The sequence below is a fragment of the Muscardinus avellanarius genome, assembly GCF_963383645.1.
Source record: "Muscardinus avellanarius genome assembly, chromosome: 3".
Lineage (NCBI taxonomy): Eukaryota > Metazoa > Chordata > Mammalia > Rodentia > Gliridae > Muscardinus > Muscardinus avellanarius.
In genome coordinates, this window is record NC_137788.1 from 76604118 (window position 1) to 76665705 (window position 61588).

The 61588-nt window shown below is 37.7% G+C and overlaps 1 protein-coding gene across 1 annotated transcript; it reads left to right on the forward strand.

The window, feature by feature from the left end:
* Nucleotides 1-2682: 2682 nt before the first annotated feature.
* Nucleotides 2683-34900, forward strand: CLCA1 (chloride channel accessory 1; the record flags this gene model as incomplete). Its single annotated transcript, XM_080691077.1, has 14 exons — nt 2683-2844; nt 6250-6390; nt 6565-6712; nt 9039-9144; nt 13533-13710; nt 15781-15999; nt 17810-18037; nt 21280-21454; nt 23441-23547; nt 25473-25688; nt 28100-28361; nt 29638-29808; nt 32582-32821; nt 34512-34900. 14 exons carry the CDS (start codon nt 2683-2685, stop codon nt 34898-34900), a joined length of 2742 nt encoding a protein of 913 aa, XP_080547203.1.
* Nucleotides 34901-61588: the final 26688 nt, after the last annotated feature.

Here is a 61588-nt window from a genome sequence, read left to right on the forward strand (position 1 = left end):
AGAGGTAGAAAGCTCATAGGTTTAATACTTGGTACCAAAAAAACAAGTCTCTAGATAACAGCAAACTCAATGATGGAAAGTAGAATGCTTTGGAATGCTCTTCTGCCTGATACTGGGAACCAGAGAAAAGATAGTCATTCTCTATAGCTGTATCCATTTTATAGTAGAGGTCTTTGTTGATGCAACAAAAGGAGAAAATAAAAGATATAATATTAAAAAGGAAAAAGTAGCCGGGTATGGTGGCACACGCTTATAATCCCTGCACTTAGGAAGCGGAGACTTGATCGCGCAGGTTCGAAGCCAGCTGCACTGGCTTAAGAGACCCTGTTTCCAAATAAAAATATAAAATAGGTCTGGGAGTGTAGCCCGGAGGTAGAAGGGTTTCCAGGAACCCCAGTACCACCAAAAATTAAAAAAAGGAAAAAGTAAGCGTGTTATGATTCACAGAGGACATGATCATATACATGTAAATGCCACAGCCAGACATTTATATGTATATGAAAGAATTGGACTTAACTCACACTGCAATAAAAACAAGTGGGGATTTATAACCAGAGAACAGGGCGGAGTCAATGAATTGAAAATTACTAAGAGGAAGCATGAAGAACAGGTTTCTGGCTGGGTGGTGGCACACACCTGTAATTACAGTACTTGGAGACTGAGACAGGATGATGGCAGGTTCGAGGCCAGCCCCAGCAATTTAGTGAGGCCCTCAGCAACTTAGTGAGACTCTGTTTTAAAATAAAAAACAAAAAGGGGTCGAGGATGTAACTCAGAGGTAGAATGCCCCTAAGTTTAATACCCTGTGCCACAAAAAATAAATAAATAAATAAAAAATATGTAAATGTATAAACAAGTAAATAAAATTACAGGTTTCTGGCTAATCTGATTTGATAGAAATATTGCTGAAGGTGGGCCGTGGTGATGAGGTATTGACGGTGATCAGATACCAAGCATGGTGATTTTTTTCTAAACTAATTTAACAAGATCTTGTTTAAATGGGACTCTACAAGATCGGAGAGGGAAGGCCTAATCAAAATAGACTCAAGATCATGATTAAGGAGAATGTTTCGTATCACTAGATACACGTGTATCTACAATTCCACTCTTGGCATATACCCAACCCAAATCAATGCTTTCATCTTCTGGTGAGTTTTAAAATTATTTTATTCTAGCCTCAAACTGGAAATAATCCAAATGTTTATCAATAGCAGATGGTAAGTAACTTTTTACAATGTAGCACAGTGAGAAAAGAAGATATTACTGCCACATGCAACATCAGGGATGAACTTCTTACATAAAACATTATGTCAGAGGATCCAAGCACAAGTTCATACTACAAATTCATGTTTAAATGAAGTTCCAAAGAAGGAGAAATTAATCTATGTGGCAATAGACGTCAGAATAGTGATCAACTTTGGGGAGTTTGGATCTGACAGCAAACAGAAAGAGGAGTTCTAGGAGGCTGGAAATATTATCTTTGATGAAAGGTGATTCCTACGTGTGTTAACTCCCTGTGCCTCTGGTTTGTGATATTTGCCACATCAAGCCATCTCTGAAAAGCCAGAGCCCGTGCCACGATGCAACACTTTTTCTAAGCCAAAGCTTTGTGCATATAACAGGCCAGCCTTCACCCAAGAGAGAGGAGCTGCTGCCACTGCCAGACACACACACACACACACACGTGCACACAAGCCCTACATTCTAATATGGGAGCTAAATATGATAAAAGTGATCCTGAGTGATTCAGAGAGTGAATTATCTTAATGAACATATCAGACTGAGCTTGTTGAACATCCTCAGTGTTCCTCAGCCCCATCTGTCTATGAATCCTCAGTCACGGGTCCAACCTAAGCCATCCTTATCCACTCCTTGCAGATCCAAGTGCTTCAACTGCCTGAGGCATCTTGTAGAACCACTGATTTCTCACACACCAAGGGGCATGAGGCTTCTCTTTCCATGAAACTGCTGGAGGGGCTAAATAACACAGCCAAGAAACCCACGGGAGGTGAGCATCCGTAAGGTATGAGAAGGCGCTGAGCACTTCCCAATCTTCCCTCCAGTGGACAGCTCCAGGAATGGCTTCTTTGTCCCTGATGAGACAACCCCCAAAGCAGGGCAGGTGCCCCACACATCACGAAGACCTGCTGAGTCTTCCTATTGTATGGCAGCGGCCATTCTAGTGATCTTCCTCCTTTTGTTTTTCCTAGTCTTCCTTGACTTATTTTCCCTTCCCATCATTTACTAGGTATATAGCTTATACATAGCAAATGCATACTGAAAATGCAAAACAGTCAAGGCTCTGCTGGGTAGGTGGGGTTGGGGGTTGCACTGGGTGGGTCAGTGTCCCTGGCTGGGCAAACATTTGTTAGTAAACACTTGGCCAGGCTGCTTGTCAGGATGAGTGTTTCCAGGGGCCAGGTGTGGATAACCCCACCCTTACTCCAGCATCTGGTACAACTAAAGGCCAGCCCAGCACTCCTCCTTCTAAATTGAAACTTAAAAGTAATTCTAAGCTATATTTATTCTCACAGTAAAGACAAACACAAAAATGAAACAATTTTAGGGCAAGAGATTAAAGTCCTTTGATAAGTTGAAAAAAGTGTGCCTATCTTCTCATATATATAGGTGCAAAGAAAGACATCTTCATGATCCGCATGTTCTGGAGAGAGATTTGCAGCAATGGGATCTCTTAAGAATTCTGTCTTCCTCTTGATCCTTCACCTCCTGGGAGGGGTCCTGAGCACTTCCCTCATTCAGCTGAACAGCAATGGCTATGAAGGCCTTGTCATTGCAATTGACCACAGCGTGCCAGAGAGTGACACACTCATCCAACAAATAAAGGTAAGCTCAAAATGACAGCCATCAATTCTTTGATAATTATGAGTTAATAGTAATAATCTCAACAGACTTACTATTATGAAAAACAATGAGTTCTCTCACTTCTAGATGCATGACACTGGCAAGTATTTTTTTTTTCTTTTTAGTCTGAGCCTCAGTTTCTTCTTCGGTAAAATGGAAAAGACAACACAAAGCCATTAAGATTTTTTAAAGTGATGAGATGAATGTAATGAACATAACTCAGAGCTGGATATATGCTGGCACCTAATAAATGATATCTGCATTTGCTAACTATAGGCTATTTAACTGAAAATGTTTTCATTCTATACTAAAGCAGAGTCATCTACATTTGCAGATACTGTGAGATGCACAGATGTAATTCCTTTGCCTGATTATACCACTGGCACATATCAGACTCTCTTTTCATTCTAATTGTAACCCCCTTCCCTGTGATGCTAAATTTGAGCCCAGAATGTAATCCCTGAGTTTTTAACAACCCTGGACCTTCCAGTGGGAAGAAACCCTGCTTTTTATCAGCATCAAATCAAGGGAGCCTCTCAGGGTTGCTGAGGGCCAGTACTTTGCCTTGTTACCTCTTCCCTGAGAGAAGGAAAGGCAAGAAGATGCAGAGGCATCCAAACTATTGTCAGGTGGAGAGATTGCAGACAGTATTTTTTTTTTACAACAACAAACAGATAAAAAATAAGATGGAAATTCCTTATAAAAGATCACCATGGATGGAGCTGTAGCACGTGCAGAGGAAGTATTGAGTAATGAGTTAGAGTACCACTCCACAAAACAGAACAATACAAAGTAGCTCCATCACAGGATTTTGTGAAGACCTGATATAAAAATGAATGCATATAAAATGAAGCTGAGTGAAGAATATATTGGGACTCTGTATAACTTTTAGCATGTCTTCTACAAATCTGAAATTATCTCAAAACTTTAAAAAATAACTTTAAAAATGCTTGCATAATGCCTGGTACATAGTAAGATCTCAGCAAATGGTGAAGATAGTCACTAGTGCCCTTTTTATCTCTCTAGATGGAAAGTTACTAGTAGAAGGGCCCAGGGGATCCACCTCCAAAGAATCTTGCTCTAAGTTGAAGTAAACCTAGAAAAGTGGAGTTTGAAGAGAAAACTAGCTTCACCAGCCAGGAGTGGACAGAGTATTGTAGCAGTAGGGTGTAGGGATAGGAGGGAGAGTGCGGCTTATTGTGAAGCTTACCTATTTAATACAAAGATTGTCAGATTGTGTTTGGTTAAAAAATGCATTATCTTTTGAAATTCTTAAAAATAAGAAAACTTGAGCCAAACAAAACAAGAAATAGATACTTGGAGAAACAAACAAAGAAAGCGTGGAAGAAAAATGTAGCCAGTGTGTTTCTGCCTCTGGCCAGAAAGTGAGGTCTGGAACATTCCAGGAGAACACAGATGCCTTATCTCTACCCACAATGACAGTTTGCACTTACAGGGTGCTTTAGAGCTCTCAAAGTGCTTTCAAAATCTCACTCACTTTGGGGGATTTTCTCCTGAGAAGTGTACTTCTCACCAGTTATTAAACTGGCTTTCTAGAATGAGGACTAAATGAGTTAGGCATGAGAGATGTTGGCTCCCACCACTTCCTCCTCTGGGGCAAAAAAGCACAAAGAATTAAATGTAATGGAATGCTCCGAGTCTTATTAAGAAAAGGGAGCTGCTCCTTGGTGATGTTCTGGATCTGCAGAGTTGAGGGATTTCCCGTGGCCTTCGCCACTCTCCCTGGCTAACCTTCATTCCACTCCGACAAGCTCTTTCTGAGTGGAGACCCCCTTGATGTCCTTGTGAGGACAGAACCTCCATGTAAGCCAGCCTGCCTTCCTACCTTCCTTCCTTCCTTTCTCCCTCCCTCTTTCTTTTCCACTTCCTTCTTTTCTTTTCTTATTGCTGGAGGATAAAACCCAGAACATCTAGGTTTGAGGTATGCTAAGCAAGCACTCTGCCATTGACCTACAGACCTGGACCCCATGCCTAAGTCAAATTTTTTCGTACTCACTTCTGCAGAACAGTTATCAGGGGTTCACCATCTACAAGACCAGTAGAGGGCGCTAGAGTAATTCCATTCATTGGACAGGTGCTCCTGTCAATGTTCCTTGGAGAGGCCTGGAGAGAGCTTTCACGGATGAGGAAGGAGAGTCCGGGAGTGTCTCTCTCTTCTCTCCTCTTTTCTTCTCTTCCCTTTCCTTCCCTTCCCGTTCTTCTCTCTCTCTCTCTCTCTCTCTCTCTCTCTCTCTCTCTCTCTCTCTCTCTCTCTCTCTCTCCTGCTCATTCTTTCAACAAATATTTACAGAGCATCTACATTATGTCATGTACTAGGGACCCAGCTGTGAACAATATACTATCCCTGTCCTTAAGGATTTTTTGGTCTCTCCTATATGAACCACCCACACCTGACCTTCTCTCACACTGCAAGCTTAAATGTTTATTTATTTGGATATGGGGTCATCTTCAGATTTCAACTCTCCTTTGATGGCTGCTCCTCTGTCTACCTCTAGCTGCTGGAGTCCCTTCTCTCCTCTGTGGACCCTTGTTCCCAGCCCCAGCTGACCCAGTGAGCTCTTTCCACAGCAACTGCTGGTAAAACGTTACTATCCTGTCATAACACTTCTTAGGCAGTCTGCAGAGGCTTCAAACACCCCAGCTCTTTCATTTTAATGAAATGAAGTTACACATGATTTAAAAATACTTAATGATTCCATCACTTTGGTTCTAACTCATTGTACTACTTTAAAAATAAATGCTATTTTTACATTTAGTATTAACTTTAGCTTAAGTTAGTATTAAATCCCCAAATTACTACAAGATTTATCAGGTATTGAGGTCATATTCATTTTGAGTTTCTCTCCACTACTATTTGCTGTGAGACTTCGAGAATTAGAATTAGACTCAATTTTCAATTTCTTCCTTAAAGGTTTATTGTTCCTCAAAGGATCATATGAAATGAAGCTACTAGATGACTTAATAAGCATTACCTGTGCTAAATAAACAAACACCGTTTCTAGTATTGAACACACTTGACTTCATGTGTTCCTCACTCCAGTTTCATCAGGTAGTCACCATTATAGTTTCCATTTTATGGATGGGGAAACTTAAGACTCAGGATCAGAAAGTGCCCATGTCTCACAAAAAGTAGTCGGGCCGGAATTAGCATCTGTCGGTAATGTCAGTGTTGTCCATCATTACCCTGTGTCACAGAGTACACAGCAAATACTATGAAAGGTTGGCTTATGTTATTAACACAGGTATTTTCACATTACCTCTTCCCCTCTAGTCTTTTTAAAGGTAAAATGCATATGCACATCTGAATGACTGGTAATTTAATCTGTTTTCATCTATAATTAGTATGTGTGCCTCCTTTCTTCCCAGGACATGGTAACTCAGGCATCTCCATACCTGTTTGAAGCTACAGAAAAAAGATTTTATTTCAAAACTGTTGCCATTTTGATACCTGAACACTGGACAACAAAATCTGACTATGTGAGACCAAAACTGGAGACCTACAAAAATGTGAGTGTCAGGTTCTTTCAAAATCAATTTTCTTTTGTCATCCAGATTATCTTATTATCTTTTTAAAATCAAAATACTCTAGAATCAAGTGAAATTGCTTTAAAAATTTTTCATCGTTAATAAGGTCAATTTGCTGAAATGTTGTGGTAATAAAAACCTTTTCTTAAATCTCAGGCTGACGTTCTGGTTGCTGAACCTAACCCTTCAGGTAGCAATGAGCCCTATACTGAGCACGTAGGAAAGTGTGGAGAAAAGGGTGAAAGGATTTATTTCACTCCTGACTTCTTGGCAGGGAAGCAGTTGACTCAATACGGACCACAAGGTAAGGGTACAGATAAAATATTCTACTATATTACTCATAACAAAATTGTTGTACTTTTGAAGTGGATAAAAGAATTATCTCTGTGAGTAAAGCCATATAAGCTAAATAAACTACTCTCAATAAACTGACAAAACATATTTTTCACATAAAAGAAAAAATTCAGAAAGAGAATTTCTCAGCCATAATTTAGCTATTTTGCATATATGTGTAAGTGTAGCATTTTAATTTTCTAATTTATTATATTACCAAATAATAACTCTAAAATAAGATTAATACATAGTTTGAGGTATCTACATATCTGAGGTACCTGAATTAAACCTTCTATCTGTGATTTATGTGGTAGCCACTGGATGGCGAAGATCCACAGTTCTCTCAGAGTTAGTGTGCTTTCATATTTACCAAAAGATCTGGTTAAAATGCAGACCCTGATTCAGTAGGGGTGTGAAAGAATACAAAAATCTGTATTTGAAACAGTCTCCCAGGTGATCTCTCGCTTCTGCTCTGTGTGTCACATTGAGTAACAGACAGAATATCTTAGCCATTGGCTCTCAAAAGCCTGTAACTAAAGAAAAAGGTCCCATTTTCTTTCACACACACACACACACACACACACACACACACAAACCCTCTTCATTTCTGTATGAGATGTGTAGAGCAATCTTTGGAGAAAGTATTAAAATAAGCAACCAACAAAGTGTATTTACTAAATAATTAGTATTAGATTAATTTCTTATCCCCCAAAAGATTAGAATCCTCCAGAATCTGCTTGATCTTTACTTGGACAAAGCAGAGAAACAGTCATGGTGGCGCACACTTGTAATCTTAGCACTTGGGAGGCTGAGACAGGAGGTTCGCACAGGTTCGAAGCCAGCCTCAGCTACTTAGTGAGGCTTTCAGCAACTTAATGAGCCCCTATTTCCAGATAAAGTATAAAATAGGTCTGGGAGTATAGCTCAGAGATAGAAAAAACAGAGAAACAAAGGAGTCCTGGTACTTCTATGCCTTATCCTTAAATGCACTAGAGCACTTATCAGAACAGTGGCAAATGTGCCTCTATCATTTTACAACACTCCCTTTCACCTCCTTAATAGGAACAGAAAATTCCAAACCTATGGCTCAATAAATATGTGTTGAATTGATTTATCTAACTGCCCCATCCCACTCCTGAGCTCAGTCCAAGGATCATGAACACGTATAAATAGCAATATCCCTTCATAACTTCGCCTTCTGAACTGTGACCTCACTCCTGCTCCCTCACAATCTTCCTTTGCCTCTAAGAAATCATCAGTTGTTCCTCAGCATCTCAGAATAAAGTACAAATCCTTAGTGTGGGATATCAGGGCTTCCTTGGCATGTCACCTCTCACCTAATCCTCCAAATGGAACCTGCCTTGGAATTTACAATTCAAAAACATGAAGAACATAAGCCACTGAGATTCATCCAAATTCAACAAATATTTAACCGAGCACACATTAGCTTCTGGACAATATGTGCCAAGATATGACAGTGAAGAAATCATACTGTCTGTTCTCACAAGGACACGTGTCTAGTGCGGGAGACCAGGAAGTAAGCAGCGATGACCACATAACACAAGTGCTGTAATCGGATATGATGGACGTGCACAGGAGGGGGCTTGGTCTGGTCATGTCTGGTGGGTAGAGGCTTGATTTCCAAAGAAGAGTAGGAGATAGTCCAGCAGAGAGAGGGAAAGGGGCTGAACGAAGAGGAAGCAGGGTACGTGAAAAGGACCAGAGATGAGCAAGAGCATGGTGTGCCCTAGAACACCAAGGTTCAGGAACTAGTCATAATTACAACTTTGACAGTGGGTGGAGAAAATCAGGAAATAAAGCTGTGGAGAGAGAGGAGCGGGGCCTGAGTCATCATGAACCCTGTGTGTCACGCTAAGGAGTTGGACTTGACTCTTGCACCACTAAGTGTTTAGTTGTCTAACTGTGCGTGGCCTTCAATGGACTGCAGGCTGCGTAGGACAAGACAGCTATCTGGGCACTGTATGAATAACTGATAGCCACTCACCAGGTACAGGATTAGCATTTGGTAAACTAAAATAACTATATACTACACATACACACACACACGCATATATATATATACATATATATGTATATATCATACATATATTTACACATAATATACTAGCTATATATTACACTTGTCATATTAGATCATTCTAAAAAACTCAAGTCTGTAATTTTAAAAACAGCCTAGCAAAGCATAATAGATATTTAGAAGAATTATTGCTTCCCAATGTGAGAAGACTAATTTACCATTCATATTATACTCAGGTGATTAAAATATTTTCTCACAGGTAGGGTATTTGTCCATGAGTGGGCTCATCTACGATGGGGAGTATTTGATGAATTTAACAAAGACAAGAAATTCTACTTATCCAGTGGAAAAAATCAAGCAGTAAGGTATATATATATATTTTTTTTCTTTACTTCACTGTTTTCCAAAATATTTTACATTGTAACTATTTTTCCTTAAATTACTTAAAAATATCAATCTTGTCTTATTTTATTCCTCTAATTCATTTTTAGTGTGTTCTTTTTCATATTTTCACAAAACTACTACTTTTAATTGAGTCTTCTACTTTGCAGCTGCAAATCACTTGCCTTTTATTAAATATTAACAATTATAATAAATCTACAGGTGCCATATGCCATGTCTCCATTTTCCTGTACCAGATTAGTGTCATGAGAAGAGCTAAAGGAGCTTTGTAAGGCACAATGAAATCTGTACAAACCTTGTCAGTATTTATGAGCCTGGTAGTGACCGTGGAACATACCTGAGAGACAACCCAAACATTTAAACAAGGACTGGTGATATGGCCCAGTGGTAAAACACATGCTTGGCATGTGTACAATCCCAGGTTCAATCCCCAGCATTGAAAAAAAAGTAGAACAAAATGAAAACCCCTTAAATTTTAATTAAGCCATATATGGTATCAATAGAAAACAAACTGAATCACACTTAGAAATACTTTTAGCTGCCATGTTTTTAATGGGTGAGTTCTTATATATAGTTTCCATATACATAAACTTCTTTAGTGCAAACATAAGTGATAGGGAATTTCCAATTTATTTTAAAGAGCTAGCATAATTCATATACTAAAACCTCACAGATGGAGTAAAAAAAAGTGTAATTACAGCTCTCTAAAAAGATAGAAGCAAAGATTTTAAATAAAAGAGTAATAAAATTACAGCCGACAGAGTTAAGGCAATAACAAATATACTAAGACCCAGAAGTATGCTTTCAGCAATCCAAAAATGTTATATTAGGTAATAATTAAGTAGTTAACATAGTACATAAATAAATAAGCAGAAAAATAAATGATTATTTCAGTAGATTCTCAAAAGCAACTTGATAAAATTATACACTTATTCCTCAGTTAAAACCCAATAACTTTATCTGGGTGTGGTGGTACATGCCCATAATCCTTGTAGACAAGGATTAGACCAGAGGGTAGCAGGCCCTCAGCAATGTAGTGAGATCCTGTTTCAAAATAAAGAATAGAAGAGGGATAGGGGTGTAGCTCAGCAGTAGAATGCCCTCCGAGTTCAAACCCTAGTAACAGAGAGAGAGGAAGAGTAAGAATGAGAATGAGAATGAGAATGAGAATGAGAATGAGAATGAGAATGAGAATGAGGAGAAGGAGAAGGAGAAGAAAGGAGAGAAGAGGAGGAGGAAGAGGAGGAAGAGGAGGAGGAACCAGAGAGAGAACCAGCCCTATTATAACACAGCCTGTGGCAGTCAGCGTTGGTTTCTTTACAGATTTTATTTTTTCTTTGCCATGCTGGGTATTGCACCCATGACTTTTCACATGCTGGTCAAGCACTCTACCACAAAGCTGCATCTCTAGCCCTTCATTCACAATCTTGGCTTGGGACAGTCATTTCTAAGGGGGAGCTTGCACTGAGCTTAGAACTCAGCCTTGACCTTCCATTTCTTCCACATGAGCATTGCTATTGCCACTTCCCCTTTCATGATTACATTCAAGCTCTGTCAGCATGGTCCACTCCCATTACATTATCCCTCACCAGAACTCTTCAGCCATAAATGGACGCTCAGTATATCGCTGCTTTCTAGAGCCACACAGAGCCTACCATATTCCTTCATCGGATACCCTCTGCACCACACAAACTACACCCACCCCAGGATCACTTCTCTGATGTGATCATATATCAGTTTGACCTTTCAAATGTCAGCCAGTAGGAACCACTCTAAACTTGACATCTGCCTTTTCCACTTTTCTTTATTAAACTTTGAAACAATTAGACACTGTTATCTTCCCTTGAGAGAAGAGCATATTCCTTTCTGAGATATTCTAGAAATATCTACATTCCAGCATGTTCTTTGTTCCACAAATAACTGTGGATACCACATTAATAAAGCTGACATGATGCTCATGTCCTCATAAAATATATTTTATTATAATATATTAATAATATGAATTGCTCCATAATCTTCCAAACTTTTTAATTATTTTTAAGGTGTAGAAACAATAACAAAATGACAATACTCCCTGAAACAGAAGGCTGTTCCCTTAATATGATACTGAGCATCTATGAAAGTCAACAGTCTACATCATTCTTAACAGGGAAACATTAGAGACATTCCCAGGAATAAGACAAGGATAGTGACTATAGCTGTAGTTATCTAAATTTGTTTAGGAAGTTGTTAGGAATAAAATAACAGGTGAAATTAGAGAAGTACAAAACAGGCTACCAGAAAAGAAACAAGGAAATGGCTTTTATGCAGGTGATATGTGGCCCCACTTAGAAAAATCCAAGAGAATACAGTGAAATTAAAATAACCAGGAAAATCAACAAAATGACTAGATACAAATAAATTAACAGACCCTTTCTCAACTGGATAGACTCAATAAATATAAAACAAAATCATAATTCATCCAGGTGTGGTGGCTGACTCAGGAGGATCGCAGGTTCACAGCCAGCCTCAGCTACTTAGGGAGGCCCTTCACAACTTAATGAGATCCTGTTTCAGAATAAGGAATAAAAAATAGGGCTGGTTTGTAGCTCAAAGTTAGAATGACCCTGGGTTCAATCCCCACTAATGGAAAAAAATCATAATGCAAACTAGAATACTATTAACAAATACCAAATACCTATGTAGTGAAGGTCTTTTATGCTTTTATGAATTGGGGAAAAGACATAACTAGAAGAACAACATATGTGACTAGGTATAAATTAAAAATTTTATTGCACATAAACCAAACATAAAGTTTAAGAAGTAAGATTGGCAAAAATTAAAAATTGTAACACATTAAGAACTTTTGAAAAATCAGTGAATTCCTAATTGACACTCTTGATTATTTCTTTTGCCATGCAAAAGCTTTTTAGTTTGATACCATCCCATTTATTGATTCTTGATTTTATTTTCTGAGCTTTGGGGATCTTAATGAGTAAGTCTCTGCTAGTAACTATATGTTAGAAAGTTGATCCTATATTTTTTTCTAGTAATTGAGAAGTTTCTGGTCTAATTCCTAGACCTTTGATTCATTCTGAGTTGACTATTGTACAGAGTGAGAAATAAGAATCTAATTTAATTTTTCTACATATTGATATCCAGGTTCCCCAATACCATTTGTTGAAAAGACTTTACTCCGATGTATATTTTTGAATTCTTTGTTAAAAATCAACTGGTTGTAAAGATGTAATTTGTCTCTGTACCTTCTAGTCTATTCCCATAGTCCGTGTGGCTGTTTTTATGCCAATACCATTTTTGTGTTACTATAGTTCTGTAGTATAATTTAAAATTAGGTATTGTGATGTCTTCAGCATGGTTCTGCTTGCTCAGAATTGCTTTAGCTATTCTGGCTATGCATTTTTTCCAGATGAATTTTATGACTGATTTCCCTAGATCTGTGAGGAATGGGCATGGCATTTTAATAAAGACTGCATTAAATTTGTAGATTGCTTTTGGTAGGATGGCTATTTTTATTTACTCTGCCTATCCAAAAACATGAGAGGTCTTTCCATCTTCTAAGGTCTACACAAATTTTTTCTTTAGTGTTTTATAATTATCATTGTAGAGGCCTTTTGCCTTCTTGATTAGATTTATTTCTAAGTATTGAGGCTATTGCAAATGGAATTGTTTTCTGGGGATTTGCTAATTTTTCATGTATTTGCTAATTTCTATATAGAAAAGCTACTGATTTTTCAAGTTGATTTTGTATCTGGATACTTTGCTAAATTTGCTTTTGCTTTTCTGATTGAGTTTGAATTCGTTAACTTCTAGGTGAATTTTTGGGTTTTCTAAGTACAGGATTATATCATTTACAAACAGTTAATTTTCACATCTTCTTTCCCTATGTATATAGTCCTTTTATTTCTTCTCTTGCATAATTACTCCAGCTAAAATTTCAAGTACTTTTTTGAATAAAACTGGTGATGGTAGGTAGACTTGTTTTATTCCTGATTTTGGAGGAAATACTTTTAGTTTTTCCTCATTTAGCCTGATGCTGGCTTTGGTTTATTGTAAACTGTCTTTATGGTGTTAAAGTAAGTTCCCTCTATCTCTAGTAACTTCAGCATGAATGGGTTGAAAATTATTGGATGCTTTTTCTGCACCTATTGTCTTCAGTAAATAAATTCTGGATTGTTCCAGAATCCCCTAAGATGCTTTCTGGCAAACAAAAATGACCGAAGAAAATATAAAGGGCATGTGCTTGTTTCTTGGATTATGAGAGGAAAATCATAGATAAGACAGTCTGTCAGAAACTGTCTAATCCTTTGAAATGATTTAAATGCTTAAACATCTAACCTTAATATATTTTCAGATGTTCAGCAGCTATTCTTGGTAAACCAAAGATTAACAAGTGTCAGGGAGGCAGTTGTATTACCAGATCATGCAGACCAGACACACTGACTGGACTGTATGAAAAAGAATGTGAGTTCGTACTCGATGAGAAACAGACTGAGAAGGTTTCCATAATGTTTGCACAAAGTATTGATTCTGTAAGTACCTTATTCCTTTTTAATTTCTTTCTAGACTCTTAGGAATTTAATGAGATTTTCTCCCAGATGTTCCAAGAGAAGATCAAGTTTTAGGGATTATTTTAGGGAAACATCAGCTTTAGGGAAAATTTTTAGTAGCTGGCTCTCTCTGGGACAAGCTGGGAGTGCATAATCAGGGATAAAGTCACAACTCCCCCCCTCCTGACTTCTCAGTCTATTCTTTCTTCTCTGTCATTTCTCTACATTTTAAGTGTTTAGAATTGCTTTAAACACCCTTCAAGCACAAAAATTCTTAGTTTAATAATACATTTACCCAGGGATATTAGGTAGTTCTATTAATTAGCTAATAGTAACATGAATAGGAGTCTTTAACTTTCAGAGAATTTTTCAGCCTGCCCTGCAAAATTGGCCTTTGGTTTTTACTTGGGAAGCTGACAGGAAGCTCACAGATTTGAGACCAGCTTCAGCAACTTAGTGAGACCCTGTTTCAAAAATAAAAATTAAAAAAAAATGTCTGGAGGTATCACTCAAAGGTAGAATGCTCCTGGGTTTAAACCCCAGTACCAAAAAGTATATTGTTAATGCCCTTAGGGAGTTTGTTCATAATTTTAATAGCTTTAAATAGTCTTAAAATACTTTATACTTGTTTGTAATGATTGACTGGTCATAAAATGGATTTGACTAAATATATATATATATATATTAATGCTAAATATATAGATTTTCAAATTTGCACAAAATAGGATTAAATTTTATCAGCTTTCTTAACTTCAAGTTTCAACATAAAATTATGTTTTTCCTTTGGAAAAGAGGATAAAATAACTTGCAAGAGTCTGTCAATAGCAATGTCACGTAAGTTTTTAAAATTTGTTACAGCATGGTTCAACAGGCCCATCCTTTATCTGGCTTTGCAGTCCATTCAGAAACTTCTAGAAGGAGGCCCAGATAATATATAGATGTTCCTTGACTTAAAATGGGCTTATCATAAATTTAAAATATCTTAAGGTGAAATATATTTAATATACCTAACCTATAGAACATCATAGCATAGCAATAGTGCACTGGAATATTGGTTGTTTCCCCTTGTGATCTCATGAGGTATTGGGTTGTGATCTCATGATGGCTGGGGCTGTAGCTCTGAGGTAGAATGCCCCTGAGTTCCATCCCTAGTACTGGAAAAAAAAAGTAGAGTTTCTACTGAATGTGGACCCTTTCCTCACTGTCATAATGTCAAAATATCCTAAATTGTACCATTGTAAATCAGGGACATTCTGTATTTTTCAACTAGTTACAGAGTTAAATTTGATGGACAGCTAGGTTTGGGAACCTCTACCTGAAATATAAACACATTTTTTTCAGGTCCCCTTGATAAAATGTAAGTATAATGATAATATGGAAACACAGATGACCTGGAAAAATGAAAATAAAAAAAATGAATGTATTACAACTAAGTATTACTTTCTAAATTACTAAGATCCCAGATATTTAGAATTTTTAAGTTGATGATCATACTACAAAGTCATTTAGAGAAGAAACTAGGTTACTCTTTTGCATACTGTGCCTCCTTATTTTAATCCCTCAAATGCTACAGATACGAACAGCAAAGAAAGGGAAGGAACTGACATTTATTGGCTGTGTTAGTAATGACTCTAGTGCATCTGTTTTCATGTTACTTTTGCATAATAACTTCCATCATTTTGTAGATTGAAAAAATTAGGTACAAAGAGATTAAAAATGTAAGGTACAAAGTTACTTAAAAAAAACTTACATTGAGCTTTTCTTACATGTCAGTCACTGGGACAAACTTTGAGGAAGCAGCAAATTTGAGGAATAGGAAAGAAGCCACCTAGAGTAGGCAAATGGATTTCTGGGGAGCACAAAGCATCCAATGAGGTAGAAGACACGGTTCGAATTATAGCCATGATTATCCCTAGCAGGGCTCTGCAGTAATCATGGAACTGAGTCAAGGTTCTATGTTAGAAGGGCAGCCTGGAGAGACGGGCAGGGAATTTCAGAAATTAAATATTTTAACAAGTAGCTTACTGTGATCTCTATCATTGATAATTTCAGGTGGTTAAATTCTGTACAGAACAAAACCACAACAAAGATGCCCCAAACCTGCAAAACCAAAAATGCAACCTCCGAAGCACATGGGAAGTGATTCGTGATTCTGAGGACTTTCTTATAACCACTCCTATGACAACAGAGCCACCCAAGCCCACTTTCTCATTGCTGCAGATTGGACAAAGAATTGTGTGTTTGGTCCTTGATAAGTCTGGAAGTATGGCAGTATGTTCACAGAGAGGTGGTCTTTTAGTTGCTGATCATAGATAGATTATGTGACCAGTGTGATCTGGAGCTCAAGTTGGAGCTCGCCAGCTACTAATCCACCACCAGGGTAGGAATAATGATAGCAGTAGCATTACCACTAGACATGCCAACTCACCTTTATTCCACAGAGATTTGAAACCAGCTGTCTCATTTGCCAGATGAAACTGGTTTTAATTTATGAGCACAGCTCTGATGAACTACATCAGCTTAACTTTTTTTTTTTTTTTTTTTTTTTTTTTTTTTTTTTTGGTGGTACCGGGGTTCCTGGAAGCCCTTCTTCCTCCGGGCTACACTCCCAGACCTATTTTATATTTTTGAAACAGGGTCTCTTACGCCAGCACGGCTGGCTTCGTACCTGCGCGCGATCCTCCTGTCTCCGCCTCCCAAGCGCAGGGATTACAAGCGTGCGCCACCACGCCCGGCCATCAGCTTAACTTTTTTAATGTTTCACTAATATATAGGTATAAAAGTCTATGAAGTTCTATCTAGGGTTTAATCTAGAACTTTTACTAAAGCATTGTTCTTTAATGATTGTGTGATCTGGCTTCTCTTTTCAGTAGCTCTAGGCTATACAACTCTATCCAGAAGTGCTGCTAAATATACATGAAAAATTTCCCTGTAGGATGTGCCTCATTGTAAGCTGCTTGTTATTTATTCTGCATTGAAACAGCCAATTTGAAATGCCTTCTAGCCTGTTGTTTTATTAGCCTGTTCATCACATAAACAGAACCAAAGACAAAAATCACATGATCATTTCAAGACAAAGATCACATGATCATTTCAATAGATGCTGAAAAAGCATTTGATAAAATCCAACATCTATTTGTGCTAAAAGCACTGTGGAGAATCGGAATAGAAGTAACATTCCTCAACATCATAAAGGCGATATAAAATAAGCCCACAGCTAGCATCATATTAAATGGGGAAAAACTGTGAGAACTCCCTCTAAAAACAAGAACAAGACAAAGATGTCCATTATCATCACTCCTTTTCAATATAGTACTTGAGACTATCCGGAGCAATAAGGCAAGAAAAGGAAATCAAAGGAATACAAATAGGAAAAGAAGAACTCAAACTTTCGCTATTTGCAGATGACATGATGCTATACTTAAAAAAACCAACAAACTCGACCAAAAGGCTTATAGAACTGATCAACAATTTCAGCAGAGTATCTGTATACAAAATCAATCTTAAAAATTTAGAAGCATTTCTGTATGCCAACCATAAATTTGCTGAAAAAGAAATCCAGAAAACACTTCCACTTAGGATATCCCACAAAAAAAAATAAAATACTTAGAAATAAACTTAACCAAGGAGGTAAAAGACCTCTACAAAGAAAATTATAAAACATGGAAAAAAGAAATTGAAGAAGACCTTAGAACATGGAAAGATATTCCATGTTCTTGGATAGGCAGAATAAATATCATCAAAATGGCCATACTTCCAAAAATGATCTACAGATTCAACAGAATACCCATTAAATTACCAAGATCACTTCTCAAAGATATAGAAAAATCAGTTTTTAAATTTATTTGGAACAACAAAAAAAACCCAGAATAGCCTTCGTAGTTCTCAGCAACAAAAACCACGCAGGAGGCATCACAATACTGACTTCAAACTGTATTACAAAGCCACAGTGATAAAAATAGTATGGTACTGACGCAAAAACAGATACATAGACCAATGTATCAGAATAGAAGACTCAGAAAAAAATTAGCCTATTCATTTAAATCCAATCTGACCATTTTTCTTTTGCTTGTCCATTCAGAGTGACAACCGCCTTAACCGAATGAACCAAGCAGGCAAGCTCTTCCTACTGCAGACGGTGGAGCAGGGGTCCTGGGTTGGTATGGTAATGTTTGATGGGGTCGCCTATGTGCGAAGTGAACTCAGACAGATAAACAGTGGTACCGACAGGGATGCGCTCACCCAAAGCTTACCCACAGCAGCTGCAGGTGGGACATCCATCTGCTCTGGTCTTCGATCGGCGTTTAAGGTGAGATATGTTCCATTACTGTAGTTTGCCAATGTTTACAATTTTTATTCCTAAGAAATTTCCTTTTTTAGTGTTCCCATACATACCTAATATCTAATTTAATTAGACAACAAAGGGCAAAGCTATGGTGCACATGATGCAAAGAAATAGGTCTCCACAGTTGTTAGCAACTAATTCATTGGTGCAATTGTACATTTCTACAGCTGTGCTTTTCTGCATACAAGCCTCATTCACAATACTTGCAGTGTGCTTTCTCCATGCCTGGCATTGTTCTGGGTATTAGAAATATCATGAAGGCAAAGTGAATACCACATTTCCTGTTATAGAACTTATAATCTTATTAGGAGAGACATGTTAACCATATAGTAACACACAAAAATGTATATTTATAAGCTGTAATGAAGTCTGTGAAGGACAGGTATACAAGGATCATAAAGAGTATCTTTTGAAAGCTACATTTTCATCCTTGAATATTTTGAAAGGTATTCTAGGATAAAAAAGAGTACCTATAAAAAAAAAGCTACCAAATTTCTGGGGATACTAGTCATCTTTAGGGGGAAAATGGCTTGGATCAGGATGCCATACCATAGGCAATGTAACTATAACTGAATTTTGGGGATACAGCTAAAAATCTCATATGACCATCCAATTTTATCATCCCTTACTTATATATCAATGTCTCTTCATTTTCAACAAAATTAAGTAAAGATTTATATATCTGATATTTAAGACCTCTCATAATAAAGCTCCTTCCTGCCTTTCCAGGCTTAAGCACCAGGGACTCTCTTCTATGTATCTTTTGTTTAAGCAAATTGGAGCCCTGGCCTCCAGAGCGCCCATGTGTTTTTCATGTTAGCTCCTCACCTAGAAATACACTGTTCTCCAGGCTTTGCACCTCAATTACATTCATTCAAGACACATCACAGATGCCACCTACTTTTTAACATCTTTCTTGATCCTTTCAATTATATAAGAATCTGAGTTCTATTGACTCTTTTTTAAAAATCCCTTAAGACTTCTAGGCTCTTCTGTTTCATTGTCCGATCATGCTTTTCAATCAAGGAGAACTTCTTTAGACGTTTCACCTCCAAGGCTGCTGGCACAATGCGTTTGTGTACTTTCTATTATGTACATGATCAACAGCAAAACCTTTCTCCAGGTGGGGCATAGAGACACATATGCATCTGGGTTCTGTTGCCTCTGCCACCCACAGAGCTTTGATTAAAGGAGAAAATGAGGAAGGAATGGTGGGTGACAAGAAATCACCAATGTGCCGTACTGAACTCCTGCTGCGCAAAACCCAAGGGGGAAGAACTCATGCCAGATGGGTGATGATCAGAGAAATCCTGGCTCTACATTTTCCACTCTGATGGGGGAGAGAGCGTGTGAGGAATGAGCCTGGGCTTTAGCATGCTCCTCCTCCCCAGTGGAGTCTGAGTGTGGGTGGAGGATCTCATAAGGCATCAGGGGATCCTACTCTGTCCTCCAGATCCCTGTTAGTCCCTGCTGCAGGACCTTAGTCAGGTCTGTCTTGGGCCCCTTGCAGGGCATGTGTGTGGTAACAGGACTTCATGTTCCCTAGGCTTGACCAGGGCCCCATGATCCTCCCCAGATGACTCAGCCCCACAATGGCTCTCATTATTGTAACAAAGCTTTGGGTACTCTGTGTCCTCAGGATTCCTGTACTTACCTGCTGACTTTCAAAATAGCTGCCTCTTTTTTTCCTATGGGAGATGTGGGAACTGCCTGCTTTCCATGACACACAGCAATTATGGGAAGTAAGACAAGGGAATCCAAGTTGGGCTATTTTTTTTCTAGCCTCTTAAGCAGCTTGATTAGAACAGGGCCATTAGCACAGCTGCTCCTGGGTTCCAGTTTCCTCCTCCTCCTCCTCCTCCTCCTCCTCCTCCTCCTCCTCCTCCTCCTCCTCCTCCTCCTCCTCCTCCTCTTCTTCTTCTTCTTCTTCTTCTTCTTCTTCTTCTTCTTCTTCTTCTTCTTCGTGGTACTGGGGATTAAACCCAAGGGCATTCTACCGCCAAGCTACACCTCCAGCCCCACTTTTTTATTCTTTATTTTTCAAAACAGGGTCTCACTAAGGGGGCCTCACTAAGTCGCTGAGGCTGGGCTCGAACTCCAATCCACTTGTCGTGGCCTCCCAATGCTGGTATTACAAGCGTGTGCCACCACACCCGGTGGGTTTCAGCTCTTTTAAATTGCTACTGTCACAGTTCTGCTCTCTTCTCTTACCATCAAGGCTGCTTTGTGTGGTGGCCACCTCTCAAAGTTCAAATAAGGAGTGGGGCAGAAGTCTTCTCTTCCCTCAACTTTCCTTTCAACCTAATTACAATACTTTTCTGTTCTAGAATTCTGCCCCGAGAGGAGAGGTGGCAATAATTAGATTTAATTGCTTGTTTCCCCTACTGCTGGGTCTCTCCTTCCATTCATTTAGGAAAAGACTGGATTCTTGCTTTCCTCTTCTTAAATAGGTCGCATATTCTTTTGTCTGCTTTCCATCATAATCTTATTCAACATTAAAAGAAAAAAAATCTTCTTTCAGACAGTAACCTGTCTAATATGGATGTATATATTAGACAGAAAAGACATACACACAAGTGTGTGTGTGTGTGTGTGTGTGTGTGTGTGTGTGTATCTGAACCTACCAGAAATAATTGAGACATAGATATCATAGGACAACTGGGAATTGGGGATGGATTAATAGGAACAAAATATTTTATTTTTATTTAATTAGGAATATTACAATTTGCACCTATTCCTATGATCTGGGTCATGGCCAAGTAGAACCAATGACAGCCATGAACAGCTGGATATTGTTTGATTTGTGAATATCATACAAGCTAAAAAATCTTTTCTGAGTCCAATATCCCCCAAATGTAACCCCATCATGAGGATGTTTTCTGAAGGCATCTTGGAACCTGTAGTAGCCTGTCCAAAAGAGACCAGGTAAAGGAAATGAGGAAAACCTTTGATGCTTTCTGAGTGCTGATCATCCTTAGAACTTCTCTGCATCCCATAGCATACCTTTATGTGACAGGATAGCCAAAACAATGGCCATTGTCCAGTTCTGTGATGTCACCACACTTGAAAGTGTGTCCTTGCAGATTCATGAACACTCTCAGACACTCTTGCTTATTCCACCTGGAACTTCTCCTTTTGCCCCATGTAAGTGCAATTTTCACAACCCCCCTGGGTCTGCTAACTCTCCCCCTGAATTCTGCCCCTAGGTAATTAAGAAGAAGTACCCCACAGACGGCGCTGAGATTGTGCTGCTGACTGATGGGGAGGACAACGCTATAAGCGGGTGCTTCGAGGAGGTGAAGCAGAGTGGAGCCATTATCCACACCGTCGCTCTGGGGCCCTCTGCAGCTGAAGAACTGGAGGAGCTCTCCAAAATGACGGGTGAGGAATGACCTGCAGAAGCCTGCTGGGTTGTCTCCTGCTGGACTGTGAGCTCCAGTGACCTGGGAATTCAAGGCAACAGTTACAGGTGGAGGGGAATCTTCTCAGCCAACTAGGTGCCCTTCCCCCAAATGGCCATAAGGAATGACTCCACCCACTTATTTTAAGGCCTTGGTTCTAGGACTAGACTAGTCTGGAGAAGATGAGATAAGCACAGCTTCCTAGTAAGGACTCAGAGCTCTCTTCCCAGGCACCTTAGAAGGACTAGGAGGAATCTAACAGGTTGGCCAAGTAGCACCCACTTCCAACTAGCAGCTGGCCAAGAGATCCAGAGGAGACAGGACAAGCCACTAACTACATACCAATATGATACAAGTGATGCATTAGCAAAAGAAAGTATTATGCAGCACAAAAAAGGGCCACATTTAACTTGACCAGAGAAAAAAGAGCTTGAAAAGGAAGAAGGAGTAGCAGGGGAAGGACCAGAAGCCTGATGAACAATGCAGAAGAAGGTCACACTGAAAACTTAGCAGACAATGTGGAACATTAGTGTATCATACATCTAACTCCCATACACAAGTACGCAAGCAGATAACTGTAATAAGTCCCAGCTTTCCCTGGTGTTTTCAGAGTAGGTGAGCACATTTTTTCCTTTCCCTTTTTTTTTTTTAAACTTGGTATTAGGGATATAAATTGTTACACTAAGATTCCTTCTAGGGCAGCTAAAATGATGGACTATGAGCATAGTACTGTCTGTCCTGGGCTGAATTTTCTAAAAGCACAGCTTAAGAAAGAGATATGGGTGCATGTGACTTATAGAAGGAGAGCTCTCAGGAGTAATAGGGGAAGGAGCTAAGCACTGATGCAGATTTAGAAGCTGGATGAAGGCTAACCCCAAAAAGGGGCTCTGGACCAAGAACTACATCATGAACTTGGTGGCACCTCCACCGAGGGATTGCTGTGTTCATCAGTCACTGGCTGTGAGCTGTCAAGGCAGGACAGAGGGGAGGGACATGGTGTTTGTTTAGCTAGGATAGTCCTTTGGGGTAAAGTAGTTCACTGATAAAGGAAGCAGCCATAATCCACTAGTAGCCAATACTTAGACCTGGAAGGAGAGATGCATTTGCCTGAATAGGGATATGGATGGGATATTGGGAACTTGCTAAAATACCTTTATTAACTTTGTATTGAATTATAATAGTTTAAACATGATTTCACACCAACTATCTTATATTTATTCTAAATAATCGAAGATTGCCAGGCCTGGTATATATTTTTTTTGTATTATATATCCTATTTTTCTATAACTATCCCTTTTTCCACTGTTATTTATTGCTATTATCACATATGTGTCTTTCCTGACTTAGATAAAAATTCTAAAGCTGTATTTGTTATAATTATATCTCATATAAGAGCAAAACAGCCAGCTTGGAGTTAGGCTTGATGGATTTTCTCATGAAAGTGTGAGTCCTTTAAAATGTAGATTTTATGGTTATAATTTTGGCCTCTCACAGATTAATGATTGATTTGCAGATAGTTGAAGTAGCCAAATGACAAACTTGTTACTGAAGCTATTACTTACCAGGATTAAAAAGCTTGCATCAATTTTTCTGAGTTAATTTGGCATGTATTTGATCTATTTTTTTTTTTTTTTTTTTTTTTTTTTTGGTGGTACTGGGGGTGGAACCCAGAGGCTTTCTACCTCCGGGCTATACTCCTAGATCTATTTATACCCAGATTCATTTATATTTTATTTTGGAAACAGGGTCTCACTAAGTTGCTGAGAGCCTCACTAAGTAGCTGAGGCTGGCTTTAAACCTGCGCGATCCTCCTGTCTCAGCCTCCCAAGCGCGGGGTATATTTGATCTATTTTTAATTTAATAATTCTATAGAATATGTATTGATGTATTCTGCTATCTTATCAACAGATAAAATGTTACTATTTTCTTCCTGGAATATAACTTCTGATAATGTAATGCATTTTAGGAGGTTTACAGACATACGCTTCCGATCAAGTTCAGAGCAATGGCCTCATCGATGCATTCGGGGCCCTTTCATCAGGAAATGGAGCTCTCTCACAGCGTTCCATCCAGGTTGGAGTTCTTACTTTGGTTTTTCATGTTTATACATAATCATAGCCAAAATGAAGACTTCAGTGGTTACATTTTTAAGTCCTATATTCCTGTAATAGTGAATTAAAATTAAAATAGAAGGTTCAGCCTGGGACTGTACATTATTCCTAAAATATAACACTGTCTACATAAGGCATTTAGTGTTTACTTGTCTGGAAACAAAACTAAGTGACTCTCTCATAGAAACCAGCTAAATAATATATAATGGACCCAAGAATTCTTTTTTTTTTAACATCTGCTAAAAGCACCCACAGCAATAAATTGGCTCAGAATTTTCTTTAGAGTAGATCATCTCAATTACAAATTTTCTGGGACAAGTATTCAGGGATTTCTTGCTCTATTTTTCCATTACTTCAAGTTCTTAATGTTTGCCAGGATTTTCATATAATGGTTTGAAAGCATTTTGCACAGTGAAAGTCCATGCTGTCCATCCAGATACAGAGACCTAGGTCCTGGATTTGCCATTAACTCTGACCAAGGACAAAGGACTCTTCTCTAGGTATGAACTTTCAAGAAAACCCAAGTATATTTCAAAAGCATTGGGACTATTTTCAACAAAGATTGAAATATTTTAAAAATGCTCTTTCTAGCAGTTGCAAAAATTACATGAATTGTTAAACTAGAAATAGTAAACAATCAACACATACACCATTGTGAATTTTATGAATGTTTGGGTGAAGATAGCGGGATATTATAATGTCAAAGCCTAAATGACAGATTTTTGAACAATGGGCTTTTAGATCTACTGACCTAACATTAATTCAGTCTAGGAAGACAGCAAATACATCTATCCAGGTTATCCTAAAACAGATTTAGAAAATTATACTCAATGGCCTGGCTTGGAAAAGAAAGAAATGTGTTCTAGAAAAGCAATGAGACCTATGAAAGGACAAGCTCACAAGCAGTTTCTATGAATTATTTTTTTTATTTTACAAACCTAACATTGAAAGAGATGGAGAAATGAGCAGAACTAGCTTACCAATCTGCCAAAAGAACCAGATCTTAGAGCCCTTCACATTCAGTATCAATCATAATCTACCTGTGAAATTAGAAAACCAGGCCCCAGGACCAGCCAATATGTCATCTAACAGGCATCATTGTGGGTGATTAGTTTCTAGGAGACAATACTCAAAACCACATTTCCTAGAGAAACCATGTCAATCCTTCCCCAGTTCAATCCTCGTTTTGCAGCTTCTCTCTTCTAATCCAAATAACAAATCCGCCTTGGTCATTGACTTAATAGGGACTGCAGTGATGCTGAGCCTAGAAATTAGTTATTTGTAGTTCAGACAGTTTGTATGTGGGTAAGAAATAAGTTCAGCCAGTAATTCCCCTTAAGGGTTTATAGTCTAGTAAAAGAGAAGATCTGTGCACACTAGTAGTGATAAGATAGACCACAATGTGCTGAGCACGAAGAGGCCTGAGAGACATAAAACCCCCTGAAAGTTCATAGGAAGAAGAGATAATTTATATTCTAATAAATGAGATAGACATCAAAGAAAGAAGCATGAGGAGAGTCATATTTGAACTGAATTTCAAAGGATGAGTAAGGCTTACACAGGTAGAGAGTAATATAAACACTTCCAGGAAAAGCCAAGAGTAACATAAAATCATAGAGTCAGAGATTCGTAAGGATACTTTGGGGAAAGTAGTCTTTTTTGGATGGAGCTAGGAAAATCTGTGGAAGCTAAGACCAGGAAGGTCATTTAGAACTGGATCATTTTAGTCCTAATGCTAAGTCAAGGACTTGGATATCACTAAAGAGTTTTTAATGGGCTTGGGAGTTGGGTTGGAGTGGAAAAGGCCATGAGATGAGAGCTGTATTCTCCAGAAAGTAAAGGTTTTTTTTGTTTGTTCATTTTTGTTATTGTTTTTGTTTTTTACAGCTGGAGAGTAAGGGATCAACCCTCCAGAACAACGACTGGATGAACGGCACAGTGATTGTGGACAGCACAGTGGGAAATGACACTTTGTTCCTTGTTACCTGGACAAAAAAGCCTCCCCAGATCCTTCTCTGGGACCCCAGTGGGAAGAAACAGGAAGGCTTTATAGTGGATGCAGCCACCAACATGGCCTACCTTCAAGTCCCAGACACTGCCAAGGTATGGGATCTGCTTTCTTCCTCCTCACAGTTTGACAAGATATAACAAAGTTTTTACAGAATAATTGTATTCTAAAATGTTTGGGTTTGTTTGTATGGTGGTACTGGCAGTTCCTGGAAACCCTTCTACCTCCAGGCTACACTCCCAGACCTATTTTATACTTTTTTATTTGGAAACAGGGTCTCTTAAGCCAGTGAGGCTGGCTTTGAACCTGTGCAATCCTCCTGTCTCTGCCTCCCAAGCATGGGGATTACAAGCATGTGCCACCACACTCGGCTTATCCTGTTTTATTTTTTTTAATACTTTGTTGGTGCATTGTAATTACATATCATAGTGAGATTCAGTGTGATGCAAACATACATGCACACATCGCTTGGTATGTTTTCATCCGCATCCCACCCAGCTTCCCCCACCTCCCTCCCTGTGTTAGTGAGATTGTTAGTAATACCTTTGTACATGGACATAACCTTATTTGAACTGTTTCCTTTCTCTATTGTTCTTTGCCCTTTCCACTTCCTTCCCCCAACCCTTTTCACTATTCAACTGTTCTTTCTCCTCATTTATCAGAAGCCCCTTTTGTTTCCTGTTTTTTCTCTAGCTTCCACATGAGAGAAAACACATGACCTATATTTTTCTGAGACTGGCTGTTCTCACTTAGTATAATAGTCTCTAGTCCAGCCATATTTCTCCAAGTGTATGTGTGTGTGTGTGTGTGTGTGTGTGTGTGTGTGTGTGTGAGAGAGAGAGAGAGAGAGAGAGAGAGAGAGAGAACATATTAATAACTTAAACATAGCACCAAAAATAACCCAATAAAAAATGGGCAATTGAACAGACACTTCTCAAAAGGAGAAATGCAAATGGAAAACAAATATATGACAAAATATACAACATCAATAGTAATCAAAAAGGGTGGGATTTGGATAAAGGCTAATTGAGTGATGTGTGCATGTATGCCTGTACCATCTTGTACTCCACTAAGATGTATGACTACAATGCACCAAAAAAATAGTAATCAGGGAAATGCACATCAAAACTACACTGAGACTCTATCTAAACTCTAGTTTGAATGTCAATCATCAAGAATACAAACAATAATAAATGCTGGCAAGGACATGGAGAAATACGAATTCTTATACAGGATTGTAGTGTAAATTAGAACAACCCCATTTACTGAGTCTGAATTTTACTTCCTGGGCTTTGGAGATCTTACTAAGTCTCTGCTAGTGTCTATATGTTGGAGAGTTGGTTCTGGTCTAATTTCTAGGTCTTTGTGTGTGTGTGTGTGTGTTTCTGGTACTGGGGTTCCTGGAAACCCTTCTACCTCCGGGCTACACTCCCAGACCTATTTTTATATTTTTATTTGGAAACAGGGTCTCTTAAGCCAGTGCGGCTGGCTTTGAACCTACACGATACTCCTGTCTCCACCTCCCAAGTGTGGGGATTACAAGCATGCACCACCACACCCGGCATTCTAGGTCTTTAATCCATCTTGAGTTGACTTCTGTACATAGGGGGAGATGGGGATCTATGGATATCATTTTCCCAGCATCATTTGTTGAAAAGGCTATCTTATCTCCAGTTTGTTTTTACTCCTTTGTCAAAACTCAACAAATTATAATTGTGAGATTTGTCTCTGTATCTTCTATTCTCTCCCACTGATTTGGTGTGTCTGCTTTTATGGCAATACCATGCAATTTTTTTTTTTTTTTGCTATTGCTCTGTAATATAGTTTAAGATCAAGTATTATGATTCCATCACTATGGTTCTTATTGCTCAGAATTGCTTTGGCTATTCTGAGTCCTTTGTTCTTTATTATGAATTTTAGGACCACTTTTTCTAGTTTTGTGAAGAATGTCATTAATATTTTCATATAGGTTGCATTTGTTTCTTCGTTTATTTTTATTTTTTTTTTATTTTTGCAGAACTGGGGATTGAATCCAGAGGCATTTACCTATGAACTACATCCCCACCCCTATTTTTTAATTCTTTATTTTGAAACAGAATCTCACTAAGTTGCAAAAAGTCTCACTAAGTATCTGAGGCTAGCCTTGAACCTGCGATCCTTCCTGTCTCAGCTTCCCAAGTACTGATAGTACACATGTGTGCCACCACACCCAGCTATGGATTGCATTTAATTTGAAGATCGCTTTTTGATAGTATGGTCATTTTGACAATATTTTTCTGCCTATCCAAGAACATGGAAGGCCCTTCTATCATCAATAGGAAACATGTAATTAACTAAAACATACTGAAGATTTCCTTGTCTGACAAAGTATCAAAGATACCCACATCTTCTTGGATATTCTTGCAATATGCTTGCATCAGATAGGATTGTCCTAAAGGTAACACGAAAGCACGGTCCTTGTCACCCACAGTTACTCACTGGAAATGTCTACATCTATTTTGATCAGGTTGGCATTTGGAAATACAGTCTGCAAGCAAGCTCACAAACTCTAACTCTGACTGTCACCTCCCGTGCATCAAGTGCTACCCTGCCTCCAATTACAGTGACCTCCAAAATGAACTCAGACACAGGCAAATTCCCCAGTCCTATGAGAATTTACGCAAGTATTCGCCAAGGAGCCTCACCAATTCTCAGGGCCAATGTCACGGCCCTCATTGAATCAGTGAATGGAAATATAGTTACCTTGGAATTACTGGACAATGGAGCAGGTAACCACCTGAAATATTAGAAAATGTTCTATTTTTCCCCAAAAGCAAGCAAGGAATAGCAGGAGGGCATGGTACAGTGAGGACAATTAGAAACAGAGAGCCCAACAACTGGAGTCTGGTTGAAAAAATTCTCTGCTTCCCCAAAATTACTCCAAAATGTTGGATAACACGAAGAAGGGCTACCCTTAGCTTCTGCAAAGCCAAAATGCGTTGGTGGCTTGAGTTCAATAGGCTCCCCAAACTAAGTGAAGAAGATAAAGTAATAGTTATGTTTGTGTTAATCTCTCCCTCTCTCCCTCCTCTCCTCAAACTCCCCACACATACATACAGGGGCATAAAGACGTATGTATAGGTATATAGATAGATCTTCAGTTTTACCTTCACTGCATACTTTTTTAGATAATATACCTACATTTCAGGTGAAGAAACAGGCTGTCAGATTCAAAAAGCAGCAGAGTTGGATTCCATTGCAGTTCTATTTGATTCCTATATCTATGAAGATTCTATGTTAGCATGCCCCCAAAGTGAAAATTCTACCTATTATTCTTTTATTTAGGAAATCTATTAGAGAAAGATTCTTTCTTTTCAGAAAGAACATATCTATTTACTGTTTGGAAATATTCTTATTAGGATAAATTTTATGAATGAATTTCCTACCGAAATCTACTCTATGAAGAATATGCAAATTTTTTTTGTGTGTGGTACTGGGGTTCCTGGAAACCCTTCTACCTCCAGGCTACACTCCCAGATACCTATTTTTTATATTTTTATTTGGAAACAGGGTCTCTTAAGCCAGCGAGGCTGGCTTTGAACCTGCGCCCGTCTCTGCCTCCCAAGAGTAGGAATTACAAGTGTGGGTCACCATGCCTGGCAGAATGTGAATTTTATCAAATATTTGTATAATAACTTTTTCTTATACAGCAATTCAGTTTGATCTGACACCAATTCAGTTCAGTTCAACACATAGCTCATGCTATTTGTGGTAGAACTAAGACACATTGCACTATCTCCGATTTCAAAAAGAAAAAATTAGGAATGAGAAGATGTACACATGTAAAACAGCACATGGACACACATGTGTACATGCACACTCACACACAAAGTGATAAAAGAAAAAGTAGGCCTCATCCTTCACATAATCAAATCTTAAGGTCTCTTGGAAATAATGCTGAATTTCTCTTTGCTTTGAGAAATTTTAACCCATATATGAACTGGAGATATACAAATGCCCATTTACCTACAGAATATTCATTGCTTCCTTTATTTCCCTGTTAAGGTGCTGATGCTGCTAAGGATGATGGTGTCTACTCAAGGTACTTTATAGCTTATGATACAAATGGAAGATACAGTGTAAAAATAAGAGCTCTGGGAGGAGTTAATGTAGAGAAACAGAAAGCGATACCCAATCAGAATGGACCCATGTACATACCTGGCTGGATTGAAAATGGTAAGTAATTTGTAATGACATACCTGGCTTAAGTAGAAGGCTTGGGTAAAGAGGAATTTATTCAGCCATAAAAAAACACAATTACATTATTTTCAGGGAAATAGATGGAACTGGAGGACATTATGCTAAGCGAGATTAGTCAGTTACAAAAAATAAGAAATCAGATGCTTTCCCTAAATGTGAAAGCTAGCCGGGCGTGGTGGCGCACGCTTGTAATCCCCGCGCTTGGGAGGCAGAGACAGGAGGATCGCGCAGGTTCGAAGCCAGCTGCGCGCTGGCTTAGGAGACCCTGTTTCCAAAAATAAAAAAAATGTAAAAATAGGTCTGGGAGTGTAGCCCGGAAGTAGAAGGGCTTCCAGGAACCCCAGTACCACAATAAAAAAAAAAATGTGAAAGCTAAGGAGAAATGGGTCATAGGAGGAACTCGAGGTGAAAAAGGAGATACTATAGAAGAGCAAATAAGGCAACCTAACTGAGGGGATGGGAGTGGGGAAGAAGGAAACTCTCCAAAGCATATGATGCACTTAAACAAACATATAAGTGTCAACCACTAGCCAAGCATGGGAAGGAGGGATGGGAAGGGAATGGGGTGGGGACTGGGTAGGCGCTAACTGGGCAATGCATGCATGCATGCCTACACAAGCTTTGGTGTGTTTTTTTTTTGGTTTTTTTTTTTTTTGTTTTTGGTGGTACTAGAGGTAGAACCCAGAGGCTTTCTACCTCCGGGCTATACTCCCAGACCTATTTTATATTTTATTTGGAAACAGGGTCTCACTAAGTTGCTGAGAGCCTCACTAAGTAGCTGAGGCTGGTTTCGAACCCGTGCGATCCTCCAGTCTCAGCCTCCCTAGAGCGGGGATTACAAGCATGCGCCACCATGCCTGGCTACACAAGTTTTTTTTATCCCATTATGATGTACGAATACAATGCACCAATAAAACTTTTTTAAAAAATAAAACCCAATTGTGCTCAAAAAAAGAAAAGAGGAAAACACTGAGCTTGTGAAGCAGAATAATGCAGGATTAATTCAGAGTTTCTCAACCTTGGCACTGTTGACATTTTAGTACAAATAAGCATTAGTTGTTGAGCACTGTAGAATGTTTGGCAGCATGCACTTAGTAAGTGCACTTCCAGGAGATAAAGAGGCACCACTTAGCTAAGAGAAAAGTTACTAGTCCATTTCCTTGGTAATGCTGATAAGAACATACCGATACAAACTATTTAAAGGCTGGGGTGCCAAGAAGGGGTCAGAGTTCCATTTGGGGGCTTTCCAGCATGCTTGCATGCTGCTTTTTCTTCTCTTCTCTTTCTATTTCCTACTGATTCTGTAATAAAGACTTGTTAAATCTGCATGCACCAAGCTGCCTATTAGTTTTAATTTTCCTATTCAACAAATTTTACTTGAATAAAGGAAAAGAGCCCACAGCAGCATTACAACAGCCCCTAACAGTGTTGCTTAACATATTCTGAATAACAGTGATAGTGCCCAGCATGGCACTGGGCATCAATCGTCTTCCTTCTATCTTTTGATAATTTTTACTATCAAGAGGAGTCTGTTAGTAAATCGAACACTTAGAGGAATCCACCAAAGCACCTACTTCGTTTTTTACCAAGACCCAAGTTAATGAGTATGAGGATAAATATGTCTTATAGACAAAAAAAATTCAAGGGCTAAATAAGAGAGTTTATAGGAAAATTAATTCTGAGTAATGCCATGTTTAGATATAGGAATATTTTTATTAAAGAGAAAGTATGAGAACTCTGAGCAGGCTAGAGTGTTGTTGTTGTTGTTGTTGTGGTGGTGGTGGTGGTGGTGGTGGTGGTGGTGGTACTGGGGTTCCTGGAATCCCTTCTACCTCCGGACTATACTCCCAGACCTATTTTTTTATATTTTTATTTGGAAACAGGGTCTCTTAAGCCAGCATGGCTGGCTTTGAACTTGCATGATCCTCCTGTTTCCACCTCCCAAGCACGGGGATTACAAGCATGCGCCACCATGCCTGGCAGGCAGGCTAGAGTATTTTTTAATAACACTATTACTTTTAAAGGATAACAATAATGTGAAGGAAATTGGGACTGTGGAAGAACAAAGTTCCTACACACTCATTTGGAACAGTTGGGAATCTTTCAAAGGCATAAAATGTTGATACTCATAACATAAAATATTTCATGAGATATTATAATCAAATAAGAAAGATAAAACAAATATGAAGAAAGTGAAATGAATTGTCTAGATAAGTAATTATTTTGCTTGTTGAACAAAACATCATTTTTAAAATTTCTTCATACTTTTACTGGTGCACCTTAGTCTCACTATCACATCATAATGTTAGTGATGTACATATACAAAAATTGGGAAAGATCATGATGAAACACAGTATTTAGGTGATAGAGAATTCTTGGGGAAGTCTGAGGTTTAAAACAGAGGTAGTATTCAAATTGACTTTGTGGAATTATAAGATGAGGATAGACAGAAAATTGGAAGAGAGACAACTCCTGGACCAATGTTATGAAAATAAATTCCAAAAGGTTATTCCACAAATATCCAGGAAATATCTGTGAGATAAAGAAAATGAGATCTTTTTTTTTTTTTTTTTGCTTTTTTCCCTCCCATGCAAACTAATTTGGAGTTTTGTCACCAAGCTTTTAAAATGAATTATGTAGGAGGGAAGGAGGGGAGATAAAGTGTAGGAAGGGTAAACAATAAGCAAACAGGGAGGTAGAGACATTTTGTGTTGTTGCTTACCATAGTCTGAATAATTTTTAAATACAGGTCAAATAAAATGGAATCAACCACAAGCTGTAATGAGTAATAATAGCCTTGGAGATAAGCAAGTGTGCTTCAGCAGAACCTCTTCAGGAGGCTCATTCGTGGCCTCTGATGTCCCAAAGGCTCCCATCCCTGACCTCTTTCCACCTTGTCAAATCACGGATCTGAAGGCACAAATCCAAGGGGGCAGTCTCATTAGTCTGACTTGGACAGCTCCTGGGGACGATTATGATCACGGGCGAGGTAAGCTGAATGTGATATAGACCCTATAAAGGATTTACCAGCCAAGCAGGGATGCAGAAAGAGGTGAGGCAGGCAGATGCACTGGGATACAGAAGGGAAACAGGGGACCTTGAATGTCCCTGAAATAAAGGTAAAGCTTTTTGAATAAGGGAGGTGTAAAGTTTTGAAAAGCTGACCTTTTCTTTTCTTTTCTTTTCTTTTCTTTTCTTTTTTTTTTTCCTGAGGATTGAGCTCAGGGGCATTCTACCTCTGAGCTATACCCCTAGCCCTATTTCATTTTTTGTTTGGAAACAGGGTCTTTCTAAGTTCATGCAAGTCTCACTGAATTGCTGAGGTTGGCCTCAAACCTATGATACCCCTGTCTCAACCTCTCAGGTGCCAGGATTACAGGCATGTGCCACCACACCCAGCCTATCACTCCATCTTTTAATAATAATTTTGAATACTAGAAAGTAGTGGTGCTTGTGTCAATGATTGGGAATATGTTTTGTTTTGTTTTGTTTTGTTTTGTTTTGGTGGTACTGGGGTTTCTGGAAGCCCTTCTACCTCCAGGCTACACTCCCAGACCTATTTTTTATATTTTTATTTGGAAACAGGGTCTCTTAAGCCAGTGTGGCTGGCTTCAAACCTGCACGATCCTCCTGTCTCTGCCTCCCAAGCACGGGGATTACAAGCGTGCACCTGGATGGGAATATGTTTTAATTCATTTTCAGGAATTTTGAATCTCAAAAGGATATGTAATTGCAGCTAATCTAATAATATTGCTAAAAGTTTTTGTTTTCTTTTGAAGGATGCCAAAAAATGCTCAAGCTGAATTATTCAAATATAAAAGGCAAAGTGAGAGGTTTCTGCCCAAAAGGGCAATGCTTTGTGGGTTTTTTTCCCCCAAATTCTCACTGCTTCTTAGGAAACTCCATTTTCAGGAATGACTCCTGGGGAAGAGCTGGAATAGAGCACAAATATCTATGGAGCAGAACTTTCCTTTGGAAGAAAGCTAAAAGCCCTACCTGACTTTGCCTCTTAAAGTGGGAGCTGTGGACTGCAGCTTGGGCATCCTGGAGACGCTTGTTAGAAAGGGGGAACCTCGCTGGTGTGGTAGCGAACGCTTGTAATCCTAGCATTTGGGAGGCTGAGACAGGAGAATTGAAGTTCCCAGACAGCCTCAGCTAATTAGTGAGGCCCTTTGCAACTCAGTGAGACCCTGTTTCAAAATAAAGAATAAGGAATAGGGGGTGTGTAGCTCAGAGGTAGAATGCACCTGAGTTCAATCCCCAGTACCACAAAAAAAGGTGGGGGATCTTCAGGTCCCACCCCAGACCTAATGAACTGGAATCTGCATGTTAAATTTCTTGGGTGGTTTGTATGCACATTAACATTTGAGAAGCACTAATGTAAAAAAAAAAAAGTCCTCCATAAATAACAAAATAATAATTAAAGGACTCTTTCTCTCAGTCAAGAGGTCAGAAATGCCAATCAAAGCTTTAAGTTATGACCAATCCAATTATACATTTATCACTTTGTCAGATATATAAACAAGAATGTTAAAAGAGACATCAGCTTTTGTAACTATGAACCATTGGTTCCATTTACCTGATGGAACTTTGGGGGGTGATAATATAACTCCTAAGAGACTTTTAAAACTCAAGATTTGAGAACTAAAAATCACATCCTTTCCCCTTTTTCTTTTTAGCTCACAAATACATTGTGCGGATAAGCGAGAGGATCCTTGATCTCAGAGACAAGTTCAATGCGTCAGTTCAAGTGAACACTACTGGCCTCATCCCAAAGGAAGCCAACTCTGAGGAAATCTTTGTGTTTAAACCAGAAAACGTCACTTTTGAAAATGGCACCGATCTCTTCATTGCTATTCAGGCTGTTGATAAGACCAATCTGAAATCAGAAATATCCAATATCGCACGTGTATCTTTGTTTATTCCTACTCCAGAGTTCTCCAGCCCTGATGTCACCCCTGCTCCCTGTCCTGATATTAGTATCAACAGCACTATTTCTGGCATTCACATTTTAAAAATTATGTGGAAGTGGATAGGGGAATTGCAGGTGTCCCTAGCCTTGAACTGAGTTCTCATGGGATAAATAAAATAAATCATCTATTCATTTGATTATAAAGTTTCCTAAAAATGTATTTTAGACTTTATTACAGAGGTTATGTAATAAAATAAAATACTGAGTACTGGGTGTATATGTATAAAAGTTATCCATTTGAATTCAAAAGTTTAATCATTGCTCAGCCCTTTAATAATGATTTGGAAGACTAGCAGTGATGTATCAATAAATGTATCAATAAATGGAAGCTTAATTTTAATTCATTTTCAGGCCCTGTGCTGGCTAAAAAGAACATGTAGTTGCAGTTAATCTAATAGAGTTGCTAGAAGGTTTTGTTTCTTTTGAAGAATGCCAAAAATTCCCAAGTCAAATTGTATAAAAGTAAAAGGCATTACTTGTCATATAGGAGCTTTGGACTGGCATCACCAGGTACATGTTTTCTGTTTTCTAGATGTGAGCCAGGGTGATAGATTTAAGAAACAAATTTAATGGTAGGCTTAGAATAAAAGCATGATGAAGTTTCCATAGACAAGAAATGTATATTATGTACATGAAATTTCAAGTCAGTGATGCTCAAAGCCACAGTGGTAGGAAATAAGGTGGCAAGGATAGTTTTCAGGCCAAGTGTGAAGGCAAAGTGATTGAGAAATAAATGTTTATTGTGTACCTTGTATCAAGTGGCCTGTTAATTCCTACATATATGTTAGCTTATTTAATGGAACTCTGTTCATTCAACAAACGTTCATCAACTTCAAACTATGTTCCAGGCCTATTTTAGGTTCTGAAGCTACAAAAACAATTAACAGTTAGTCTTTTTCCTGAAAGCAATAAAGACCTTTTGAGAATTTATTTCTGAAATCAGGAGGCAGGTATGCTCACAGCTATGCTTGAGAAGGGGGACCTTGCGAACCCCCCCTGAAGAAGGGCTGAAAAAGATGGGAGAAGCTAGAGGAATGATGGATGAAAGAGGAAGAAAGATAAAAAGAGAAAGAAATGCAAGTACAGGCCCAGCAGTAGAACAGTGCCCATTGCCCCAGGGGTTGAGAGTCTTGTGAAATCATTTCAAGTTCTCACTTCATTAGCATAATGAGTTCAAGGTGTGGGTAGTTCTCCTTATGATTAAAAACAAAATACCTTGTTATCATTTCTACACTGAGCCAAGATTTGTTTCTTTAGTTATAGACCTTCCATATACCAATACAACACTTGAGACACTAAACACATAGGTAGAGATACCTAAACACAATAAAACGATTTAAAATGAAGTGAGATGAAGTGAGGCAAGTATATAAAAAAAACTAAAGAAAAGATCAATATAATTCAATGCATATAATGTTCTGTACGATTACTATAACCAGGTCACACATCTCATTTTGTGCTCTCAGATGGCAAGACAAAAGAGATATACATCATAGCAACAGTAACAGGGTCTGCCATTAAAAGTAAACCAGAGGCTTAGGAGGAATATGACCTTTTATAGTCCAGAGACTCCTAAGAAACTTCATGCATGGATCATCAATAAATTAGGGTATTATTATTCTAAGGGCTGCAGCTTCAGCAAAATCTATGTAATAATCACAAGAACAAGTTTTGCACTATTACAACACCCTTCACTGTAAACCAATGTGGGACCATGTCAGCGCTGCTTTAAAAAGGCAAGTATACAAGAGCCAAACCATGCAAGTAGCTTTTGAGATTTCCCTAAAGATAAAACTGAGAGTGAATGGACTGTACGCCCTTTGGGCAGTTTTCTATAACTAGCATTTCTTACATGCAAGTTTGTTCTAATTGCTCAACAGTAGAGAGTTCCAAGACTAAAAACATATTTATACCCTAAAACTCAATATTATTTCTTGAGAGTACATCCAGATCTTTTGCCAACTAAATGGGAATAGTATCAGATGGGAATCATCTTATAAAAGTTACAAAACAACACCAAGGCACGTACCTGGTGAGGACACTTGACTTGCCCTGTGGCAATGAGCACAAGGCCCCACCTCAGCTCTGTAGAGCATGGCTGTCATAGGCTTGTCATGGGAAGACACACTAACTTCTGTGGGTTCTTGGCTTCTGTGGTGAAAAGAATTTCAACACTCACCAGTCAGAGATAAAGATAGAGGTTTTAATCAGGAAAAACGAGGAATTCAAGGGGGGAGGGAGGCCAGCTTAGGAGGTAGAGAGCATCTGAGCAAGAGCAAGAAACGAAAGCAAAATAAAGATGGGGCTGTCTGTTTTGTGCCCTTTTCAGTTCTTTTATAGAACTTCCATAAACTGATGGTTAGGGTTCCACAGGGGAGGTCTGGACTTCCTCTTAGTCTTCAGGTTCTCCTGGCAATGGGTAGGGACGATGGGTGGTTTGTGTCCCAACCTTTGTCCTCCTCCTCCTGGACTCTTTGTTCCCTTGTTTATTAGACATCCCAGGTGAGGAAAGGGGCCATGTGATTAAAAGTGTAGGCCCCTTGAGGCTTCTGCCTAAGACATACCCTATAGAAGTTAAAAGATTATGACCTTCGCAGATTTTAAAACTATATTCTCCTTTCCTTCCCATTTCATCTCCTTTCTACCTAAAACCTTATTTCTTCTATTCTACCTCATCAGGCTTAGTCTGGAAATTTTCTAATAAATCACTCGGGTTTAAAATTTGGGTGGTCCCTGTGTGCACAGGATACAATGAGGTACTGTGTAGGTGGGTAGGATATGACTTCAGAGGGGAAAGGGGTAAATGTCAGCATGTAGATTATATGTAAAGTAGAAAATAGCAAAGGAAAAACATTCTTATATATGTTGCTTTATAGAGCAGTTTATTGCAATATGGATCTGAATTGTTATGTGATAAATAAAAACAAGCCAAAGTTTTGCCTGTATCATCACTGTCCCACCATAACCTTAGCGTTTATGTTTTTGATGGGTCAATTAAGTGAGGGAGCAAACCTGATGAGCCTCTCCTAGACTTTGGGAAGAAGCATTGTATTCCTTCAAATAACTTAGGACTAAAGTTATTTTTATTTTTACAAATAAAAGTCTATGTGCTACCTACCAAAGGCTTTCTCCTCTGAGGCATTTCATAGTTTTATTCCACTTCCCCTCTGAATGACTCTTCTTCCCTCTTTACTTGACTGATCTGGACTCTCATTGGACTTCCTTCCCTTGAAAAGTGCCTTCTCTTTCTCCCAATGCTCATGTACCAGAGTTTGGGAGAACTATTCCTCAAGATCTCCCTAACTTTAAAATTAGGCTATTACTCCTATGATCTCATTTTTAAGCCCTATACTATGCCTTGATCTATGCCATTTCACTGCTTCTCTTCACTCTTGTCTACCTAAGACAGTGACCTGAGTCACAGCCCTTTCCCCTCCTAAAATCACCGTAAGTGGTATCAAAATCTACATAAATGAATCAATAAATATCTTAGCTTCAAAATTCCTTGATCTTTACCCCACCTCCACTAAACTTCAGCAAACAAATAATTCATAAAAATGCCTTTTTGTAAGTTAAAAAATATCAAAGAACACTCTCAATATCACATGGTTTGAAACACCATTTCCAAGGTCAAAATCTGACTCTAGTAATGGCTTGCAACAGCTCTATCTATGAAATCTTTAAATCAATTATTTTGTCTTGGCTATGATCTCCAAACCTTCCACATTGCTCCTTCTTACCCCGATGAACTGGCTTATGGTCATCATAATGCCATGCTGATTCTCATCACTCAATTGTCTCCTCTACCGTCCCTATCTGGATATATATATATATATATATATATATATATATATATATATATATACATACCAAGTAATACTTGGTGGGTCACCCCAAGTTCTTCCTCGACAATTCCTTCATCTTCCTCCTCTATTTACCCTCTTTTCACAAGTGCCTTAAAAATAACTAGTTTCATATTAAGCATATTGTCTGTAGCTTGAGGCATTCAATTACCCAGTCAACAAATATTTTTAGATGCCCTAATGGTACTATAAATTCTGTGATAGGTGCCAAGGTTAGCAATATTATTTCCCACATTTAACAGTCAACACCCTGAGGCAAAGAGTGATTCCACAAATTGAGTAAGATCATACAGCTAGTTAGTGGCAAAGCCAGTGTGTTGAACTTGGGCAATTCTGCTACTTTGGATCCATCCTGGTGTTAGCGAAGTCCACTTACAGACAGACAGGACTGAAGTCACTGACCCAGGCAAGATAATCAGCCACTATTTCTAAAAGAGCTGCTGAGGACTTTAATAACATTTTAGTTTATCTGACATAACTAAAATCTCATATTTAATCAGTTTTTCTTGCATTTTACTTTTCAGAAAAGAATTTTTAAACACTCTCATTAGAGATCTAATTTTTTTATCATGTGGCCCAAATTCTGTATGGAGGAATCTTGCACATGGAGTAAACATTCCAAATGTAATGTTTTCATATGTGGGAAATGTTTTATGAGGTTCTGTAAGAGGAAACATTTTATATTTATTTAGATTCCCAGTAGAACTTCCTTATCTACCTTTACAATATAGCCAGGAACCAAGAAGTAATGGGATAACCCATGACTCACAGAAGGAACTATTTTCAACATAGCTGTTGATTTTAGCAGTTGCTAACTTAACATGCACAGTTAATTGCCTATCTTGTTTGTTTTGTTTTCTGTTTTTCTGTTAGATAGTGTATTGATGATACTTTAATTAATTTAAAATAACATGATTTTCTATTTGTTTGGTTACTCTGTTTTGGTTATATGTTGAATCAGATCTTTGTGGAAACTCGTGTATCAAATATGCATACTTAGGAACCAGTCATTGGCCCTGAATAATAAGCAGTGACAATAATAAACAAGAACAACAAACAGAAGGTCCAAGGTACCAGGACTGACCAGCTTATTCAATATTCTTATCTGAGAATGAAAATATCCCTTATTCCTCCTAATTTCTGTGTGCTATAAGTAATTTCAATGATTGATAACAACCACCACCACAGAGTTCATGTTATTAAATTATCTTTACTTTTCAAACATCTTTACATATTAGTATCAGTAAGTGTCGTAACATGTATGCTCTCATACGCTAGCTCATGGACTAAATGAGGACTATCTTTCTAGAAAGCAACTGATAATGTTAAGGGCTATAACAATTCTTATACCTTGACAGATCAGTTTTGTTCAGCTAAATAACATTAAAAAAAAACAAAGTTACTAACAAATATGTTTATAGCAACATTATTTAGAATATTCCAAATTGAAAATAATCTCCATCAATTAACATAACAGTACATTGTGATATATTCCTGTGATGAAATTCTACTTAGTCATTTAGAATGGGATTTTTGAAATATTTTGCTGATACAAATGCCTTAAAATATATCTCTGCTTTTTAATTATGTAATAAGGCAGGTTAACTTATTATTTTATTAAGTTATTTCTCTGTGCTTGTCACAGAGAAAGCACTCAGTATTAATATCTTATCACTTTTTTAGTAGGACTAGGGATTGAACCCAGGGGCATTATACCTCTGCGTTATACCCCCAGCCCTAATTTTTATTCTTTTTTATACTTTTTTATTTTATTTATATGTTGAAAATGGTATACATTTAGACTGTGATTGGTGTCCTCTCCCCCTCCTCTGTTCCACTTCCCTGCCTCCTGACAATGAGTGTCCAGGTTAACCATGCTATATTCATGCTTTTACACATATTCAGATGTAGCTCCTCCATTAATCAGCCTCAGCCTTCTTCCTCTCCTATCCTTCCATTCTAGCTTTGCTGAGATTTCAGGATCTCATTAAGTTGTAGAGTGCCTAAGTAGCTGAGGCTATTCATGAACCTCAATCCTCTTGTTTCAGCCTCCCAAATGCTGAGATTACAAGAATGCACCACCACACCTGGCTTAATATCACTTCTAATCATCAACTTCATTCTTAATTCCAAAACTGTCTTTTGATGAATTGTTTATAATATGAAGTCTAGTTTTTAAGCTATTGAATACATATTTTGGTCTTAATGGTTTAAAAAGAAGTATGTGTGCATGTATGCATGTACATATAAAATAACAGGTAGTTAAAATACAGATTCTAGTTCAGTTTATTCAGGGGTCCAGGATTCCTCCTTTTGAATAAGCAAGCTTTGGATGACACCAAAGACCTCACTTAGAGAAACAAGGATTGTCATATCTTTGGCTATCTGGCCCTGCCCTTCATACTATGGTTTATTCACCCAGTGTAGGTACCTGACTCAGTCAGATGGAGTCTTCTCATGGCTATGATTGACTCATTCATCCAGGGTGGCATCTGACTCAGACCAGACTTAGTCCTCTTCTTCAGGACTTTTTGAACCAGAACCAGGAATGAAGATCAACGTCTCCTTGGCAGCAAAACTATGTTGTGAGGTTCAGCTCTAGTCTACACTTTTCTTGATAAAAGGGGAAAGCTTATATAAAAGGTGAGGCCAACAGGCCAAGAGACAGGCAGAAACCTGGCTCTATCTAGTCCCCAGTGCTCCCAGTCCCCACTAAACCTGAACTCTAGGGGCAGCCTTACCTTTGCACTGCCATGTAAGATATGGCCAATATCCTTTTTATATGTATGAATTTATTTGAGTTGGTTTTCCTCAATAAAACCAAAAGAGTACCTAAATATAATATTCATATAATTAATGCTTCAGAAGAAAACTTGTTTATTTTCATTTCTTTTTAGAGCTAAATAAATCAATCAATGTAACTTTATAATAGAACCTATTTCCTAAATTTTTAAACTCTCCATTTTAAAACTATTTAAATTATTTTTTAAACTATTTTAAAACTATTCATGTGTTGTTGCTCATTGCTTGGTTAGACAAGACATTTTACAAAATTATATAATGACATATTAATTTAATTTTTTCTCATATCTTATTAGCATTTCTTAGATTTATTTTGTTTCTTGGTGGAGAATTTCTTCCTGGAGTATTTTCTTTTGGGGGTTAAGGATTGAATCCAGAGCCTCTGGCCTACCAAGCACATGCTCTATCACTGAGCTGCAAATCCAGCCCCAAAGTACTTTTACATGTGTGTTAGGTGGTTCTGAGGCCTAATATTTCTGACATTTGTACTTTGCTGTAATGCTCAAGTGATAATTAAAGATACTTAAAAAATATCCCTTGCTTCTTGCACAGAGGGTTGTTGTTGAAAAGCCTGAGCTAGATGTGAAGTTGGTCATCAGCATAGGATAATAGAAACCATATGCAGGAGTGAGATCACCAATTGGAACAGAGACAGAAGATAATCAGGTAGCCAAGAATGAGCTCTTGAGAAGAGCCAACAGTTAAGGAGGAGATAAAGAGAGAGGCATTGTGAACTAGACTGAAAAAGAAAAGCAAAGATTTACAAATATAACCAAGAGTGTGTCATGAAAACCAAGAAAGAAGGTAGTTTCAAAAAGAAATGATCAACAACATTGAATATTAGAAGCAGGCCAAGTAAGAGGAGTATACCAAATTGTTAATTATTTCAAATAATATACACAGGTTACAGGATTATCCTTTTTACTATAAGAAAAGACAGTATCATTTTTCTGTGCAGGTGAGGAGGAAAGAAAGTCAGGAAAGAAGATGATACAATAAAGAGAGGGAACAAATAATAATCCAGGAAATTAGGGTGCCTTTAGAAACTGGAAAAGGCACAGAAACCGTTTCTCCCTTTGACCCTTCAAATTAATCCCAAGACCACTTTAGCCCAATGAGAACCATTTCTGACCACCAGAATGATAAAATGATAAATATGTTGGGTTTTAAGTAAAAAAGTTAGGATAATACAGTATGACAGAAAGAGGAAACTACTATGACAGGATAAGAGTGGTTTAATATTAGAAGATATCTCTGTCTTATACTTAATCCTGATTTATGAACGTGCAGACTTTGAAACCTGAGTCAAGATACCACACATATCCTTTGGCAGGGATTTTGTATATCCAGCTTTGAACACACAGCCTGATTCATCAAAGGAGCTCAATAAATATATTTGATAAACACAGACTGCATTCTAATCTACTCCCTATCTCTGTTTCTAGGAATATGCCCCAAAGTACACATACACATGTACACACATGCAGATTGATAATTTCATTTATTTATTATTTATTTACATGGTTACGTGTGTGAGTGGTGTGTGTGTGTGTGTGTGTGTGTGTGTGTGTGTGTGTGTGTAGGTGGATAGGTGAATGGATAGTTTTTTTCTATCTAAATGTCCCTTTGATTTAAAAAATTCAGCTCATTCAAAACTTAATTACCAAATTTGTTCCCTTCTACTACTCTCTAATCTTTTTTCTTATTTTCTTCCTTGAGTGAGTAGAGTTAGGGGTTTCAACTTGCTACCTATCTAGGCAAGCCAGAAAGTTGATAGTCCTCCTCTGACTCTCTTGTTCTCTCTTCACCCTTAGTTACCAAGTTCCAGAGAAAGTATGCTCTAATCACCTCTAATCTTCATCCTTCTCCTTCCTATCCCCTTTCTACTTCATCTAGATTAGATCAGAACTTCCTCAGAAGTTGCCTTCCCATTATCAGCAGCAGCAGGACCCCAGTCTACTCTCTGTCTGTTGATAGAGGTCTATCTAGTCAAACACTCCAAGCAGGCTATAGCCTTTCTTAAAAGCTTTCCAAGGTTCTTCCATAATGTCTAATCTTTGGAGCATAGCATTTCAGGTCTTTAATGTAATATCCTGAGCATTAGAATGATAGCTATTATGATCCTAGCTCCCAACATAGTTTCAAGCAGGTAATAATTACCAAACTAAACATTTCACAATAAACTTATCTATTATTTCACTCATGTACAAGGCCATTTTTATCTAATTCTTGACAATCTGACAATACCAAATGAATCATTGCTCCCAGATGGTCCATGCTATTTCACCACCATAGTCATTATACTGCTCTCTGTTATAACCTCCTATAATTGTTATGTGGAAATTTAGTCATCTGTTAAAATCCTGTTGAGGTACTACTTCCTCTAGTCACCTACCCAGATGACCCCCAAACTCCCTTCTCTACTAGTTCCGAGCCTCACTTTCTTCATCTTTAAAAAAAATTTCTTAGACATGTATTAAGTGTCATGTATATTTCTGAACATTTAAAATTCAGCAGTAAGCCAGGTGTGGTGGCGCATGCTTATAATCCCAGTACTTGAGAGCTGAGACAGGAGGATCCAGGTTCGCAGCCAGCCTCAGCTACTTAGTGAGGTCCTCTGCAACCTAATAAGACCTCGTTTCAAAATTAAAAAATTTAAAAATGGAGCTGGGGGTGTAGCTTGGAGGTAGAATGCCCCTGGCTCAATCCTCAGCACCACTAAATAAATTCATTAATTAATTAATTAAAAATTAAATTAAATTCAGCAGTAAAAGGGAGAGACAAAATCTCTACCTTCTATCCTTCTACTACTGCTTTGTGAATGATGCTGAGGCTGATGCTCGCTAGACTTAGTAAATATTCACCATAGCCAACCACTATTTTCAGCACTTTACAAGATGGCCACATTTAATCCCCATGTCCACCCTATTAAAATGAAATCATTATTTCCTGAATTTTACAAATGAGGAAACTGAAGCACAAGCAGGTCTAGCAGCTTACTTAGGATCACAGTACCAGAAAAGGTAATTAAACAAGGACTCAAATTCAGGAAGACTTGTTCTAGAACATACATTCTCAGCCCTAATGTGGCATATATTTCTGTTATGTGTTAGTCAGATTTCTGTTGCTCTGATAAATACCTCAGATAAATCAGCTTAAAAGGAGGAAAGACTTATTTTGGCTCTCAGTTCAGAGCTTTCAATGCATGGTTCGTTGATTTCATTGTTTGGGGGCCTAAGGCAAGGAGGAACACCATGGTAGGGAGCATGTGGTGGAACATAGCTGCTCACCTCATAGTAACCAGGAACTGAAGAGAGAGGAATGGGCTGAGGTTCCAAGAGCCCAATAAAGGTCATGCTTCCAGTGACTTAACTTCTTCCACGAGGCCCTACTTTCTAAAGGCCACCTCCAGAGCAGCACAGGCTAACAACCAGGCTGTTAGCCTGTGGGCCTTTGGGTACCTTTAAGATCCAAAGCATAGCCGGGCGTGGTGGCGCACACTTGTAATTCCCGCGCTTGGGAGGCAGAGACAGGAGGATCGCGCAGGTTCGAAGCCAGCCGCGCGTGCTGGCTTAGGAGACCCTGTTTCCAAATTAAAATGTAAAAATAGGTCTGGGAGTGTAGCCCGGAGGTAGAAGGGCTTCCAGGAACCCCAGTACCACCAAAAAAAAAAAAAAAAAAAAATCCAAAGCATAACATATTCAAAGTTGCATTGCATTAAGTTGCAATAATTTATTTCTGTATCTACTTTACTTGTTAATATAAGATCTCGATAGAACCAAGGACTAGATACAACTTGTTTTTGTATCCCTAAGGCCTACCACAGTGTCTGGTCTATTGTCCGTAGGGGCTCAACAAATGTCTCTTGAACTACCGGCACCTAATATCAGCCTACCTAATAATATTGAAATACCTAATAAGGGAAAGAACACTGCAGTATGTGCTAAACTCATTAACACAAACATGTCAGATAACAGAAAAATGCTAAACCTCCATCCCTTCACTTTCCTTAATGGTTTCATTATGGCAAATTATATATAATGTAGCTGGGGATACAGCTCAGTGGTAAAGAAATTGCCTAGCATGAATGAGGCCCTGGGTTCAATTCCCAGTACATAAATAAATATATAAATAAATATAAATAAATAAAGTGTAATGTATAAAACATAGCAGTTACCTTTTTAACCATCTTTAAGTGCACAATTCAGTGGCATTAAATATATTCATTCTGCTCTACAGACATCAACCCCTTCAATCTTCAAAACTTCATCATCTTTCCAAACTCAAACTCCATATCCATCAATGGTAGCTCTCTATTTCTGCCTCTCCCAAGGACCTGGCAACCACCACTTTACTTTCTGTCTCTAAGAATATGACTATTTTGAGTACCTCATATGAGTGAACTCACAATATTTATCCTTTTGGCTTATTTCACTTAGCAAAGCATCGTGGAGATTCATCCGCATTGTGTTATATGCCAAAATTTTCTTCATAAGGCTTAATAATGTTCCACCATACATATATGTCATATATTGATTTCCATTCTCAATCAGTGGCACTTGAATTGCCATTATGAATTATAGTGCTTTGACCATGTATGTACAAATATCAGCTCATGTTCCTGCTTTCAATTCTTTTGATATATATCCCAAAATGAACGTGTTATATCATATGGTTGTTCTGTTTAATTTTTTTGAAGAATTCCATACCATATTTCACACCATGGTTGTACCATTTTATATTTCTTAACAGAAATGCACAAGAGTTCAATTTCTGCACTTTTTCCAGTAGTTATTTTTGTTTTTGTTTTGCTTTCATTGTGTATTTCATTGTGAAATTCCCAAATTTATCTTTATGACAACTAAATCCTCTCCAAATTTCATGCTGTTCCTGAACTGAAAGAAAACTTCTTTGAAGTCATATGAACAAAAGGCACTTTTCACAAAATAATGTTATTTTCATTTATACATACTGTTATGAAGGTGCTGAAACACTTGACATTTTTTGTATTTAGTATACAAAACCATACTTTCTTCTTGTTGTTAATTCTAAAGTAGTCTTTGTCCTCTTTTTAATTGTGTACTTGTTTAAACTTTATTAAGCTTTCTTCATTCTGTTTTTACTAGCATTCCCATTCTTTACTCACCCAAAACTATTATTCAGCTGTGCACACAACTCCATATAAGAATCACAGCATGTTTTTTAGCTATTATTGCATGTGAACTGCAGTTTTAAAATCTAAGAACAAATTTCAAAACATTTTGTGTTATGTTGTTTTCATTTTTACTTCCTCAAAACTTTATCTCTTAGAGATATATTTCCTTAAATAAGCATCCTAAGAAATTTTTCTTTAAAAATAAATGGAGCAGACATTTTACTTATGTGTGAAAGAAACTTTGCCTAAAAGAAAAATAAAATTGATAAGCTTTTTTATAATCTTTTGAACAAAATATCTCAAAGTATAGAGGGACAGATTAATATTCTTTTCTAGATAGAAAAGAGTCTATAAATAACATATCTTATTAAATAAGGAGCTCAATAATGGTTTTAAGTTTCGTTTGCTACAAAAATATTTAGAAAATAATAATCCTAACCAATAATTAATTGGGCAAATATTTCACTGAAAGAAGAACCTTCCTCCCAATTATTCCTCCTCAGGTGAAAAACATCATTCAGGAACCAAAGAAGCATATAAGCAGGTTTTACAAGAATATTTAGAACATCATAACAAGACATGGATACACAAGCTTATTCTGCACCAAGAGTCAAGGCCACACCTACCTAGAAAAAGCAAATAGTGAATGTTTAGCAAAGAAATTAGGTCGAGCATGACAGATTATGTGGGTACCAAGCCTGCCACCCATAAGCCTATCCTGCCTCATCAGGAAGGTCAACGGTAATAATGAATTTGTATGCAAGTCAAACTAGCAGAGTCAATGTGTGCCAACTACCATCAATACTGTGAATACCAATGGAGAAGAAATACAGAAAGAACCCGTGTCCCTGATATCATCATTAAGCTGCTATACCAGCATTAAACTGCTTTGCAAAAAAATAATAAATCCATATTTGATTAAGCTATTACTAATTGATTTTTAACTGTGTCCCTGATATCATCATTAAGCTGCTATACCAGCATTAAACTGCTTTGCAAAAAAATAATAAATCCATATTTGATTAAGCTATTACTAATTGATTTTTAACTGAAAACACTCCTGATGAATACATATAAGCTAGAGATACTAAGGTGTGACTTATAAACAACAAAAAAAGAACTAGCAATATATTGAGAGGGAAGATGAATAACCTGGTAATCAATCCAAACTGAGATAAATTTTTTCAAATAAACAAGAATCTACATATACCAATGATTTCTGATGTTTGTTTAAGATCTCATGTTTTTGCTAGGTGCTGAGACAGTGCTTGTAATTCCAGCTACTCAGGAAGCTGAGACAGAATAATCACAAGTTCAAAGCAAACTTGCACAACTTAGTGAGGCCCTATCTCAAGATAAATAATAATAATAATAATAAAGTGTCGGGAGTGTAGCTCAGTGGTAGAGTGCCCCTGGGTTCAATCCACAGTAACACAATATCCACCCACTCCCACACACAAACACATTTTACCTTTCTAAAGAAATTTTAGGTTAACAGGAAAATTGAGAAGAATATCTAGAAATATCTTATATAACTAATGCCTTACCCACGTGTAATCACCTGTATTATCAGTACCCCCAATAGGGTGGCATATTTACTAAAACTGATGAACCATCACTGACCAATAATTATCACCCAAAGCCCATAGTTTACTTTAGGGCTCACTCTTAGTGTTGTACATTCAATTACTTTTTTTTTTAGTACTGAGAATAGGACCCAGGGGCATTCTACCTCTGAACTGTACCTTCAGCCTTATTTTATTTTTTATTTTGAAACAAGGTCTCACTAAGTTTCTGAGGGCCTCATTAAATTGCTGAGGCCCGCCTTTAATCCTAGAGTCTCCTGTTTCAGCCTCTCAAGTAATGGAATTACAGGCATGCACCACCATGCCCAGCTAGATTATAGGAACTTTAACAGATGTATGACGGCATGTGTTCAACATTATACTATTTTCAGTATATTTTAGTATATTCAGAGTATTTTCACTGTGCCAAACATCCCATGTGTTCTGATTAGTCATTCCTCAGCCCTGGAAACCACTAATCTTTTTACTATCTCCAGAATTTTGCCATTATTCCAGAATGTCAAGTAGTTAAAATTATATAGTATGTACACCATGTGATAGGTATGTATATCTTTTGTAGTTATCCTATAGTCCTTGAATATTCTATTATTTTTAGTGTGTTCTCCTTGGTTTCCAGTTTGGGAGGTTAATATTGATATAGTCTTAAAATCAAAGATTCCTTCCCTCAACTGTGTCCATTCTACTAAAAAGTCCAACAAAGGCATTCTTTATTCCCATTACAGTGTTCTTGACCCCTAGCATTTGTTGTTTTTTTTTTTATTCTTTCTTAGGATTTCTATCTCTCTGCAGATCATAACTACACTGAGATTCCATCTAACCCCAATCAGAATGTCAATCATCAAGCGGTCAAACAATAAATGCTGACAAGGATCTGGTCAAATAGGATCTCTTCTACACTGTTGATGAGATTGCAAATTAGTGCAGATGCTATGAAGATCAGCGTGTAGATTCCTCAGAAAACTAGGAATGGATCCACCATATGGTCTGGCTATACCACTCCTGGGTATCTTTCCCAAAGGGGTTGAAAACAATATTATAGTAATACATGTATATCTATGTTTAGAGCAGCACAATTCACAGTAGCCAAATTATGGAACCAGCCTAGGTGTCCATCAACAGAAGACTGGATTAAAAAATTATGGGATATACACACATGGAATTCTACTCAGCAATAAAGAACAAAATTATGCCATCTGCAGGAAAATGGATGGAAGCAAATATGCTAAGTGAGATTAGTCAGTCACAGAAAGTGAAGTCAGATATTTTCTCTCATATGTAGGAAGCTAGGAAGTAATTGTAAATACAAGAGGATAATGGAGGAGAAACCCCAGTGGAGTGAGGGAGGTGGTCTAAGTGAGAGTTGTAGTGGGGGAAGGGGATGAATTAATGAAGAAAGCACTTCCATGGACGATATGTACATGTGTGAGAATACAAATACCAACTCCGTATCTTGTATTGGGAAAGGAGAAGTGGAGAGGTAGCTGGGAGAATGCTCATCAAGTGTTGTATATATGTATGTCACTATCACTTTTAACTATATTATAATGTGAGACTCTAATGCACCAATAAAAGTATTTAAAAAAATTCAGCAATGAATAAAATGAAAATTGGGCAGCAACTAAAAACTTAGTCAATATAATTGACCACATTAAGAGAAAAGAGGTCAGGAGTGTGGCACACACTTGTAATCCCAGTACTTGGGAAGCTGAGGCAGGGGGATCTCAGGTTTGCAGCCAGCCTCAGCAATTAGTAAAGCCTTCCACAACTTAGTGAGACCATTTCAAAATAAAGAATGAAAAAAAAATAGGGCTGGTGGGGGGGGTAGCATGGAGGTAGAATGCCTCTGGGTTCCATCCCTGGTAAGGTAAAAAAAAAAATAAGAAAAGAAAAGAAATTTTTTGGACTTCCGGGAAGATGGCGACCGAGTAAAGCAGGGCTTAAGAGCCCTGCTAACAACAAATATCCATTACTACAAAATCAGTGCCTTTCATAGCCAGAAAACACCATCACCAGTGAAACAAAAAATCACCAGGCTCCAGAGAGAAAGCAGACTGAGAACAGAGCCACAGAGGAGATAACCGGCCTCACGCCCGAGGACGCGGCAGACACGGCAGCAGCGCCATACTGCCGGTGGCACCGGCGAATTCACTGGACGGCTACAGCAAGCCAAGGTGAGCCACTGCGCAACAGCCAGGCAGGATTTCTCCGCGCAGAGAGCATCTAAAGCTCCCAGTGGCCGAGCTCAGCACACGCTGCAGGGATTCAGAGTGGAAATCAAAACCAAGAAGAAAAACTTCAGCCCCACAGCCGAGGGTGTAGCAGCGGCGCCATATTGCCACCGGCGGCAGCAGCACCGAATTCAGCGAGGCCAGTACAGCTACATCTGCGTACTCAAGAACACTGAGTCAAATTGCGAACCACAGAGGAGAAATCCCAGTACTGTACTCCCTGGGACTTGACCCAGTGGGGGAGGGGCGGTGGCAGAGATATCACACCATAGGAGAACGTGCAACCTGGCACCCCCCACAGTCTAAAGCAGCCTCTATCGACTCTCTGGGTTGGAGACTCTGTGATAAAACCCAGTAAAGGAGTAGTGGGGTCTGAGATACTACTGACTCGAGATCCAGAACACCTTAAGTGAAGTCATAGTGACCCAAAGGAAGAACCCAGAGAAGGCACAAACATCCGAAATCATGGGAAAGAGGAATAATACTGGAGCAATAAATGCCCACAACCCCACAACATCAGAACCCGACAAAACTGAAAATCAGAGATTTCTAGAAGATCAAATCAGGAAAATAACTGTAGAAATAATAGAGGTGCTTCGAAAAGAACTCAGAGAGAGCCAAAAAGAGATAACCTCAATTCAAAGCACAAACAACCGATTAGAACACATGGAGAACAGAATCTCGCTCTTAGAAGATGAGCAATCCAAAAATGAACGCATAGTTTCTAATCTAGAAAAAAATATCCGACAGCAGGAATCTGATATTGAAGAAATATGGGCCCATTTTAAGAGAGCTAACCTAAGAATAATTGGAATAGAGGAGGGAAAAGAAAGTGAAACCAAAGGGATCAACAATCTCTTCAAGGAAGTAATAGCAGAAAATTTTCCAGACATAGAGCAAGAGGTCAATACACAGGTCCAGGAAACTTATAGAACTCCCTTTAGACAGGATCGGAAAAGAGGATCCCCATGCCACATAATTGTCAAAATGACCAATGTGGAAGCCAAGCAGAGAATCTTAAAGGCAACAAAAGCAAAGGGCCAAGTGACATTCAGAGGCAAACCCATTAGAATCACTCCAGACTTCCCAAACCAAGTTATGAGAGCCAGAAGGGCTTGGAGTAACATATTCCAAACTCTGAAAGAAAACAACTTCCAGCCAAAAATTTCCTATCCAGCAAAACTTTCTATCAAATTAGATGGAGAAATAAGAAGCTTCCATGACAAACAGAAACTGAAGGAATTTATGTCTTCAAAACCAGCGCTAGAGAAAATACTCAAAGAGATTAACTACAAAGAAGAAACAGGTAACACACTCCAGAACTAGAGAAACAAGATTTTCCATCCAACAGACAACTAAGATTGGTTATCTGTGGAGATTCATTATTTATGTTAGTCTCTTACCTATCTCTAAAGGGTATTGTTTGCCTTTATTGTTGTTAATTTCTAGGATTTCTAGTTGGAATATTAATATACCTTCAGATATATCATTTGGAAATATTTTATCCCATTCTATTAGTAACTGTTAACTCTGTTTACATTGTCTTTGGATATACAATATTTTTTTTATTTTTTAGGGAGTTTGTATACTCCTCTGTTGCCTGTGTCACTGAAATCATAACCAAGAAATCACTGCCAATTTCAATGTTGTGAGGTTTAATGACCCAGATTTTCTCTTAAAAGTTTATAGTCTTAAGATTTATATTTAGGTCTATTATCTATTTTGAGTTAATATTTGTATATGGGATTAGGTAAGGGTCCAATTTTATTCTTTTCCATGTAATTATTATTTTTTTAACAATATTTAGTTAAAAGATTAATATTTCCCCCACCAAATGTTCGTGGAAACCTTGTCAAAAATAACTTGACAATATATGGAAGAATTTATCTTTAGGCTTTTATTTAACTCCAATGGTTTATATATCTGCCTTTAGAATAGTACTACATTGTTTCAATTATTGTAGCTTTATATGGTTTGAAATCAGAAAATATATATCTTCCAGCTTTGTTCTTTTTCAAGATCGTTTTGGGTACCTAGAGTCCATATTCCATATTAGAATAGATTTTTTTCTGAAAAATAAATATATAAATATATGATAGTTTCACCTAAAAAAATAGATAAAAATATTCTCTGGTAAGAAAGAAAGCAAAAAGAAACATTGAAACGTTATCTTTAAGTCATCAAAAACTTGGTATCAGACAAATGAAACTGTTATGTGAGATTATCATTTTTAATTTTAGATAAATTGCCATAATACTAGATGTCAACTACTAAGCCAAGCATGGGAGGGAGGGATAGGGAGAGAATGGGGTGGGGATTGGGTGGGGGCTGACTGGGAAAAGTGTGCATCATGTATGTCTACAAAAGTATGTATCCTACTATGATGTATGAATACAGTGCACCAATAAAAAAAAATTAAAAAATTTAAAAAAAATTTAAAAAATTAAAAAAAGAAATTTTTTTCCTCTTTTCTCATAGAAAAAATTATGTGGAATTTTTCACCTTTGCTATCTTTATATAGAAAAATATTTTAGGAAAATTCAACATTCATTCATGATAAAATTATTTGTTTTTAGGAATGTAAGAAAATTTTCTTAACTTGATTTTAAAAAGTATCTAAAAACAGAAACATGAATAATGGTGATTTATTTAAAAAGTTTTCTTAGCTGGGTGTGGTGATGCACACTTGTAATCTCAGCATTTGGGTGTCTGAGACAGGAGGATCATGGTTCACGGACAGCCTCAGCTACTTAATGAGGCCCTTTGCAACTCAGTGAGACCCTGTTTCAAAATAAAGAATAAAAAATATGGCTGGGGGTGTAGCTCAGAGGTAGAATGCCCCTCAGTTCCATCCCTAGTACCACCACCAAAAAAATATATTTTTTTTCCTTTAATGTTGGGGAGAAAGAATCTCTCTTTTTACACTGCTCATTTGTTCGCATATGCTGTCTACTTTACCCATTAGAGCTTTTGGCATATTAATCCTCATTGCTTTAAATTCCCAGTCTGATAGTTCCAATATTCCTGCTATGTCTGGTTCTGATACTTTCTCTGTATCTTCAAATTATATTTTGACCTTTAGTATGCCCTGTACATTTTTTTCTTGATAATAGGACATGATGTACTGGGCAAAAATAACTATAGTAAATAGGCACCTGGTAATGTGGAGAAGTATTGTATAGGTGTGTGTGTAAGTCTATAATTCTATGATTAGGTCTTGGTCTTCAAGTAAGCCTACATATGCTTCTAGACTGGGAATGTGACAACTGTGCCCCAGACTTTTCCCCCCTCCTTCAGTGGGACAGGACTGCTAAGTATGCTGAGCTGGTTATTATCTTTCTCCATGTGGAAGGCTAGAACTAACTGAGCTGGGTAATTTTCTTCCCATGTGTCGATTCGATTCTGTAGAGACCCCAGCAGGTTAGGCACTGGTTAACTAGTTAACTTGTTAAGAACAGAGTGGTCTGGCATATTTCAAAATGGTTCAGCTTTCCCTCCTTCTGCTGGAAACAGGAGGGATTTCTCCTTCAATATTCACTGTGAGAACTTGGTCAGGCTCCCCAGGGTAGAACTCACAAATGTGTAGAGAAAGCCCTATGATTGAGTGCCCCTGGAGTTTTCAGACTTGTCCACGCTGAGTGCCAGTGCTACATCATTGACAGTTTAAGTTTTCCTACCTTGGCACTGGTTTGCATAGTGGCTTGCACTTGTAAGTCTCTGCTCCAGAAAGGACATTCCCTGTGTTCACTTGTCCATATATCCTTTCTTGGGGACGGCAGTTTGTACTGTGTAACTCTCCATTCTTGCAGATCCAGGAAGAGCTGGTTTTCCTATCTGTTTGGCATTTTACTTGTTAGGACAGAGGTAGCAACTTCCAAACTCTTTGCATGCAGAACCAAAACAGAAGTCAATCTCCAATTGGTTCAGAGACACTGCATTAATTTTTTTATGTAGAAAAGGTGTCAAGATACACTTCAACTCATGTTCATAATAATAACAACCAATATTTGCTGAGCACTTACCATATGCCAATATGCTAAGTATCCTGTATTTAATTCGCTTGCATTTTATAACTCTTTGAAGCATGCTTCATTATTTCTACTCTACTGATGAGGAAACTGAGGCACAAATAAATTAAGTAACTTAGCCAAATTACCCATTAACTAAGTGATGGAGATGGGACTTGAACTCAGACAGTACAACTTCAAAACTTTATACTCTCTAATACTTTGTCTTATTGCCATCCTACAAATAAAGAATTCTAGTATTTTTAGTTTGAAAAAGTACACATATGCATATTGAATTGAATACTCATCTCAATAAACTTCCAACGGCTTGAGACTTCCAAGGGCTATTAAGCCAAAGGCTGGAAATCCTCCTGTATCCACTATTGTCATTAACATCTTCCAAGTTCTCATCTACATACTAGCAACACTTGAAAATTTGAAACTTAATTTTTAGACTCACACATTTAATATAGCCGTGAATGTCTACAAATACAAATAATGAAGGCAAGCATTCTAACTGTAAAATAACTCTGGGTTGTTTTAAAGACTACAGTGACTCTGCTCATTCAATCAGAGAAAGAAGCACTGCCATTGTGCTCATCAGAGCAAGTACTTTGAAACCTAGATTTTGTGTTAAAATTTTCACTCAAACTAGAGATACAGTCCATTTTCTACTTTTGTGATATTTGGCCTCTCTGTCAAGAACAATGCTGGTATGTGTATTCTTCCTCATAAAATAACAGAATAGAATGATGATAAAATACTGGATAAAATATCAAACTCCTGCCCACTATTTGATACTCAGCTTAAATCATCATTCCTCGCCTCTATCACCATCCCTGACTCACACGAGGAATCACAGGGATGTGATTCCTTGTCCTCCCTCCTATCATATACTTTTATTATGGCACTCATCAGATTATATGACAGGTCTTCATAGGTCAGTTTCCTTCAATAAGTTTAAGATTCCTTAAGGGAAAGAGCTTATCTTCCAAGCTTATCACAAAGTATGTGCTCCATAAATATTCAGGGTATTAGTATAGTAATGTTATAACCTGTTATATATGTGTTCCCCAGACAAAAATTCTACTTCTCCATAGTTACAGAAATCTAGATCTCCTGGACTAGGGAAAGGAAATTATGAAATATGTGAGAATTTGAGTTTTTCACTGGAAGTTAATAACTTTAATTTTTTGTATGCTTCCTCAGAGAGAGGGTTTGGCCAAATATGAATCAAACTCCTTACCAGGAGAATTGATGTGTCCTCAAGGAATGCAGCATAAAGGTTATGAAGATGACTTAGAGTTGGACCAGGGTTTCGACTTGGTGCTGACACTGTATGATTGGGAAAGCTACGAAGGCTCAATCTCACTTGTAAAATAAAAAATGGTGTCCACTCATGGAGTTGTTATGAAGATTACTCATGGAGTTGTTATGAAGATTAAATGAGTGAACAAGTGAACAAGGCATACAGTAAGTACTTAATAAATATTATTTGATAAGTTAAGACATAATGCCCTACCTTTGACTGAGCTCACCAGAAACAGACAAGGACTTATGTATCAGTAATTTGCCAAGGAAATTCTCAAGAAAAATTAATAAGGAAATAGGGGGAAAGGACAGTAAAAGAGAAACAACCAAGTAGAGATGCACTCACAGGCAAAGTGTCATGGAAGTAGCATCAGGTTGATCCACAGGGATATCTGTTATCCCTAAGAATTTGTCCCAACTTGAAAGAAAGGCACTGAGATTTCATATCCCTGCACTGTCGGTCAGCTTCATGGAAAAGGCTATCTCTGTTTTTCTGCTAGTATCCTGAGGATTGTCCTCCAACAGTAAAGGGGATGCAAAGAAATTTGGGAAGAACATCGTACCCCAATGTGTAAGGAACCAGCAATACATAATTCATAGCATAGTGTAGAGACAGATCAACATAGGTTCAAATCATTGTCTCCTCTCCTTTCCTGGCCTTTCAAACTGGGATAGTTTATTTATCATCTCTGATTCTCTGTCTTACCATTTATAGACGAGGAATGAGAATACCTCTTTTTTTTTTCAGTACCAGGGATGAAACCCAGGGGCATTGTACCTCTGAGCTACACCCCTAGCCCTAGTGTTTAGTCTTTTTTTTTTTTAACAGGGTCTCACTGAGTTGCAAAGGGCCTTGCTAAATAGCTGAGGCTGTTCACGAACCACGATCCTCCTGTCTCTGCCTCCCAAATGCTGAGATTACAAGCGTGTGCCACCACGCTGAGAATACCTATTTCAAAGAGTGATAATGAAAACTAATAAACTGACAACATAAAATAACTATCAGAGTACCTGCTATAATTCCTGATACAAGAATAGATTTTAGTGATCATGGTGAATACATGAATCCATAAGTACTCATTCCTGGTGTAAAATCCTTCAATAAACTCTGTTTGAAGCAATTTTATTCAGAGGATATTTCTTCTTAAAACATTTTCAATTTTCTGATGATATAAAGAGAAGTTCGTTAAGAGTCACGTTACAATATTTCTGTCACATGTGCTAAACTCACAGCTTCTAAGAAGAAATGGGTACCTAAGTTCAGAGTACAACAGATATAACTGATAGAAGGAACAGAAGAGCAGCCAGAGAGAGTCAGGAGGACCTGATATAGCACTGACCAGCAGGAAACCATAAGAAGCCTCACACTAGACAAAAAGCCAGGTGTTTCTGATCTAAGTGTTTAAGTCAGTGGCCTCCCTCAGTCATCAGTGTTCTCAGCTGTCAGCCAGTGGCTGTATCAGATGATGTCTAAAGTACTTTCTAGTGCTAAAATTTTATTACGTAGATATCTGAAGTTTCAACTCATAAATCCCAAATCTAGGCATGTCTTGTGTGGAAAAAAAAACCCTTTATGGTAAGGACGTTCCCCTTCCAAAGGAAAGACATGGCAGGCTGGATTTCTCAGGAAATGCTTCCAAAGGAAGTAGACTTATGCGAGATACTAAAAAGTAAGCAGCATTAGAAAAATAGTTGTGTTTAAGGACATACTAGTGGAAAGTAAAAATAATTTTTCACAAACTGAATATTTTGATAGAAGGGTAAGATTTCTTATAGGTAGTATTAGGAGATAAACCTGGAAATTATAAATTAAAATAAGATTATGATGAGTTGTGAATAGCAAGTAAAGGACTGTGCCTGTGTAAGCTAATGATAAGCTTCTAAATAATTTGAGAAAGGGATATTGGTATTGTACAGCTGATAACGTGATGACGTTCAAGGTAAGTCAGAGCCAGAAGACACACTGATGGCTAGGAAATCTTTAAGAAGGCTGACAAATTGCCCAGTTCTAGATAAAACATCCTTGATAACTAAGGATTTTGTCCCACTGAATTAATAATGTACAGAGATTGGTTGACCAGAGCACAGTCTTCTAAGAGCAAAAGAAAGTGGAACCATCTCAAACAGTCCATCTCCACACAGAGAACTTGGAGGAAGGCAGGTTTCCTTTTGTTTATGTAACACTACCAAGCTCTTCATACATATAAACACTTCCCCTTGATGGATCCAAGTGCAGACGTTCAGGAGGAAGAGCAGAACAGAGCTGAAGTACTGGCGTTTCAGAATGGAAAGAAAAGATAGGAAGTTCCAGAAATTAAATTATGTACGAAGGAGGTAGGAAGAAGAGAATAAAGGGAGAAAGGGGGAAACCAGACTCTAAAAAGAAAAGGCCAATAAGAAATACTTAATGGTGATTAAATACTTAATGATGATTACTTAATTCTTGATGTCCCAAGAATATGTGATTTCACTTTGTTTCCTGTTTAATGTATTGGGCTTTTAAATTGACAAAAAATAAATAAATAAAACAAAATAAAGCAAAAAGAAAAAGAACACAGCCATTTCCCTTACAGAGTTTGATTTGGAATAGACATAGAGTCAAGGAAATGATGAAAATATTAGATCTATATATGGTGACATTAAACTAACTAGTATGGTGTAACTTAAAGCTACAATTAAAATTTCCAGTGCTTCTCTGTGTGTCTAGACACTCCCTCTGTCACCCCAGAAACATTATCTGAAAAGGAGATGCTTATCTGATCAGGAACAACAGAAATCTTATATAATTGGACACTGATAATAAGGAAAGAGAAAATGGTTTCCATATTCTCCTCTAGAAGGCAAGACAGAGCCCTGGCCATATGTGCTTAGGCCAAAGGATCCAGAGCAGAATATACACATTGAGGACAGAAAGATCCAAAATGAAGGAGGAACAAACTAAGCTTCACACGATAAATTCCAGCCTATTTGTAGCCCAGATTTTTTGTTAATGGCAAATAATTTATATTAACTGAAATCCAATATTATATTAAAAATGTATAAGAGTAATTCAGCTTTGCAAAGAGAAGCTCGTGTGTGTATGTGTGTGTGTACATGTGCATGTGGTACTGGGGATTTAACTCAAAAGCATTCTATCTCTGAGCTTCTCAGCTACACCTCCAGCAATTTTTACTTTTTTCTTTTTGTTTTTGAAACGATGTCTTAATAGGTTGCTAAGAGTCTCAATACATTTCTGAGACTAGCCTTGAAACTGATCCTCTTGTCTTAAGCTCCCAAGTACTGGGATTACAGGCATGTGTCACCATGACCAACTTCTTTCCACTTTATTTAACTATGAATCTCACAAATATTATTTCCTTTATGAAATCATAGGCCCCATGCCTATGTCAATCACAATCCATATCCTCTCTTTACATGCAGCTAAGATATTATTTAAAGGTGGCAGAAGACTCCACTAACACATGGCAATCAGAAGTTCAGGGCCAACCCTGTTTCAAAATAAAGAACAAAAAAATAGGGGTTGGGGTGTAGTTCAGAGGTAGAATGCCCCTGGGTTCCATCCACAGTATCAAGAAGAAAAAAAAGTTTGGGGCCGGGTGTGGTGGCACACACTTGTAATTCCAGCATTTGAAAGGCTGAGAGAAGAGGATCAGTAACAACTAAAAGCATCAAAAATAATTTTTAAATGTATAATTTCTAGGACTCATGAAGAAATGGGAAAAGCTTTTCCCTGTATTTTATGGTTCCCCAAACTGGAAACCTAAATATAGTAGATGTTGATCAATAATTAAATTCTTCACTTATAGTTCATCTATATTACAAAGTTTTATTTTATGGTGAAATGGAGATGATTCATATAGACACTGTCATAAACTAGGTTTGCTAACCTTATGTATACACATGCTGACCTCGGAAACATTATCAAGCTCACATACCCATTCCACTGTTTTCTTAATATTTTTTAAACCAACTCTCTTGTCTTAAAAGACAAGAAAACAAAGTTGATATCATTCTAACAATATTACCTGTGAAAACATAAGTTTGATATGTTGAATACCTTTTTCTCTTCCATTCTAGAATGAACATGTTACAAATAATTTCTTTTAAGCCTTTTCTTAACCCAGTGTGGGTAAGGAAAGCCACCCATTTGCCTAAATTGAATCTGGTTTAGACTCATCTACCATAATCTTTATAACTCAGGACAAGCCAGGCCCTGCCAGATGTCTTCCTGAGGTTGGGTGGATGGAGACAGTAAACTTAAATCTGGACCTGCCAATGTGGAATATGTCAGATATAGACTAGTTACAAATGGAGATGGTGCTAAGGGCATCGGAGCATCTCCTCATTTCCCTCTTTACAAAGAGAGTGAAAACTCAGACAAGGAGATAGATGGAAAACAAGTCGAGGACATAAAATTGTCTCCAATTCTAAGTTCCCATCATACCCGAAATAAATGGAAGGGGACTTTTATATTTACTAATTTTCACAGAGTTACATATGCTAAATGCCTCGAGGGAGCTTTTCCTAACTCTTTTAGCAAAGAGGAAGTCTCTCCTTTCCAACTTTATTTCCAAGAGTTTTCCAAAATTAATGAGAGAGTAATAGTATCTCCTCAAATAAACTAGATAACCCCCAAACACTGGAGAAGATCCAAGTCCCCAGGTGTTTCCAACATTTTAAGGACCATAGACAACCTTCTGTTTAGGCAGTGTGATATGTTGTTATTTTTTGTTAAAATGATAGTCATTACTAATTTAGTCAACCCATCTGCCAAAACCACTTTCCTAAGCACCAACTCTACAGGATGGGAACAGGATTGGTTGGCTTGAAGTGAGTCAAGGCAAACAGGGAGCTGAAAATAGGCAGAGTCTGGGCACAAATTATAAAGCCTCTATCTTGAGAATATGACCAAGAACTCATTATTATATCCTCTTATCTGAACTTCCAAATATATTTTCTGCTATTTCATTTTCAGTCCTTTTTTGGGTTATGATATACTCTGGCTCCTTTTACTTTAGGAAAAGACATTCTTGTTATATCATCTCAACTCCTAACCTGGTCTCTTTTCTTCTTTAAAAAAAAGCATACATTTTCTTATAAAACAATATTACCCTTTCATGGAGTGATAAAATCCCCTGTTCCTGGGTAAGAATACTGGGTTTAGATCCATATTCTGACATTTACTAGCTGTGTAATCTTGACAAGCTTTAAATTCTGTGTGCCTCAGTTTCTCCATGCATAAAATGAAAATATATCCATACTTACCTCAGAGAACTGCATTGAGGATTAAGTGGGAGAATCCATGCCCTGGTTTAAAAAATGAACAAATGTTAACTATTAATACTTGTCACTCAGCATTAATAGTAAACAGTAAAGTACTGGGTGTATTTAATATGCTTAGATTTTAAAAAATTCGATTTATTCTTTACTGGACAAAATTTTTTTAGTTTACTCTAATAAATTGACTTTATCAAATCTCCTCAAATTTAACAAAGTCTTTAAAATCTTTGATTTGGGTTTTAAACTCATTTTACCTAATCTGGTACTATTTATGTTCAGTGATCTTATATTCTCTTTCATTACTTATATCATTATTATTTGGATGATAATCTAGGTAATTAAATTGCTCTGCAGAACTGAAGAACAGCATTAACTTACAGCATCTTTTCATTTTATTATACTTGTTAACATGCATATACGTACTCTACAAAAAAATATAGTCTATATCTCAATCTAGGAAACTAGCCCAAATTAGAAAGTATAAAAAAATACTCTCAAGAGGAAAAGGTACAGTACATTTTATTTAAAAAAAAAAAACAACAATGATCTGAC